Genomic DNA, 72,089 nt, shown 5'->3' on the forward strand with positions numbered 1-72,089 from the left:
ATTTAATAGCATGAAAAATAAATCAACATTCCATAGGGCACACTTGATCCTTCGGGAGCAGGTTGTAGATACTCTAAAGTCTCTTTGCACTTCCTGATATTTAAAATTCTCGAAATGTTGCTGTTCTTTATAAAGCTCACAAAAAAGAACATATGCATTTGGATTAGGGAGTAACCGAATTGCAGGGACTTAAATCCAAATCCTTCGAGGGGGAAACCTTAGAGGAGTAGTACACCAAAAAATGGGCCATACCTATCATGAACCTCGACTAAAGAAATCTCTGAAGCCGAAGCACTCTCAGTCCTAGCAAATATGGCTCAGTGCCAGGAGTAGTAAACAATGAAAGGTACATCAACACTCTACTCTTCTTCCTTTCACCCTCCCATCTCTGCTCCACTATATGATCCAACCTACCAATTGCATGAAGTTCACTTTTTACATAGGTCAACCACATAATCTTGTGAGTCTTGGATAGTTGCAAACAATCACTAATTATAGACTTCTTTAGTGCTGCCTCAGGTCTTGACCGGACTGAAAGCCACAGTAAGGTAGTTGCAATTTTTATATAATCCCCAATGTACTGTAAACCTACCTCCATGTTCACAATTGAGGAAGGGGTGCTGCAGGGATGTAACAATCTACGCAGGAATTTGTTTTCAATAATTTATAATGGTGTACAGTCTGTGTACCCCCAAATCCGGTATCATAGTTAGCTATAGCAGTTGCTCTTGCTTTCTAAATAGTGAGCGCAGATTTCAAAGGAAGGGACCCTAATTTAGAGTCAACATTAAAAAGTGCCACAATAGCCTGCTCCAGCTGGGTACCCTTTCCACGTTTCGAGTACTCCTAGAATCAATAGGGATCCCTAAATAAGTAAAAGTAGCAACAGGTTTAAAAACCTGTATCAATAACAGTGGGTATTTTACAATATATGATCATTTTATATACTATTTGTCTTCAATTCCTGTGCATTATAATGATTTTGAAAATTATAAAACAGATCAGGAATGATGAAACCATGTGCATTCGAAGGTTAAATAAAACCTAAACTATCTAAAGCATGAGCATCTTACAAATAGCATGGTTGTATTAGCTATGTAAATACACCAAGTCATGTAAAGCCTCTCTGTGTTCCTTGTTGTGCCACTAGACATGAAATCTCAGCTCTGTTTTCCAGCACAAAGGAGTAGCCAGAAAAAAAATATAACCCTCACCTTGAGCCAAAGAAAGTAAAGTAAGTTAGCCTGACCCTCCCTCGAAGAGGTTCCTTGTCTCTTCCATCCAAGGATTTTCCATTCATCCTCTCACCCTTCCATCCACACTCTGATGTCTACAATTTCACGGTTACATTTTATCAACTAGCCATTCTTTAATCCATCATTCAATTGTTTACAATTCCACCCATCTATTGGCCATTCATTCAATCCATCTATCCATCCACATTTCTATCATCTAATTGTTCACAATTCCATCCATCCACTGGCCATTCATTCCATCCATCTATCAATTCATATATCTAACATCAATGCATATATCCATCGACCAATCAGTTGACATGCCCATATATCAATTTAAACTTTTCATCCATCAATTGATCCTCTTGTCCATTCTTTCAAAGTGTCTCTTTACTCTGTTATCCATCCATCCTCTCAAAATCAATTTAGTCTGTCATCCATCCTTCTCTTCATATTTCCATGTACCTCGCTATACTTTCAATCTCCTGCCCATCCATCCACCCTCTCAGATTTTCATTTACGTTGCCATCCTTTTATCCATCAAAGTATCATCTCAGATTTCTATTAACTTTACCATCCGTTTACTCACCCATGCATCAATCATCTTCTCAAATTTCGATTTACTTCGCCATACTTTCACCCACACATCAATTCATTAATCATGTCCGATTTCAACTTACTGTGCCATTCCTAAATCCTTTGATCTATCCTCTCACATTTCCAATTACTCTGCCATCATTTCACCCACCCATGCACTTATCCTTTCACCTACCCATCCACTCACCCACCCATTACTTCACCCATCCCCAGACACTCATCCACCTGTCCTCTCACCCAGTGATCGACCCACCCTTTCACCCAGCAATCCCTCATTTCACCCTTATCCATCTATCCTTTTATCTGCCCATTCTCTCACCCACTTATCCATTCATCCGCCCATCCATCCTTTCACCCACCCATCCTTTCACCTTCCCATCCATCTTTTTACCCACACATCCTTTCATCTTCCTATCCATTGAGCCATTATTTCACCTAACCATCCTTTTGCCCAATCACCCATCTATCCTTTCACCCAGTCATCCATCCATACTCAAATCTGTAACTTACCCTTGTGAATCAGATAATGTAATCTTAAGGATTTTAGTGGCTTCGTATATGAAATATTTTGTCGGCCCCTGTTCAGAACAACTTTGAATTTTATTACCCATTTTCTGATAATTCAAGCCTTATGATGCCAAACAGTGTTGAATCATATGAACATAATTGTGATAGAGAAATAAATCATGTTCACAGGAGCCCCTTAGAATGTGGGGGCCCTGGGCATTTGCATATTTTGCCCATACCTTAAACCTTCTCTGGAATCGGGCCTCCTGACATTTTCTGGTTCATTGTTGTATGTCAGTTGTGGACATGCGCATTCTTTTAGCCTAGAGCAAATGTATCTGTGAGGTAAGGTTATAGGATAGAACAATGTTTTTTTTTAATTATTTTAATAAACTTTATAGTAACATACCTTTTTTAATGATTAGCCCTTTTTTTCAAATAAAAGTTATTAACAATGACAAACATTTTTAATTTGGACATGACTATGCATGTCCTTAAATCTCAACACTCTCATATTTTCCCCATTGTGATACCAAAGTATCCTGTGTTGGGTTTTTGGAGCATGGGTAGGGTCTCCTCGTGTTTAACATGGTATAACATTTCAGGTCGTGCACAAACTGCAGCTTTTGGTCAAGCCAACCTTTCGTTTGGTTATATACAGAGCACAACAGCTTCAAAATCACTAATCCAGTACTTGTCATATTTTAAGGTGTACCAAACCTTCAGTTGCACAGGTAGAAGGGGTAATAAGATCACAAACCCTTACTGGCCAGTTTAATGAGCTTCCGATCTGTTGATACTTCTGCCCTCAGCAGGGGGACACCCCTCACTCCATTGTTTAAGATGAGAATAGAAGAGTTGTGCTGGGGCTTGAAGATTAAAATGTTGCTTCTTTGGAATGATTCCAATCAATTGCATTGGTTTGTGCAAAGCATACTTATTGACACATCATTTTCACTTGATGTGTCAATAAATATGCTTTGCACAAACCAATGCAATTGATTGGAATCATTCCAAGAAGCAACATTTTAATCTTCAAGCCCCAGCACAACTCTTCTAGTACCAAACCTTCAGGTAGCAATTATCATGATAGGTTTGTTGTTTTCCATCTATCCCTGGGGCGGGAACAGTTCTATCTTTCTTCTTCATGGTCCTTTCACCTCTTTCACCTCTTTTGTGCCTGCTTAACACCTCAATACACTCTAAACAGAAAGAGGTAACCATGTATTCCTCATATACATCGCCAAGAGTTTGGTTCTGTCGGAAATCCTCAAAACATTAATTATACATTTTCAGGTAGTCTGCTACAAAACAATCCTCTCCTAAACACAATAATGTTGTAAATATATTTTGAAGAACACAATAACCATACAAAACAGTTTTTCTTTACAAATAGTATATTTGTTTAGCAGTAGTTCAATTCATTTAATAGACGATAATTAATTAAAACAAGGTACTCAGTTGCAAAATAGACTCCAACGCTGGAAAATGCAATTTTGTAAAAGAAAAAAATATATAAATGTTCATCAGATCTTCATCAAAATGTCATTCACGGAAAATAACACCTGAGGTTTGTACGGATGCACTGGAAAACAATATTGGCTTCTCTGAGTCGCAGAGCATATTAACTTGTGTAAACCACACAAAGTTTCACTCATAAAGGTTCACTTCTCTTTTTCTGTGCATCCCAACTGCTTTTAAACTAGGGCTCAGTTTGGGGGCTATTCAATGTTCACCCTCTGTCCTCTGACAGCAGCTTGCCTCTGTCGTAAGAACATATGTAACATACAATCGTCTCACTAGAAGGCATTGTAATTTTCAACATCTCAGACCTCAAAAACATAAGGAAAATTATTGGAAATGTGTCTATACGTTAAGAGTCTTATTGAAGATATGGCTGTTTTCACTTTTTTGAGAACAGTGCTCATGTTGTAACATGAATTTGCACGAGGAATGAAACCAAACATTTTCATAGCAAAGTTGCAATCTTTCTTTCCACCTTATTTGAATAACATTTCAATGTGTGGGTTTTTTTTAAATGCAGCAACCAAAGGCCTTTGCTAGTACATCAATCGGAGACAATAATATTAAATACGGAAACATTTCACCTCTTTTGTGCCTGCTTAACACCTCAATACACTCTAAACTGAATGAGGTTACCATGTATTCCTCAAATACATCGCCAAGAGTTTGGTTCTGTCGGAAATACTCAAAACGTAATTTATACATTTTTAGGTAGTCGGCTTCAAAACAATCCTCTCCTAAACACAATATAGTTGTAAATATATTTTTAAGAACACAATAACCATACAAAATAGATTCTCCTTACAAATAGTATATTTGTTTGGCAGTAGTTCAATTAATTACATAGACGAAAATACATTAAAACAAGGTACTCAGTTCGCAGTGTGAAATGTGCTTGTGCAAACAGTGAAACATTTGAAATACATAGTAATCGATATATTCTTATTTGAAGTTACCACTTCACTCAGATATGTCATCCCATTAGTGCTGGATAGGTTTTAAGAGTCCGTTATTTTATTCTACCCATTTAGGCACGTGAGCCAAACGAAGCTGCAGTGGCCTAATTTTGTGATGAGCTTTGAAAGGTTCAGCCAAATAGCCCTGTACTTGCTGACTTCTATATGAGAGTTTTATGAGCCATACATGACTTTTTTTATCAAGATGATTTTTATCCAAGGTGAAGATAATACCTTTCATCACTTTATTTAACTGCTTCAGAAAGAAAGTGTGATACATGTTCAACTCCTTCCAGTTGCAACCTGGCAATCAATACATTCATCCAGGAATTATTCTTTTTAGGTTGGGCAAGATTAGTTTAGTTTCTCACCATTTGAGTGACCAATGTTGTACTTTTTGCCATTCTTAGTGTGTGCATGTATTTTTTTAAAAAAAGCTGCTTTCTGGGTGGCTTGGACAGCAATGAGGGCGGGCGCCTGAGTCCGTTACCTCCACCAACCCTAGAAAAAAAACGCAAAGAAAGGAGCAACTGAAAGACCAACAAACCACGCAAAAGGTCGTCAGAACATAGAGGGACCAAAAAGGAGAAACTTGGAACAGCAGAGGGGAGCTGCAACGAAGAAAAAAAAAGCCACCCCAACGCCGGAGCGAGCGAAGCATTAGAGGACGGAGAAGATGGTGCCACACCGCAGCGGCTAAAACGGACCGGGCGAGAGGGGGGAGAAAGGCTGCAAAGGTACCCCCGCTCAGACCTCAACCACCCCCAGAGTCAGCCGCCAACCAGAACAGCGAAGTATTTGCAGCAGAGACAGCAAGCGGTAACGGCAAACGCCGAAGGGGCCCAAATAAGCATCGGGGTGTAAACGAAACTGAAAGTACACACGGAAAGTGGCCATCTTAGCTGCAGAGCTCACTCACCCAAAGGCCATACTCCCCGGCGAGTGCAAACAGAGCTGCAATGGCACCAGCACATACTGGCGGCACACAACGCAACGCTCAGCAGAAGCAGCCGAGGTCAGGGGAGCAATCATAAAGGAAGCGTAAGCAGGCGGAATAAGTCAGGCAAACAATCCAACTAATCCCCTCACACAAAGTGAAACTGAAAGGCACACAAGGAGGCAGCAATCTTGAGGAAGCCGTGCGCCGAAGAAACAATCACGCGGATCAACAAGCGATAAGGCACACAGCAGCGGCGAGATAAGCACAGCTCTGCAGCGGTGTCACCGCACAGCAAGACCGCCCAATTTAAAAAGAGAAGGAGGAATAAGATAACCTGGGTTGCAATCTAGCACGGCAAACAAGAAACGAAACGAAACTGAAAGTCCAGCCACGAGGGAGCGGCCATCTTAAACAACCCGAGCGAACAGTAAGCAAATCAGCGGAACGGAGGTGACTAACAAAGAAGCCAGGATCTGCAGCAAAGCTAGAGCAAGCAGGCCACCAAGGACAATAAGGCCGTCTAAGGAGCCGCAATCTGATGGCGAGGCAAAAGCAGCAGCAAAGGAGCCATAGAGCAGCAAACAAGGCATCTGGTAAGTAGCCCGAGGCGGAGCTGGTGGGGGCAAAAACCAGAACAAGTACAATCCGGGAGCCAAGCAGATACAGACTCGACGAACGGCGCATAAGGAAGGGTCCACCAGGTCCGCTGGGAGAAAAGACAGTCTTAGCAGCAGGAGCACTGCGGAAGGGTGGCAGGCTTGAAAATTACTTACTCTAATCATATGAGGGAGAAGGAAGTTCTTATCCATTCAGCTTCCTAGGCTTAGATATCCATTAATCAGAGGGGTAAGGATCACTGGTCCTGCATAACCAGGGTATGAGGTCTTGCAATTCTTGTGTCCCAAATAAAAAAAAACCTCATGCACGTGTTGGGAACGTCAAGGTAGCGGTATATCTGGATTCTCCGCTCTTCATACACGTGTGTGCATAATCATTGGGTCAGATTGTTATGCAACTTCCACCCAGAGGCTATTACCCATGGTTAAAAGCAGAAGTGATGCGTGATGTGACAGTGCGCAATGAGGTTTTTAAAATATCCGGACAGCCAGATTCTATGCTTTATTCAGTCTGGATTCGGATAGCCCGTCGATGAATAAGAAAGATTGTGCGTCCTGTGAATTGTTAGGAATTCATACGCACTCAAACGAGTGATTAAAAGTGGTCGACATGTTTCTGCCCTTATTGCCTAGATAGGTCTATCAGGCGTTTTTCAGGACCAAGGTGAGTGGTGAATGGTGAGTGTTTTATAATAGATATTTTCTAATTATAAAGAAAAAGACAAAGAAAAAGGAGTGAAGTGACCTGTTCTCCTTAGTTTCAAGAAGGTCTCATTGTAACTGTAAAATACAAATAGACAGTGTATGTACATTAAGGGGTGGGGAGGTGGGGGTTAAGGACACAAACATTGACTTAATCCTGCAACATTATCGTAAAGTCAATTGTAGGTTTATTCAAAACATTATTAAAAAGATGCAACTAGAAAATGGCAATACTTTATGGACCCCACTATAAATAGCAGCTTCAACTCTCTCATATCTGTCTGTTAACATGTATTAACGCTGTTGTAATTTCATGTCTCTGGTTTCTATGACATTTGCTGTCATATATACATATATACTCAGCTCAATGGTACCGATATTTTTTGTAGCACATTGATGCTCATAGGGGTGGGTGTCTTGTTTCCGTTCTTATTACCCTTCACATACTAGATCTATCAGGCTCGATTTTAAATCTATGGCCATGCTTGTTGTAATCGAGGCATAGCGGGCACTGGATAGATTGGTTCTATCTATCTGTAAATACAACCGGAACCAATCCTCCCACTTCTGGGTTTTTTGGAGGCAGCATCAGCACAAGCAGTGCTAGAGGAGAAATGCCGCAGGTAGATAGACACGAGCTCTGCCCGCCTTCACTACAAAACCGCGAGTATTTACTTACTTATTTTCTCAATCCCCTATAAGTAGGCACCCTCGCCTTCCCAAACTAAACCGATGAAGTGTGGAAATAACGCATTTAAGGTATGTTAAAAAAGAGCCAACATTACACTTTAGCGCGCTCTCTATCTTCAGTGCCAGCCATGCCTCGATTACAATAAGCATGGAGATAGATTTAAAATCGAGCCTGATAGATCTAGTATGTGAAGGGTAATAAGAACGGAAACAAGACACCCACCCCTATGAGCATCAATGTGCTACAAAAAATATCGGTAAAATTGAGCTGAGTATATATGTTTAATTCTTGTTGAGGAAACTCGAGACCGCATACAGAAATAGAGTTCGACAGCAAATGTCATAGAAACCAGAGACATGAAATTACAACAGCGTTAATACATGTTAACAGACAGATATGAGAGAGTTGAAACTGCCATTTATAGTGGGGTCCATAAAGTATTGCCATTTTCTAGTTGCATCTTTTTAATAATGTTTTGCATAAACCTACAATGACTTTGCGATAATGTTGCAGGATTAAGTCAATGTTTGTGTCCTTAACCCCCACCTCCCCACCCCTTAATGTACATACACTGTCTATTTGTATTTTACAGGTACAAGGAGACCTTCTTGAAACTAAGGAGAACTAAGGAGAACAGCTAACTATGCTGAACACTTCTATAAACTATTATATGTTAAGTGTACTACAATGTTTGTCCGCTTGTGTATGTGATCCCAACCCCAATCCCCCTTTTCTTCACAGGTTTTTCTTCCAGACTGGGGAGAAGACTATTGATATTTTGCAAAGGTCCATAATTTTGTGCATCCTTTTTTCATGTGACCGAGGGTAGGGCGTACCTTAGTGTGTACGTACCGCCCTGGTCACTCCTTCTGGTCCTGACGAAAACCCACAATCATATGAAGGTTGAAACATGTAGACCTAATTTTAAAAATCACATAGCACACATCGCTATTTTTAAACACTACACGTCTTAAGACATCGAAGTCTTCCTAATTAGGCATAGTTGTCACATTCTTTTATGGGGGTCCAATCACTCAGGAATAAACTCTTGCAGTGAGTAGTATTGGTCCCTGTTTTTAAACACTTATCACTTTGTAGAGTCATTGCACATATAAAAAAGAAAAAAACCTGCTCCACTGTAATCAGGTGTCGAAGCACACACTGTTGGCACTCGGCCTTCGAGGTGGGACCCCGATAATGAAGCATGTCACCAACCAGGTTGGTGAGTGAGTGGTCTTTTAAAAGGACAAGCTTTGTCCTGCTAAGGTTGGGCACATTGTGCTTTGAATGAGCCTTAAGCTCTAAGTACAGAGCCTCTCTCTGTTACACTTTCAGGGGGTACTCCTCCACTTGTTGTTTAACTATTATAGTAGGGGACCAGGAGTTCCCACCTCACAGACTAATACCCTTACTCTCTTATTGTTTTGGAAAACAGAATAATAATAATCACACAAGGTTTTTCTCGCCAAACCGTAGACACCAGGAAGGGCTTCCTTGCCCCGAGAGAAAGAATGAGGAAAGACAACATTACCTTTAGCTTCGCAGGTCTGGCAAAAATGAGAATCATGGACAAAGGGCGCATCCTGATCTTCGATGACCCGGACGAGCTAAGAAGATACCTCCGCGGTCCTCTTCCAGAGGATATGGAGGCCCAACTCTCAGGTACTGCAAAGAGAATGTAGCGTAGTTCCTATATTCCCAATAGGCTCTGCGCATTGGAATAATATAAACAGCAGTGTAGACGTAGGACTGAGGTCATCTAGGTCTCTACTGACAATATAAGACTTAAGGTTTGCCAGCTAGCTCAGAGGTCACTAGAAACTTTCTCGAATAAACGAGGAGGAGTTTAACCTCCCTGGATAGACAAGAAGGGATTAGCTTCTGACAACCATAAAACATGACAACTTTGCTCTCTCAGAATAAGAGTGTACCTCTCGAGAGTCGTGTGAAATCAATAGACAGCTATTTCATTCAGTCAATTGTGCATACTTAGTTTCACCAGAGTGCAGAGAAATAGAGAGATGGGCGTTTTTCAATAAAAGGTGTTATTTTATTGAGCAGTCTTCTTTCTCATGCAAGAGAAATGAATTGCCATAATTGCAATACTTAATGTAAAGTAAAGTGCATACAGTAAAAGTAGTATTATGAAATAATACTGTAAAAGCATGGATATGGTTTCTTTGCCATAAGATACTTTAAAATGGATAAAATATATACATACATATATACATTGACTAACGTACTCGACTGGTGCTTCTAAATTCGCCTACCCCGGTGTACCTGACCTAAGCCTAATACGTGGGAAGGAGTAAGTAAGTAGCAGTTTAAGTTAAGTTGGTTTTGCCAAGAATCTGAATCAAGAATTCTCTTTAAGGGTTTAGTCAGCTCCGTACCTTGGTATTAGAAAGCAGGTGGTCTGGTATCTCTCTTTCAGGACTCAATATCCCAACAGCCCGCGAAGGCGGCTGAGAACACCGTAGCTGGATTTCTCGGCAGGAGAAAAGACAGCGTCTCTCTCAGTGCGTCAAACAGGAGGGCGGTGTTCGGGGGTTCTCGCATCAGCTGGGCTTTCGGGTAGGTAGATAGCCGCTCTGCTCCAAAACCACCACTGTGTGTTTGCTTAAGGCAACGTTGGTATATTTATACCTGAAAGGTGCCGGGTTTGATGTAAGGTGGGACATAAGACGTCAATAAAGATGTCACTAAGAACTGGCCGTTCTTACAGTGCTCCAAGGAGTTCGATGACAAATCAAAACAAAGGCCATGGGGATTTCCCAGGTTGCTGAAGGTTTGGTTTGTTTAGAGAACTCGTTGTACTTTCTAGGGTCCGGGGAAGTAGCCTTGCTTAATGGGGACGGCATGGGCTACGACTAATATGGATGTGATTCCTATGCCATTATGAGGATATTAATTATTATAACCGCACAAGGGCATAAAATATGAATATCGAATTAGGATCCTACATAGAAATACAATAAGAAGAGCTTCGCTGGACACCACAGGAGCTGCGGGTCACTCCAGCCATGGGCACTAATGCAGCCACACGCGAAAGCCAACCACGTCTAAGACAACGATACCTCAAGCAACCACTCTACCTCAGTGCACAATCTACCTCGAACTTCAGTCTGCAACAAGGACAATTCAGCCCTGGGGGGGGTTTCTGACTCTACCCCATGATACAGAATATACTTCAGGACAGACACGACTACCTCACCCACCCTGGGACAGGGGGACCTGCAAATACGCAGAGACTTCCTTTCGTATATAACCGACAAGCATATCCTTTACAAGTGAACATTATGTAAGGACTTGGGGCCATGAACCATGACTGCTCACTATGAGAACCTCGGGGGTGGGATGGAGGGAGGGAACTTTGCTGACGCACGCCCACTGTGTCAAAATGCGGGGGGAGGGGCGGGCGGGGGGCAGGAGGGGCGGGGGGAGATGTCCCAGTACAGATCATACACATCTATCTCTATCTTTCTCTATCTTTCCACATTCTTTACGGACACACATACTCAGCCAGAAAGACTATCAGAGCAAGCAATCGGGGAACACAAGGCAACACTGGAGGGAGGCAGGGGGGTGCAAACTTATGGAGTACCCAAAGACAACATCAAAAAGGGCGATGAAAACCACAAACCATGACACAACATAGACACTTCCAGCTACTCTCAGATTTAAAAGTAACCTCGCTCAACGTTAAAGGGCTTAACCACCCAATCAAGAGAAGGAAGGTAATCGACTACCTAACAAAACTAAAAAGTGACGTGTGCTTCCTTCAAGAAACTAAGCTTTCCGAAGAGGACGCACAACGCTTGAAAGCGACTGGATAGGCCTAATCCTCTGCTCCCCAGCCGTGCATAAAAAGAGAGGTGTAATAACACTAATAAATAAGAAAGCTAAACTAACCCTACATGAGTGTTACGCGGACGAGGATGGGAGACTCCTAATAACCAGTGTAAAGCGCGGGGAAGAAACAGTACATATAGCCAATATTTACGGCCCTAATACAGAGGACGAGCCCTTCTGGAGAGAGACGGTGCACAAACTAAGCTACCTCCCCAGGACGAGATCCTGATAGTGGCAGGAGACCTCAATCAGGTGCTAGCTCAAGCCATAGACAGACACCCACAAAGAGCCAGCCACCAAAGTCTTGCACAACACACCCTTAAGAACATGTGCCCCAAACTCCACCTCGAAGACCCATGGAGACTCCAACACCCAGATGCTAGAGCATACACTTTTTATTCCCACCCCATAACTCGTACAGTAGAATAGACTACATCCTTATGTCAACCACACCCACCCACCTCATAGAGCATACAGAAATAGCGCAGTGAACTGTGTCAGACCACTCCCTCATCAGCCTAACACTCAGCGGGCGCCACAACGAACAAACAAGCCGTAGATGGAGATTCAATAGCGATGTAATCAGGGAACCGGCGAACATAGCTGCCATGTGCAGTAGTGTGGCTCACCGGTTAGAGGCGGCAGACCCGAGAGCAGAGGACGGCCCGGGACCAGGGTTCGATTCCCGACGCGGCAGGTTTCTGGACCAGGGTCAGCGGACTCGATAATTCTCTCGCCTCGGTGCCCACTCTGATCAGCGATCACACTCGGCAACTCTGGGCATAAGCTTGCCTCATCTGCACTAACGGCCCCACCAGACCGCCGGGGATGCCTGGTCTCACCCTGGAGATACCCATTAAGGGACCTTCTCTCAGGGAAGCCAGGAAGGGTTTCGCAGCGGTCGAAGCGCGGAGATACTCCTCCGGGAGTCTATCCTAGCGCTATATAAACCCACAATTAATTAATTAATAGAGGAGGCTATTAGAGACTTTCTAGAATTCAACGACAAGCCAGGCGCAGAGTACTCTGGGGCACCATGAAAGCCACAATCAGGGGCAAAATAATAAGCATAAAGTCTAAAATGAACAGAGATAGATACAAAACAATACTGGAACTAGAGAGACAGATCAAAAACCTGGAGAGGCACCACAGCACAAACCTAGCTGACAAAAACACCTTGACGACCCTAACGAGGAAAAAATATGAACTTAATAAAATACTAAGCGAGAGGGCCGGCTTATCGATAAACAGATACAAATCCATAAACGTTTGTACAGCTAAAGCACTGGCATCATATCTCAAAAGCAAGCAGAGGCAACACGCCATTGCGGCAATTACAGACTCTAACAAAATATCCCAAACAGCCAACAAGGAGATACTCAGGGTCTTTAAGGAATTGTATGAGCCCTGACGAGGGCCTTCGCAGGGTCAGTGATGACAGGGGTTAGGAGTGGTGTACAAGAGTTCCCGGTCGGACCGGGCTTCTGTCGGGGGTACTGGACAACAACGCCCACAACAGCAAGGAACTCTTCAACATCGTCAAAGAGCTCTCCAACCCCAGCGCCGGAAACAACGACATCACCCCATCGCAAGACCTCTGCAACTCACTCGCCTCGTTCTTCCACAGCAAAATCGCAGACATACACAACAGCTTCAGCACACTGCCGACACAACCTACCATCCACTCCGGATCACCAACCGACCCCTGCCCTCACCACGTCTTCAACAAGGCCGACTCTGTCATTGCACCCCATCTACGGGACATCATCAACGCCTCCTTTGACACCGCAACCTTCCCAGAGAGCTGGAAGCACGCCGAACTCAGCACCCTACTGAAGAAACCATCAGCAGACCCCACGACCTCAAAAACTACCGCCCCATCTCGCTCCTCCCGTTTCCTGCCAAAGTCATCGAGAAGACTGTCAACAGACAGCTGGCTGCCTTCCTCGTGTCGACTGGATCCCTCGACCGCTTGCAGTCCGGCTTCCGGGCCAACCACAGTACCGAGATCGCCCTCATCGCAGCCACAAACGACATCCGAACCCTGCTCGACAACGGGGAAACAGCGGTCCTCATCCTCCTGGACCTCTCCGCGGCGTTCGACACGGTCTGCCATCGCACCCTAGTGCAGCGCCTCAACAACATCGGAATCCAGGAGAAGGTACTGGACTGGATCATCTCCTTCCTCGACGGAGGAACACAGAGAGTCCGCCTCCCCCCGTTCAGATCAGAAGCCACCGAAGTCATCTGCGGCGTACCACAAGGATCATCACTCAGCCCCACGCTGTTCAACATCTACATGAACCCCCTCGCGGCCATCGCACGCCATCACAACCTCAACATCATCTCCTACGCCAACGACACCCAGCTGATCCTCTCCCTCACCAACGACCCCGCCACCGCCAGAACCAACCTACACGAAGGGATGAAAGACGTAGCCGAGTGGATGATGAACAGCCGCCTGAAACTGAACTCAGATAAGACGGAAGTCCTCATCCTGGGATCATCGTCCTCCGCCTGGGACGACTCCTGGTGGCCCCCGGCCCTGGGCAGCGCACCCAAACCAACAGACCACGCACGCTACCTGGGCTTCATCCTGGACTCCTCCCTCTCCATGACCAGACAAGCCAACGCTGTCTCCTCGTCATGCTTCAACATCCTTCGCATGCTACGTAAGATCTTCTGGTGGATCCCCACTGAAACCAGGAAGACGGTCACCCAGGCTCTCGTCACCAGCCGACTGGACTACGGCAACCCCCTCTATGCCGGAACCACTGAAAAACTCCAGAAAAGACTCCAGCGCATACAGAACGCCTCAGCACGACTCATCCTGGACATCCCCCTCCGCACACCTGAGAAACCTGCACTGGCTCCCCGTCAGCAAGAGAATCACGTTCCGACTCCTCACCCACGCACACAAAGCTCTCCACAACCAAGGCCCAAGATACCTCAATGACCGCCTGAACTTCTACACTCCCACCCGCCAGCTTCGATCGACCAGCCATGCCCTCGCCGCCGTCCCCCGCATCCGAAGAGCCACAACGGGAGGAAGATCCTTCTCCTACCTGGCCGCCAAGACGTGGTACTCCCTCCCCACCCACCTCCGCCTGACCCAAGACCACCTCGCCTTCAGGAAGCAACTCAAGACCTGGCTGTTCGAGTAGTAGCGGACCCCCCCACCCCAAGCACCTTGAGACCCTCCGGGTGAGTAGCGCCCTATACAAATGCTCTGATTGATTGATTGATTGATTGATTGATTGAGTGTTGCACCCACCTTTGGGCTCCTGATTCTTCGCCCCTCCCCTCCAGGTAAGCACTGGTACACCTGGCCCAACTGTGAGTGCCGGGCTTCCACAAGGAAGGCACTGCCTGTGCTTGGGGGACAGCGCAGGGGCATGTATCTTGGCTAGTAAGGGGGGGCACGCATTAGTAAAAGCGGGCTTCAAAGCTGGCCCACCTGCCCTGAGGACGCACTGCCCGTGGTGAACCGCGAGCCTGCCACGTGTCCTGAGTTGGGTACCAATGGGAGGTGGCATTTGCTGGGCTGAGCCGGAACGCCCCAGTGAGCTGGGTCAGACAGGCTGGAGGGCATCCTCGTGTACATGGTTTCAATACATGCCATACAGTCATTTTCACCCAGAAGTGTGGCCAAAGAATGGGTTGCTCGCCGTGTTTGCATTAATTTCTAAAGGGCAAATCCTGTATTGACGGCGGGTGCTAGAGGGAAATCCGAACGCCGAGAATGAGAGGCATTGCTACACGTGGCACAGCCGCACTACCTCACAGCACCTCTGCTGGCGATGAGCGGTAATCCCTCTTGTCCACAGTAGATCAATTGTTAGGCCTCTCGTCTGCCTGTCTGTCTGCCTACCTGTCTGCCTGCCTGCCTGTCTGTGTGCCTGCCTACCTGCCTGCCTGTCTGTCTGTCTGCCTACCTGTCTGTCTGTCTGCCTGCCTACCTGTTTGTCTGCCTGCCTACCTGTTTGTATGCCTATCTGTCTGTAACGGAACGGGTTCGGCGAGAGTGTTTAATTGCGCTTGAAATATTCATTGATTTCGACAGATTGAATAATCCGAGTGTACCTGGACGCCTGCCATCCCTGTCTGAAAGCCTGTCTCAAATGTCCTTCTTACAGTGAACATCTGATGAGTACCGCTTGGAATAAAGGAAGGATGTAAGGCAATGCACATCACCGCCGAGTTCGGGCTTGACAGTGCCTGGTGGGGTCCTTCCAAGTTCCAGTTTGGCAGAATGAGAAGAGGTGTGGGGAGTGATCAGTGGCGGCATTAGAGGAGGCCCCTGCCGAGAGAGCTAGTGGGGATCACGATTGTAGAAGCGAGAGGTGAAACACGGCAGAGGCGATGGTGAGCAGCGGGTAAAGCGGCGTGAAGCCGAGGCCAGTCGACGAATCGTGGTATGGTGGAAAGAATGAGGTGGAGCGCGAAGGGGGGACACGCACCTGAAACTCACAGGTCCATTATAAAACAAAAAACACTTTTAAATGGTGTGGGTGTAGGCTTCACGCTCAGCCCTTGCTTGTAGCGCTTGCATTCAGTGGTTTGCCTTTTGAGAGCTAGGTGCATCACCTGATTCCACACCGGTTCACATTGAATCTTTCCCCTCACACACTCGTTGTCTCCGTTTCGTCTGTCTTTTCCATTTCTTCCCTTTCTTTATCCACATCCTTCTCCATTCCCTCCCTCGTATTCTTACCACCCCCTCAGTCTCGCACTTTCACTCTCTCCTCCCTCTCGTTCCCTCTGTCACACTCAATATCCATTTTCTAGTGTATTTTGCCCATTCCCCCCCTCTTTTGCATCTGCCTCGTTTCCCCTCATCGACTGTGTGCGCGCTCTCTCTCTATATATATTATAAATAGAATTTCGCAGGGTTTCCGTCCCACACACAATCATAGTCTCTCTCTCTCTCTCTCAATTTATATATATTTATATATATTGTATAAATATAATTTCACAGGATCGCCATCCCACACACAACCTTGGTCTATCTCACATGCTCTCTCGCTCTATATATATATTTCTCGGGGTTTCTCTGTTTCGTACTTGCTGCGGCAGGCTGTGTGTGTGTGTGTGTGCGGCTGGCTGTGTGTGTGTGTGCGGCTGGCTCTGTGTGTGTGTGTGTGTGGCTGGCTCTGTGTGTGTGGCTGGCAGTGTGTGTGTGTGTGTGTGCGGCTGGCTGTGTGTGTGTGTGCGGCTGGCTGTGTGTGTGTGTGCGCGGCTGGTTGGCTGTGTGTTTGTGTGTGTGGCTGGCTGTGTGTGTGTGTGCGGCTGGCTGTGTGTGTGTGTGTGGCTGGCTGTGTGTGTGTGCGCGGCTGGCAGTGTGCAATAGGTCTCTCATTTGCGAGAGATTAAGCTATTGGCATTGTAAATGACAATGCCATTTATTTATCTGTTTTCAAAACCAACACATAAATACAAATGTTGTCATTTACAATGCCAATAGCTCAAACTTTTCCAAAGGCGAAACCATTGCATTGTAAATGCTTGTTAATCACTGTACACCTTCTCCAGTTTGATTCAGGAGTACCACAGTATCAGCATATTGCAATGATGTACTAGGCTTACCTCCTATTTCTGCTGGATAAGATTTGGCTGTTTCGCAGTGAAGATTTAATTTGCAACAAAAAGATTGAATATTGTTGGCACTAAGATGCAGTCATGCTTAAGGCGTTTTTGCATGAGTATTTTTTTATGGAAATCCCTCTGGTTATCTCGAAGCATGATCTGAGCCCAAGTTTCAGAATATTTCTTTATGGTATCCGGAGTGTCATGAAAATATCATGGTGAGAGTCTATAGTTCTCATCTCAATTGTGAGAGCCCAAAGTTCCATGATATTTTCAGGACACTCAAGATACAATTAAGAAATGGGAGAGTTATATATTTGAAATGGTGAAATTCATGGGAAAATACAATTGTAGAACTGAGTGCTTTCCTTGAAAAAGAGCTGTTACCTCAAAACATGTGTTGATTGTTTTCTACTAGATCTTTTGTCCAAATAAAAATAAGGAATAAAGAATGCAAGATCATGAAAAGATTTGAGTCCACTGTCTATTTATTTGGAGCATCAAATGTATTTAATAATTAAAGATTCTCCTTTTGAAGACGCATCAATTCTATACTGCAGGAGTCGGGTGTTGTTGCTGGAAGTGTGAGGCGCCGGGCATACTATCTCCTGACCCCTTCCTTTGTAACTTAGTAATTTGATGATGTCCATTCATGGCACTAAGGCCAGATTGTAATGGTGTTAAGGCTGTGTGGTGTCAAATTTTTGAAGATCTCTATTTGCTCCAAAATTTGTAATTTCCTTTCTTGCAGTTACTAAAAATGGGCAATTACCTTGCGGTCAAGTATTATCAGCTATGTGAACCTGTGGTGTTACACAGGGTTTATATTGTCTCTCCACTCATTTTAATAATTCTTTCTGCCTAGTGCCAGCCACTAGGATGAATGGTTATTTATGGACTTACTATTTGTGAAAATGAATTCTTTGATTCTTGTGCGATACTCATTTCACTAAGGATGTATATTTCTTCCAGCTTATTTATTGCTGAAGATAATTATTTGAAAATCAGGAAAAAGTTTGCTATGAGATTTTTCTTTCACTTTTACTTCTTTATTGCACTTGGACAACATTGTATAAGGCTGATTTTGAATAGATATTTATTTATTATTTAGGGATATTGTTCTAATTTGTTCCTGATTGTCGGTGATTTTAGGTGTATTGTCTACAACATCTGCAGTTGAGATGACTAATACTGAGGCAATAACAAGTTTCTAATTTTTGAAAATGTTATCTTCCTGAAGAACAAGTTATTTACCTTCGGTAAAGCTTTTTCTGGTGGATATAGTATCTCCCTGTGGATTCCTCACCTCATGAATATCCCCTGCCCCAGCATTACGCAGAAACTATTTCCTAGTTCTCCACGCTCATGAGGTCGTTACAATGCTATGGCTCCACACGCGGCTCCGCATGAAGTCACCAGAGCCATAAGAGAGCCACGTCAGCATGATGACGTCAGTTCCACCCATTTTTACCGTGCTCCGAGGAGAACTGTCTGACCGACCATAGAAACAATGCATACACAGTACATAGTATTCACACAAATACACACATTGTAAAGTGATAAAGGAAAGCAAAAGAAAACAAGCATTTCCTATAAGCCTACACAAAGGCAAACAGAGACAATATAAAATGACAATATGAAAGAAACATATTAACCAATACCTCTTTTAAGGTATAAAAGAGTAGACAACGGGGAAGAGGGTGGGTTAGTGAGGAATCCACAGGCAGATACTGTATCCACCAGAAAAATTGTTACTGAAGGTAAGTAACTTGTTCTTTCGATGAATACATCTGTGTGTGGATTCCTCACCTCATGAATAGAATCCCACAGCAGTCCAACCCACGAAGCAGGGTGTCCACCCTTCTATACCAAAAAGTCTTGCATAACAAAACACGTAAAAATGGCCGTCCCTCCTCACCTCGGAATATAAGCAGTAATGCTTAGAGAAAGTGTAGAGGGAGGCACAAGTTGCGGCCTTGCAGATGTCCACCACAGGAACACCTCTCAACAAGGCAGAAGTAGATGAATTAGCCCTGGTGAAATGAGCTCTAATGCTTTAAGGAGGCTCCTTACCAGCCAGGGAGTAGCAGACTTTGATGCACAAGATGATCCACCTGGATAGAGTGCACTTGAGCACTGCCTTGCCCTTCATGCGTCCAACGTAGCCCATTAAGAGCTGGTCTTCCAAACGCAAATCCTTTGTAAGCAGTGAAGCCTCTCCTCCTGCTTGGAAAGGTGAAGGGGATATAAAGTAGGGAGGGTAATGGACTGCCCTTGATGGAAGGGAGTTACCACCTTAATCAGAAAAGCAGCCCTGGTCCTGAGAACCATCCTTTCAGCATGAATAGTCAGAGACGGAGGCTTAAACACAAAGCCTGAAGCTCACTCACCCTCCTGGCCGAGGTGATAGCCAAAAGGAAGACCATTTTGGAGGACAACAGTTTCAAATGGCCAACTATGCAAAGGTTGAAATGGGGAACTCATTAAGAAAGTTAAAACTAGATTCAACCCCACTGGGGCATAACGAAGGGAGTGGTCGGAAACATATTATTAAGGCCCTTAATGAATCCAAAAACAATCAAAGATTTAAAAAGAGACGGCTGATCAGGCAAACAAAGAAATGCAGATAAAGCTGACAAATAACCTTTGACAGTGGCCACAGCACAAACCTGCTTGGAAAAATACAGCAAAAAACGAAGAACGTCTGAAAGATGAGCCTTTAAGGGATCAATAGACTTCTCTCCACACCATTTAACAAATCTAGACCACCTGTGGGAGTAAATAGACTTGGTGGAGTGTCGCCTGGCTGATAAAATAACATCCACCAGGTCAGGCGGGAGAGAGAAATATTTCAGGTTGCCCCGTTCAATCTCCAGGCATGAAGGTGCAGGCTCTGGAGATGGGGATGCAGGACCTGCCCCTCTGACTGTGAGAGGAGGTCTGCCCTGAGAGGGAGACAGAGAAGAGGGTGCGACGAGAGGTGAAGGAGGTCTGTATACCACACCCTTCTTGGCCAATCTGGGGCAATCAATATAACTTGGGCCCGGTCCTGGCAAATCTTCCTCAGAACCCGAGGAATCAGGGGTATGGGAGGAAATGCGCAAAGGAGTTGTGAGCTCCAACTCAACTGAAATGCGTCCCCCAACGCTCCCTACTTCAGAAACTGGAAACTGCAGAATGACGGGCACTGCGCATTCTCAAGAGTGGCAAACAGGTCCACCCGAGGAGTCCCCCACGTCCGGAAGATGTGACGTACTACCTCCGGAAGAAGCCTCCATTTGTGGTCAGAGGAGAACTGCCGACTGAGACTGTCCGCATGCAAGTTCAGCACCCCAGCCTGGTGATTTGTCATTAAGCAAACCTGATGGTCCTGAGCCCAGGACCAGAGCTGCATCGCCTCTCTGCAGAGAAAGTACGATCCTACTCCTCCCTTCTTGTTGATGTACCACATCATGGGAGTGTTGTCTGTCAGGACCTGAACTGACTGACAACAAAGGGAGGGAAGAAAGGTCTTGAGTGCCAACCGTATCCCCCGCAATTCCAGAAGATTGATATGAAGCAATCTTTCCTTTGGAGACCAAAGACCCTTGATCTCCAGATCCCCCAGATGAGCACCCCACCCTAGGGTAGACTCATCCGTTATCACTGTGGCCACCGATAGAGGAAGGTGGAAGGGCTTTCCTTGAGACAGATTGCCCTCCATGCTGCCGCTAGACAGATCCGCTGCAGTGTCCTTGGAGATCTTGATCGGCTTCCCAAGATCCCTGTTGTGTAGAAACCACTACCTGCAGAGGCACCACTGAAGTGCCCTCATGTGCCAGCGTGCATGATTGACCAACAGAATGCAGGAAGTGAACAGACCGAGCAGGCAAAAGACCTTCAGAACTGGAACAACCGCTCCATTGTGAAACAAAGGGATCGATTCCTGAATGTCGAGAATCTTTTGTGGAGGTGGAAAAGCTTGACACACAGTGGTCTCCAGTACTGCCCCTATGAACAAGTTGCGCTGTGAGGGCACATGGTGAGATTTGGGCACATTTATTGAAAAACCCAATTTGAACAACAGCTGGGTTGTTACTTGCAGATGATAATGCACCATCTCTGGCGACACTGCCTTGAGCAGCCAGTCATCCAGGGAGGGGAAAACTGGAATCCCCAACCTCCTGAGATGGGCAGCCACCACCTGCAGACCCAAGGACTTCGCTGTGGCCTTGCTGTCTTTAAAACTTTCAAGAGCAGAATCAGCCTTTTCTCCAAAAAGTCTAGACCCATCGAAGGGAAGATGGAGTAGGGCAGCCTGCACATCAGGTGAAAACCCAGAGGACCTAGCGATAGATGAGCCCATCGCCCTGGCCACTGAATCTACAGTGTCCAGGCCAGACTGGCTGACTTGGCGACCCGCAGCCTGTGAGTCTGCCAATAGCGCACAGAAATTTCCACGATCTTCCCCAGACAATTTTGTATGAAGCTGTTTAGCCGAGTCCATAAGAAAATGAATGTATCTACCCAACAAACAAGTAGCGTTCGTGGATTTCAAAGCCATACTCACTGAAGAGAAGACCTTCTTTGCCGACTGCTCCAACTTCTTGGAATTCCTGTCAGCAGGAGCCTGTGGGAAGGTGCACAAGGACTGGTTAGAACATTAAGCCTGCACCACCAAACTCTCAGGGGAAGGGTTAGTTGATAGGAACGCAGGATCCCCTGGAGCAGGCCTGTACCTTCTCAACACCGACCTTGAAACTGCAGGAGCAGAAAGAGGCTTACCCCACACCTCAAGAACTGGCTCAGTCAAGGCATCATTGAATGACAAGAGCGGTTCAACCACAGAGGAAGGAGAATGTAACACCTCTGTGAGCAAATTAGGCCTATACTCAGCCACAGGCAGCTGAAGATCCAAGAGCTCTGCCGCCTTCCTTATCACAATATGGTACAGTGCTACTTAATGCATGGGGGAAGCTTTCTATGAAGCAAAGTCCCACTCCGGAGAGGTGTCCAGTCCACTTGCCTCACACACACCCTCGAACACATCCACTGACTCATCAATTTCACCTTTCTCCATTTCTTCAGCCTGGTACTGCTCCTCTTCTATCAACTTCTGCACCTCTCTCCTTGAGCAAATCTTCGGCTGCGGCGTCTGCGGCAGCACACGCGGCGTTGTTGGCTCCAGGAACGGCATTGTCGACGGATCTGTAGCAGCAACCAGAGCCGTACAAAGCTGAGAGGAAGGTTCACCGGATGGAGTCGGGGACTGCACATACGGTGTTGACATCCTTGGAGCTAGAAACTGCCAGAACGGCGCCGTCGGCATGAATGGTACGAAGGGTGCCTGAGGATAGTTTTGAGGCATGCCCAAATCGAATGCCAGAGGACCCACGGGACCTGAAGGTACACCAGAAGGGTATGACACTCTGGCAAACGCGCCATACATCGCATTTAAAAAATGTGTGGGATCCGAACCCGGTCCTGGAAATTGTGGATACTGAGCCGGTTCGAGATCCAAACGTGGCACCTCTGGAGTCGGGACCGCCAGAACCACATCCGGAGCTGAAGGTGACTCCTCTCCAGCCGGATTCGTTAAACTTTCCAAAATCGGAAAAGGTCTCAATGTCGGTGACTGCGTCAGGGTACCCCCCGTGCGAAGGAGAATGGATCGGAGTGGCCTGAGGAGACACTGAAGGCGAAGGTGAGACAAAATCCTTTTTGCGACGTCGAGGAGCCAGAAAAGGCGACCTCGAAGCTACAGCCTTCGACGAACGGCACAGAGAGCGATGCCTCTTCTTCTTTTTGTGCTTCTGCATTCGAGTCACGCGAAGTCGACGACCTCGACTTCAAACGTTTTGGACACCTTTTTTCTTTTCTTACTTTAGCCATGTACAGCTTGGCTTTCCGCTCATTCAAGGCCTTTGTGTTCATTTTACGACAACAAGAACAGCCCTCGATGGTATGGTCCAATGATAAACACCACAGACAGTCCTCATGGTGGTTAGTACTCGACATATGTCCCCCGCACTCTCTACAGGGCTTGAAACCCGACTTGCTCAGAGCAGACATGGCAAAACCAGAGAAGGAGATAAAGCCAAATAACAAGTATCCAATGAAAGTATGGAGAGTCCCAGAAAAACCGTTAGTGTTGACAGCCACAGAAAAAAGGGAACTAACGACCTCAGCTTTTCATCTCGTGTTGGTAGGGCCCTTTCTAGATTTCCATGTCCTCGCAGTCAGATTTCTGGAAAGAGCAAGGTCCAACAGTCTGTTTCCAGCTTTTTTGTTTTGTGTCCTATGAAACCACCCTCAATAAGCGATTCTCTGGTGTCACCTCAATGTCCCTGCGATGGGCCTCTCTTGAGTGTGCGACAATATTCAGCAATAAGTTTGAAAATGAGGGCAGCTGCAATTCATACAAAGGAAATTAGCAGATTGAGACGAACATCTCTGGCAAAGTCTCGGGTCTCCACCATATATATTCTTTATTTTCTAGGCAGTGATGTAGGTTTGGTGCAGGAAAATATATTTGGTACATTTCAGTCTTGTGTTACAGGACACCCTCTTTGTATAATTCAATATCCTGCCCCATTTCCTGTCTACTATGGCATGATCTAAGTCCTCTTCCCATTCATGCCTTACCTTTAGTGGGCCAACCCACATTGATTGCCCTAAACATCAAAGCAACAAATATCTCCCACTTTATATTTTTAGAAACAGGTGCAGGACAGCCTGTTGTGGGGGTCTCCCGCTCTCAAGTTCCATATTGGGTAAATGCATGTGTGAGTGCCTCATATGTCAGAATCTGTGGCCAAAGTCTTGTATCAACTACTCCGAAGGCATGACAGTCTCCCAACGTAAAGTTCAGTCCATTGTCCCAGATGGTGAGCCTTACAAACAATTAATTATTTCCCCCCGTGGCCCCCTGTGGAAGATCTACAAGTGTTATAGCAGGGACGTATACAGAAAATAGTATTTACTCAGTTTAATACAGTTTTTTTAGCACTTCAAGGCTATGGTGAGTAAGGTCAGCATTTTCTAGGATGGTTTTACCCTGTACAGCAAGAGGTCTGTCAGACCTCTCTGATTAAGCTCCCTTCTGACTTGACCCATACCTCATTATTTTCTCTGTTTAACCAACAAGCAATCCAGTGTAGCTATGCTGCTAGGTAATTTAGCTTTAAGTCAGGAACACTGAGGCCACCTGAGGGGATTTGATACTTAAGGTTGTCTAGGGCAACTTTGTTCCTCCCCGTGTCCCCGATCAAATCCAGTATCAAGGAATCAACCTGCCGAAACCATTGCCAGGGGACACACACCAGAAAATTGGCAGAGAAATAGAGCAGCCTGGGTAAGAAAGAAGAATTTGTTAAGGCTATCCAGGTCATACTTGATAATGTTAGTCACTGAGCTCTTGAGTGCCCAGAACACAACCCCCAAATTCCCATCTTTTAAGTCAGAAGGGGAGTGGTATATATTCACCCCCAACTATTTGAAGGTACGGGGTCCATAGCATTCCCAACATCTATATATTAGGCTCCTCTCACTCCAGTATTAAGTCGAAGAGATACATTTTGGAATTGTTTGCTTTCAGTCCCTAGATTTCTCTAAAGTCCCTTAGTAGCGGCTGAGTCGGAGTCAAGTCAGGTTCTCCATTTCTGATGTAGAATAAGATGTCAGCATTTAAGGATTCTACATGGGTATTGTCCATTGTGCGAAACCTCTACCCCCACCCTCCGACCTACTTACAGCTGCTAGAAATTCAATTGCTATAGCCAAAAGCTGCAGAGAGAATGGACAGCCTTGTCTGGGGCCATGATATATTGGGTATTAAGAAGAGATTCACACTCCCATCTGAACCCTTGCCCTTGGATGATCATAAAGTGTCTCAATCCAAGAGAGCTCTATCGTACCATTACAAACACTTTCTCCAGATCCACTGAAGCAACCAGTGTCTGGGGGAAAGCATCCACGTCCGTCTTGTCCAAGACATGATACAGTTTACTCAAATTGTGCAACATGCCACGAGTCAGTAGAAATCCCTCTGATCTCTATGAGCCAGCATGTGATGGGAGAAGCATGTTGCCAGTATAATGCTAAAATTCTTAAATCAAGGTCCCAAATAGAGAACAGTTGGTGTAACAGAATATATCTGGATCTTTTGAAGTTGATGTATCTCTAATTATCTACCCCTTTTATAAGTTTTATGTGATCATGTTTTAGATAATACCTGAAAATGTATTACTTTTTGCAATATGAGGCTCAGCTTGTGTTTTAGTCAACTGTACATGATTCTAAATGCTTAATATCCAATAACTTTTATGTATGTATATTTGTTGACTTTGGTGGCCTAATGGCAGAATAAAGTACTGTTTGATTGATTGTCCGTGTCTGTAGGTTTAAGGAGACAACTAGCGCTTCTTGGGTTGTCTAAAAGAGCTCTACCTTCTCCAGGGCTGCTGCATATATCTGAGCCAGCTGTGAAACTAGGAGGTCAGAGTAAGTGTAATTAAATTCAGCCAGCAGCTCATCCACCTTCATCCTCTTTCCTCTGACCAGCTCTTTATTGGCACCTCGTAATTCATTCTGGGTTAGTGGAAAACCCAGTGCCTTCCTATCTCTCCTTCCCAGTACCCTAAAAAAGGCCCTGCCAAAGAAAGCTTTTGCTGCATCGCAGGTAGCCACTTCCTGAGGACCATATCATTTTTTATTGTAGTCTAAGAAGTCATTGTCAATTTGGCCCTGCTCATAAATCATGGAGCATCCGGTCCTCTGGACGTTTAACATTGGAGAGCATCTCGACTCCGATCTAACAAGCCAAGCCAACAATCTTCCTGGACTGCCCTCCCTTTTGTGTACTCTTGTGACATATTCACAATAATGGTGACAATGGAGCTTGTCAATACGTTTTTTACATTCAGTTTTGCTACCGTCAAGCCTCTGTTTTGTATTTGGGTTTTCTGCCACCTCCCATTCTAACTCGTGAATTGGCTTGTCTAGCGGAACCGACTCAGCATCCAGTTCCCTGCCAAGTCACTATGAGGGGATTATGGTTAGAATCGTTTTCCCCAGGTACTCTGACCTCACCAAGGATGGGCTCAGCTGGCTCGAGCATAACACTCTGTGGAGAAGGGCATGGACATCATGTAGTTATAATAAAATATATAAACCTTTGTAATGTCGTGGTGTAACCTCCAAATATCTAGTAACTCCCAACTCTGTATCCAACTGGTAAACCCATTTGCCCCTTTAATTGACTGTGCCCCTGACACTGGTGGTATAGAGTGGTAAAATTGGAGATCATTAACACAATTGTAATTTCGATTCAGTAGCATGGGGGAGGATGTCATAAGTCCAAGTTGCAGTGAGAGGGTGTCTAGAAAGTCAATCTGGTCATAATTTGGGATGTATATGCTACCCAGGAGAACCTGCTGCACATCCAGCCTGCCTGCTGCCAACACCATTCTTCCCCTCTTTCTCTAATCTATTGTGTGTGGGATAAAAGGGAATCCCACGTCAAATCCAGATCAAGGCATTCTAGCAGGGTGGGTCCAATGCATGTTCCCTTGGAGTTCAACAGTCACCAAGTAGCACAGCCAAGGGTACTCAGTTCTGCAGTGTCTATATCATCTATGAATGGGGGGACAGTCCACACCAAAGTTCTTTCCAAGTCAGTCGACCTAGTAGGTTGGATCAGAGGTCAGTTGAGGGGTAATCGGGGGGTGGCTGTCCACCATCAGTCCTTGTGCTGTCTTCCTTAAATAATTGTCTACGTTCAATCTCTGAGGCCACTAACATCGCAGCAGCTCTGCTAGCCTCCAGCTGTTGTTCAATCAGCTTCTAAGAGCCAAATTTTTCCTCTCCTTCACCCTCCAATGCAGGTGATGTGATAACTTTGACACTTGTGCCTCCACAACGTTCTTGTGAAGTTCCATTGAGTCCCGGGCTTCAACAGGTTCGAGTAAGAATAGGGATTTCCGGTCAATCATTATCTTGAGTTGGCTGGGAACACTGCAGCCAATGCCCCTATGTTAAATAAGAGTAATTTTGCAGGAGGGAGAGGTAAGGTGTGAGGCTGCTGCAAACAGAGGTGAACCGCCTTGCCATGGCCTCTGCCAAACGTGCTCCCTGACTGCTGGCTTCTCAATTCTGATTTCAGGAGCACAAGATGTATTGACCTCTATGCTGACCACTTTGCTGCTCAACCTGAACTCCCATCTTCAGCTCACAGTAACTGATGGCCACTTCTGTCCAGGAGCACTGCAATGGCGTGACATGCTGTATAGAGAAACTTGCTGTCTATGCTTGATGCCTGCTTCCACACTCCGCTCCTCTCCTGAGCAATCAACAATGGCCAGATCAAACCAGACTCTTGGCATGAGCTTCAGGTAGGCTACACAAAAACAAAAACATGTATTCAGGTCTGGGGTATTGGATCGCCTCATAATCACAAAACATGGAAACTTAGCTATCAAATTAATGAGTTTAATTTTACTTCATTCACAAACTGTTTCTAAGATACAAAAACTGAAAACTATTGTATAAGATAGAAATAGTTCTCTGCAAGTGTACACTTTGTCAAAATGGTATTCACAAGGGAATAGTCATTCACACCAGCAAACATCCAATTGAATTGCATTGTATTCTATTCCCAAAAGTTGATTATGCACTTGTTAGAGTATTTATTAACATGAGCAGATGAGCACTTTTGTGTGAGTTAAGCCATAAGTTGGTATGATTGACTGTTGTTGACTAGTCAGTACATGGCAGGAGTTTTCTCTAGTTCTCTTTCAACCCATAAACCCAAACATTTGCAGGTATTCACAAGCCCCAATCTCAACCTACCAACCCCTGAAAAATGTTAGATATCATGATCCTTTCGAGGGCAGAAATAAATTACCTAGCAGGGCGAGAGTAGTAGAGTACATCCTCCGCAGCAAATCTGGGCTACTTGGAATGATTTCCGACATGAATTTACACAGGTATTACGGAAGGGTGTTCTATCTCAATGGTGACAAAGTATGCATCCTGCCAATGTAATGTCCCCCACCAGATTTCAAAGCAGGTGGGTCTTGAGTGTAACCACGGCAGAGACTACTCTGTTTCCACCATGGTTAGAGCCCTCCGAGGCACCGATGGAGTAAGGGTGGTCGGATGTTGACCTGAATGTCTGCCAACCAAGTTTAGATGGGCGGACATACAGGTCAATTTTCACTGCACATTACTGCCAGGAAAACCCTGAGAGTATGGGGCAGTAAAAACTGAAAAATGCCTCCGTCGCAATGGGAGCTAATTCATATGGTGAGGGGGGATTGTTTTTTATTTTTATTTTTTAAAAACTTTGGTGTATTGTTTTTAAAAAATATAAAAAACATAAAAGTATTGGCGGTTCTTGTCAATGCAATAAATTTCCGCCAGCCAGGCATTTATTAATTTGGATGTCAGAACATCTACTGGGGTAACAAAGCAAAATACCTAATTTTCCTGGTGGAGGATGTACCAACCGCCAAAAATGTTTGGTGTATTATTACATCACTAGATCCTTATATACTTTTATTATCATTATAAGATGGAGTTTTATCATTTAAAGAAGGCATTTAAGGTTATCTATTGTGTACTCTTTCTCCTAACAGATACACAAGTAAATCATAATTGTTCACATTCTTTTTTTTAAATGTGTTTATTCAGTTCTCAAGACAGCACAACAACAAATAGTGCAGCAAAGCATAATCAATGGAATACACATTGTGGATGTGGTACTGGGGGAAGTATGGAAATAATTAATACTCAGATATCTGACTTCAAACACACATCTCCTGGGGAAGTCCTACAAAAGCCAAACCAAGTTACTTTCCAGAAATGTGCCCACTGGTGCCAGAGGGGGTAGGCTATTGTGCTTGTGAAAGTGGCATTCCAGTTCCAGAGTTAGCCATTTCAGAGACTGCGTCTCTCCTCCCATCCACGGTCGAGCCTATCTTATGACCCAGGGCTGTGTCGTGTCTACCCAATGCAACTAGCATGGTAGTCCAGTACTCTGCATGCTTGTCTGTTCATACCTTGTAGAGTCTGTAGGCCTCCCAGCTGCCCATTCCAATGATTCAGCCCTTCATTTAAATAAAGTCGGTGGGTTGGGGATGGCCCAGTGAATGGCAATATGTCATCATGCTAGGACTAAGCCTAATTGTGCAAACCTGTATCTAATTTTTTCCCCTTTTTAGGTCTTGCCCTGGCGAAAGCGCGCGAAGCGCGTTCTCGCTGCGAGAACTATAGTCGTCGGGTCAGCTTCCAACGAGCCAAAGTGGAGACAAGAGATGGGCACGCGCAGCATTGTAGCATGGGATTTGGTCGCGCGCGTGAACTTCTACCGTGGACAGCTTGGCAGAATCAGGCACACACACACACAGACACACTTGCGCTTGCACACACACACACACACACACACACATCCCCTCCATCTCTACCCCTGCCCCCCACTCCCACTCACCGGGCTCTTTCCGTGTTTCCTTCTCGCTCTGTAGCGGGTCAGTCTCGGCAGCAGGCTCTTCAGACTTTGAGGTAGGCGTGTCTAAAATAATAGTCAGAGACTTGATTGAAGTTGTTACGTAGCTTTATTCTCATGCATATGTAGTTATATAACAGTGTGTCTTCTCAGGCGATCTTCAGCTTGCGCCGGGACAGCCGATGTGCACGCTCACGGCGACGGCGTCTTGTGCGCTCCCACCGCGCTTTCAGTTTCGCGCCCCAGTACACTTAACTAAGTAGGCGGGTTTTAACGACGCTGATCGCAGAGATCCTGACTTTTTTCTATTGGACCGCGCTGTGAGCGAGCTTGAATGCTGCGCAGCACCAGATAAACCTGTCTACGGCATCGGATTCCAGGCCAGAGGTCAGCAGAGGACCCAGTTACATTTTTACAATAGGACCCGTGCCGGTGAGTTGGTTAATGAGGGCTGGCAATATCTTGTTCTCACATGAGGCGGGCACGGATCAGCTAAAACAGTGACTATGGCAGCCTTTAGAAAGGGGTGGTTTATTTATAGGGCACTCAAGACACGTGGCCCTTGTCCGCTGGACGCCCGTAAGGCGAGTCCGTGGCCTGTACACGAAGCAGGCAGCCAAGATGTGAGTATTGGCATGGACCACCAGGTGTGGCGAGAGCCAGCAGAGCCCTCTGTGCCCCATCGGTGTGCGCTGGGTTTTCCTTGGCACTGGCCCTGCTCTTGCTTTCCGTGTCGACGACATGGTCACACTTTAGAAATCGCCGCAGGGTTTACGCGGCGGAGGTGTGGAGCCGCAGGGGCACACTGCCGCAGATTCATAACATTTTTAAGAAAAACAAAGGTCCTAAGCTTTTTCAATGCAATTATGAGCAATACACATAGGCTTAGATAAGAACTATCTCTCTTTTTCTCCAATGTCCAGCCGGACAGAGGAATATTTATTTCCAAAATAGAAAGAAGACGATTCGCGGTTACGTGAGACAAAACACAGATCAAAAACTGGGAACAAGCTTGTACCAAGTAAAGGAGGGGAGAAAACAATACATGAGGAAAATGACAGGCAAACAGATTGGAGCAAAAGGTGGCTTACAATACAAGACAATCTTGTGTAAGCACAAACCAACAGTAACTGCAACACATATTGCACAAATGAAAAATGCAGTACTGTTAAAACAGTCGACGTGACGTTTCGATCCCTATCTCCAATAATTAACTGGGATCATCTTCAGGACTACTTATAATACTATTGCCAGAGTGTTTTTGAAGAAGCCTGTGGGAATTAACAGGAGGAGGGAAGAGGGAAGAGAAACAATTTTATCTCAAGAACATTTATATTTACATTTAAAATTAACATGCCAGGCGCACTTGAGTGACTTTTGACAGTCTGTGACATTGTGTTCTGATGCCACCAGGTACAGTGAAGAATTTCAAGACACAATTAAAATTAAGTGACATCAGTACAGAGTGCACACGTGGTGACTGGTGTTCAGCGGCGTATAATGTGTACAACTCGACTGTAGCGCAAGTGGGGTGAGTACTCGAAAGGGCCTAGTCGTAATTGTGCTCATTTTTCAGGTAGCTTGGGCAGTGTATTTAGTGCAAGTGTGATCACCAAAGTATTCAGGCACTTAGCGGTTTGTAAGCAAGGGAGTACCAGAGTTGGTGAATATTTTGACCGGCGACATAAGATCGGTAAACAGTGTTCCGTTTGGGCGGGGCACGGATCGTGTTGTCCTGTGAGGTTGACATTAACGCAGTGAATAACGAGCGGCGGCAGTGTCGGTTTGGACAGGGTACAGTATTGACCTGCTCACCGGTTGATGGTGAACCTGCGGCGTCTATTTTCGGAGCCTCATGGGTGGTGTGGTACACCTAAAGGCAGGAAGGAGCCATGTAAGGCACTTCACAAAAGAAGGGGTTCAAAAAATATTGAATGCAACCTTTGATCCGGGCAAGGAGGTTACCTGAAAGTCTGATCAGAGTGCCAGAGGAGGCTTTCATGAGGTGGTGGGCGGCGTGGCAGGGCGTCAGGGAAGCGTTCCTGACCGAATTCGGGCAGCCTGTGGGAATAGGACAGTGCTTAATTGAGAGCTTTAACGTTTGTGAGTGAAGACAGTGAGCTGCATGCGGCGAGGAAAGTTACCTAAGCACAGTGGCAGGGGGACAGGTGCGTTTTTGATTTTGAGAGCCTGGACGACTTGGAGCTTGGGGCGGCTGCAAGGTGATTCAGTCCGATTCTGGCGGATCCTGTGAAAATTAGACAGGGGGATCAGTCCAGTGTCGCGCTACTGAAAGATTATCAGAGCGGACAAGGGAGTATGCCACAAGCAATCTTATCTTGATGGAATCTCGGAGGCGGGCGTGGGAGTCCTGTCCGGTGTAGCCTCGTAGTAAGTTGCGAGGGGCTCTGCAGGAGGAAGCCTTTTGGCGTGCACTATGAAGTTAATGGAAACAAACAGGGGACTACTCCCGGGTGTCGACTGGTCGCCAGAATCATGTGCGCCATTTTGGAATGGTGGAAGAGGTGAAGAAAACCGGCGGACATGCTAGAGTGGGTGGGGGGATCTCGCAGTGAGGCATTTATCATAGGTCACAGCAATTATCCTAGAGCAAGAAACTTCCATTGTATTATATAGTTAATTGATAGAGGCAAAGCAAATCATAATATACAACAGTTAGGACCCATTGTGGATTATGTGCAAACTGTCTGGTTTCAAGCAACGTTGCTGTCTGTGTCTTTTAGAGAGGGGATTGTAATTACCACCAAGAGGTGGTATTATGGGACAATTGCTGAACAAAGAGGAGCTGAAATCAATTATCCAATTCAACTCCATACAGGATGGACTCAATAGATCGGAAGATTGGACTAATCTGCTCTAAACCCAATTTTCACCGCAGTACCTTGACTTTTGGCCTTTTTGGAATCCCCTCCCTAAAAGACACAGACAGCACTGTTGCTTGAAACCAGACAATTTGCACATAATCCACAATGGGTCCTAACTGTTGTATATTATGATTTGCTTAGCCTCTATCAATTAACTATATAATACAATGGAAGTTTCTTGCTCTAGGATAATTGCTGTGACCTATGATAAATGCCTCACTGCGAGCACGCCCCCACCCACTCTAGCATGTGCGCCGGTTTTCTTCACCTCTTCCATCATTCCAAAATGGCGCCCATGATTCTGGCGACCAGTCGACACCCGGGAGTAGTCCCCTGTTTGTTTCCATTAACTTCATAGTGCACGCCAAAAGGCTTCCTCCTGCAGAGCCCCTCGCAACTAGCTACCAGGCTACACCGGACGGGACTCCAACGCCCACCTTAGAGATTCCATCAAGGTAAGATTGCTTGTGGCATACTCCCTTGTCCGCTCTGATAATCTTTCATTAGCGCAACACCGGACTGATCCCCCTGTCTAATTTTCACAGGATGCGCCAGAATCGGACTGCATCCCCTTGCAGCCGCCCTATGCTTCAGGTCATCCAGGCTCCCAAAATCAAAAATACACCTGGACCCTTGCCACTGTGCTTAGGTAACTTTCATCGCCGCATGCAGCTCACTGTCTTCCCTAACAAACGTTAAAGCTCTCAATTAAGCACTGTCCTATTCCCACAGGCTGCCCGAATTCGGTCAGGAACGCTTCCCTGACGCCCTGCCACGCCGCCCACCACCTCACGGAAGCCTCCTCAGGCACTCTGATCGGACTTTCAGGTAACCTCCTTGCCCGGATCAAAGGTTGCATTCAATATTTTTTGAACCCCTTCTTTTCTGAAGTGCCTTACATGGCTCCTTCCTGCCTTTAGGTGTACCACACCACCCATGAGGCTCAAAAATAGACGCCGCAGGTTCACCATCAACCGGTGAGCAGGTCAATACTGTACCCTGTCCAAACCGACACTGCCGCCGCTCGTTATTCACTGCGTTAATGTCAACCTCACAGGACAACACGATCCGTGCCCCGCCCAAACGGAACACTGTTCACCGATCTTATGTCGCCGGTCAAAATATTCCCCGATTCTGGTACTCCCTTGCATACAAACCGCTAAGTGTCTGAATACTTTGGTGATCACACTTGCATTAAATACACTGCCCAAGCTACCTGAAAAATGAGCACATTATGACTATGCCCTTTCGAGTACTCACCCCACTTGCGCTACAGTCGAGTTGTACACATTATACGCCGCTGAACACCAGTCACCACGTGTGCACTCTGTACTGATGTCACTTAATTTTAATTGTGTCTTGAAATTCTTCACTGAACTTGGTGGCATCAGAACACAATGTCACAGACTGTCAAAAGTCACTCAAGTGCGCCTGACATGTTAATTTTAAATGCAAATATAAATGTTCCGGAGATAAAATTGTTTCTCTTCCCTCTTCCTTCCTGGTAATTCCCACAGGCTTCTTCAAACACACTCAGGCAATAGTATTATAAGTAGTCCTGAAGATGATTCCAGTTAATTATTGGAGATAGGCATTGAAACGCCACGTTGACTGTTTTAACAGTACTGCATTTTTCATTTGTACAATATGTGTTGCAGTTACTGTTGGTTTGTGCTTACACAAGATTGCATTGTATTGTAAGCCACGTTTTGCTCCAATCTGTTTGCCTGTCATTTTACCCATGTATTGTTTTCTCCCCTCCTTTACTTGGTACAGGCATGTGCCCAGTTTTTGATCTGTGTTTTGTCTCACATAATCGTAAATCTTCTTCTTTCTATTTTGGAAATAAATATTCCTCAGTCCGGCTGGACATTGGAGAAAAAGAGACATAGTTCTTATCTAAGCCTATGTGTATTGCTCATATTTGCATTGAAAAAGCTTAGGACCTTTATTTTTCTTTAAAATCGTCAATTACCCGAGGTCCTCAGCCACGTAGACGGGTCCCCTTGTTGCCTTCACAGCAGATTCATCACACTCACCTCAAACAGGTTTTGTGGGATAGGCCTCCGAGCAGACGTCATGGTGGGGCGTTTATGTGGGTGATTTAGTCTTGGTTTGATCCAATTAAATTAAGATGCCTGATCGCAATAATTTGTAGGCGGTAGTCCCAGAACTGACAAAGGCGGCTGTGGTGGGTTAGAGCTGTCATTGCAGTGTCAGAAAGGGCAGTGGGGCTGGCATAGAGTCAGTCAGAGCTCGGGTCTGGTAAAAACCAGCCCTCCCTTCACTTACTTTGGCATAAAAGAAATGTAGTGTCTGTCGAAGACCTCCAGGCTTATAATCTTACCTTCTGCCTCCCCCATAAACATGCAGAACCCCACCCCGTCCCACTTTGAAGGATTAAACCCCAGAGTAGACCCCACCCTGTCTTCGCGTTCCCTTGATACATGATTCCAGTTCCGGCTTTCCTTTCTCAGTGTCTTTGCTCTGTCATGTGATGTTAATGGCATGTGCATAGCACACAGTCTGTTCCTGGTACAGCATCGCAGCACTTTCAAGCCTTTCCAAGCGGGTATAAGGGTTTCGTCCCAGACTGGAGTCTATTGTGGCTTGTGAAGTTGTGAAGCCAGCAGTGTAAATGTGTGTGTTTGTTTGTTCAGTGACTCTGTCCACCACAGTGGGTAATATTTGGGTGAAAGACCTGGGTGTTTGATGGGGAGGAGGGGGGAGAGCAGGTCAGACCACCAGAGTGCACCCTCAAAACGGGCCCAGAGAGCCCCTGCCTCAAGGCTTTAACTTTAGTACCAGCCTTTATAAGATTAGGAATGGTTTGATCGAATGAAATATGCCATTATTTGTCTTTGTTCCTGTCCCCCTCCCCTCGTTCCTGTTCCCCTACCCCTTTCTGTTCCCCTCTCCCACCCCCTCAGTCCCCTCTGTTTCCAAATATCCCAGCCAGTAATCTCCTGCTCCAACTGCTAGTCCAGGAGGTGCCTGGCCCCCCGCAGCTCTCTAGTTCGCGCTCCAAGTCTGGAATCCAGTGCAAATCGATTCATAGAGCAGGACAGCTAGGGAACTGATACCGCCAGCAGGTACTTTTATCTACCTCACTTGTCCCTGCTGCCTCCTACTTATCTGCTCTCCGTGCTATCTCAGGGTCAACTGTGGACACTGCCAACAATCCAACAGCTACCATTAATACATAAACAGTGAACACTACCAGCACAGCACGAACTAGGAGCAGCGTGCTACTGTAACCGCACAACTGTGTGTACCGCAGTGATACACAGTGCAAGCTGCATCAATAATGGACACTAACAGCACTACACGTTCACTGAAGCTGCCATTCCATATTGGGTGGGCACAAGTATCCGCTTGCTACACCGTGATATGTTCTCATTAGCCTGGCATATTTCTTTGTGCCCTGAGCTAGGTTGCTGCAGGTTGGCGTCTGCATTTTTTCCTAAATAGTTCTCTTATGTACAATTAATAAGGCCGAGTGTTTAAAGTGCTTCGTTCCGGTTACACCAGTCTCTTAAAGTTTGCAATGCAATAGGTCTCGCATTTAAGCTGTTAGCATTGTAAATGACAATGCCTTTTCTTTATGTTTTAAAAACCAAAAACATAAATAAAAGGCATTGCCATTTACAATGCCAATAGCTCAAACTTGCGTAAATGCGAGACCTGTTGCATTGCAAATGCTTGTTTGGAAGTTGCAGTAGTCCTAACAGACATTGGCGGGGGTAAGTTCCATCGCCACTTTCATTACTTTACCTACCTCCTTTTGTAGCACAGCCCAAAACGCTCACAAATGCACACATTTTCTTGCAATGTGAGCGAACTCTGCTTGGGACTCACTCTCAGCGCACCCGACATGCAGCCAGATTCATGAAGCTTAATTGCGCTCGCAAATGGCCAGATTCTGAGAATCTGGCCCTTTGCGAGCGCAATTTTTGTATTTGGGATTCATCATCCCATATGCAATAATCGGTAAATGCGATTTCACTAAATTGCGAGGAATTACATTTAAGGAATCTCTATTTGAGATTCCTTAAATGCAATGCATTAACCATTTATAAATTGCGAATTCGCAATTTCGGGCCGCTATTTACCGCGAGGTCAAACCTCGTGGTAAATAGCGAAAACTTAGAAAAATGCTTTTAAATTAATTTCTCTGAGTTGCATGTTGCACACACACATGTCCTTTGGACATGTGTGTGCGCAACACCAATGTAGAATACATTTCAGGGGTGCTACAGGGTGTCCTTTGGACACCCCTAGCACCCTTAAAATCGCATCCTTATTTGCGATTAGCAAATTGCTAATCGCAAATAAGGAATAACTCCCCATTCATTCCTATGGGCCTTTAGGCCCATAGGAATGAATGGGGAGTTATTCCTTATTTGCGATTAGCAATTTGCTAATCGCAAATAAGGAATGTGTAGGAATCGCATTTTATTTTGCGATTCCTACATGAATCCCATTTTGCGAGTCTGTAATAGCGATTCCTTATGAATCGCTATTAAAGACTAGCAAAACGGGTCTTTGATGAATCTGGCAGATAGTTCTGCTGGGTGCGTCGGGTAGGCCCTGTGCAAGCGCTTTGGAGTCATATATGCCCAATAAAAAGAAAGTAAATTAGCACCAATTGAAATCGGGCATTGCTGGCTACTTCCTGTACCTGTGCAAGAGCTCTATTCCACTCTCCATCTGTAAGCGGGGATGCCAGCTCCCTGTTCTAGGTGGCACGTATTTTCGCTGTTTTTAACCGCCTATAATTTTTGTAAGGCTGTATTCAGCTGGTAGACGATGTCCTTGAAGGAGCTGGGATTTAAAATCTCCTGCAGCGCGTGCAACTACTCTGGCTCTTCTGGGACGGGGGTCCATAATTTACGGGCTGTGTGGGATTTGCTCACATATTGTAGAAATTGCCTCCGATCGACGCAACAGTGTTTCAACCTCGTCCTCGGAGATGAAAGTTCCATTTAGAAATAGATCACCGGCATTCTGGCAACCTCCCTCAAGCCATGGAGCCACGGATGTGTATGAAGGGCCGTAGCCACCGGGCCTGAAGGAGTTTAGCATAGGGCACTCGTTTCAAAACCTTCCTTACTGCTCTTTCCCACACCTGGGCCACCTAATGAATAATAAACCGTCCGCACTGGTATTCTTCCACCGCACAGTAGCAACTTGCGAAGTTGGATACCTCAGTGGACCCAGACAGTATTTCTATCTTCCAATTAGGTCCGTCGTCGCCACACATTGCAGCATATTGTAAAAGACCTGCTAAATAATACAGCAGAAGGTCCCAGAGCCCATGTCCACTGCAGCTGAGATCCAATTTCGGCATCTTCACCTACCCGCTCATGTGTCGAGCTATCTGAACAACAGCAGCACACAGAACAAGTTCTGCATCATATAAAGACAGCGAGGCAACAGGACCATTTCAGCCACCCTTCCCATTGCCAACAGGGGCAATGTGGTCCAGAAACGTACCACGGCTATTTAACCTTCCATTCCCATATTTAACTTGTATTGGAGACGGCCTTCGTGGGTTATCTGCAGGCCCAAATAGCTGAAACTCTGGTTCACCCAAGGAGGGCCCACCACCGGTAGGGCTTATTCATTCAGTCTGCCAGGGGGAACAGTACAGTTTTGTGTCGGTTAACGCAAAGCCCTGATACTGCACCAAAGCACCCACGCATCCACGCATCCGTAGAGCCACTACAGGAGGAAGGTCCTTCTCCTACCTGGCCGCCAAGACCTGGAACTCCCTCCCGGCCGACCTGCGCCTGACCCAAGACCACCTCTCCTTCAGGAAGAAGCTCAAGACCTGGCTGTTCGAGCAGTAGCGGCACCCCCCCCCCCCCCCCAAGCGCCTTGAGACCCTACGGGTAGGTAGTGCGCTCTATAAATGTCTTGATTGATTGATTGATTGAAGTATGTCATCAGCTGCAAGAGGAGAGCCACCGAGTGCACTGGGTCCCGCACAAAAATCCATGTGTTGTCTGCATACATGGACACACCAAGAGTCTTGTTGCCCACCTGTATGCACCAGCTCTGCATCTTAGCCCAAAGATATGCCGCCAGCGGCTCTATAGCTAGGGCGCACAGAAGGGTCAACAAGGGGGATCCCTGTAGCGTACCTCACTTAATAAGCTAGGCATCAGACACTTCGGTACCCACTCGCAACCACGCCCTATGTGCTGTGTATAGAAAATGCACTTATGCCAGGAATCCAGCTCCCAGTCCCATTTGTTTAAGGACCTCCCAGAGATGCATCCAGGACCTGTTTAACAGAAGCCTTCTCTAAATCTCAGGCTATTAGGGCTGCGTTGATGTCTGTCGTTCTAGGTTTGTGCGTTATATGCAACAGGCATCGTAAATTCATATGTGTTCCCCTTCCCGGCATAAAGCTACACTGATCATCTCAAACTAAGTGTGTAACAACCCATCTCAACCACAGAGCCTTGACCTTGGCAAGCAGTTTCATACCAACATTCAGTATTCATAGTGGTCTGTATGCTCACGGATCAGTAGGGTACTTGCCTTGTTTGTGGAACATAATTGTGATGGCTTCCCACATATGTGGTGGGAGTTACTTAGCCCCTCGGGCATCCAGCAAAGTATTGAGCAGTGCTGGGAGTAAGGCAGTGGAATTTGAATGATAATATTCAACCCGGAGATCATCTGGTCCCAGAGATTTTTCTCTAGCCATGTCTCGGAGGGCCTCCCCCAGTTCCTCCAATGTTATGATTTCTCCAACTCCCTCCACCTAATTCTGTCAAGCAAGGCACGGCTCCTGTGTCAACAACACCTTGATTCAGGGGTCTCCCTTGCCTGTTCAAAACATGTACACTTGAGCAAGATGGTTGTGCAGTAATTGGGTGATCATCACCTGACCAATGACTGCTGAGCCATTAGGCCTATATAGTGCACAAATAAGTGGTGGGGGTCGTTCTCTTTTGAGCAGCCATGCCAGCATGCGGCCAGATCGATCACCCTTTCTATGTAGGTGCTTTCTATAATCTTGCTTAACAAAGCAGTCCAGCCCCTTCCAGACGGCTGCTACCTTTCTATGCACCTCTGCGAGTGCTTCATCCCTCATCTTTCTCAGGGCCCGCCGCTGCAATCTCGCAACGTTCTCTTCACCATCTCCCTATTCTCTTGGTAACCTTTTTCTATGGCCATAAGTCTCTGATACCTACCTTTAATACATACCGTTAATACACCCCACAGCCCGTGTCCAGGCATTATTCCAATTAGTAGCAAAGAAGTCTTGGAGCGTTCCTGCCATATCAATAGTGTACTCTGGGTCCCTCTGTGCTTCGGGTCTAAGCCCCCATAAAGAAATAGTGGGCCTGTGTCCTCTAATAACACGTTCCAGTAACAAGGGGGCGTTGACGTTTAGGAACCTCACCTGATAGTCAACCTACAATACATTAAGGTTCTCTTCATTAGTAAATGCAATGGTTAGCGTCCTGTCATTACAGGACCCCCGCACTTCACACGCAGGCCAGGCGTGGCCTGCGGGAACTGAATAAAAGGACGTGCCAGCTCAGGGGTGGAACTTCCAACAATGACCAGTTGTGTGAGGTGTGTTATTTGGCCCAGCGCCGACTCCCGCGTATCCTGGACCCACTCAAGGTCTCCGTGGGACCCCCAGCACACTGGCGACAAGGAGGGCCATGACCCTCGTTTGCAACCCTTTGCCGCCTGCTGCAACTGGGCGCGCTGAACTCTGGGCACGGCTGCAGTACCACGGAACGCACTATAATGCGCACACATGCGTGCAACGTTCCCTGGGTGAATGCGGCCTGCAGCGCTAAAGGATTCCAACCCGACATGTCCCTATAGACACCACTGCGCACCCGGCTGCCTCAGTCTTCTACGGCACGCTCACTGCAGTTAGGCCACACCCAGGCCCAAGCCCACTCCTGCACACAAGCCCTACACATGTGCTGCTATCGCACGCTGAGCCTAATATGCTGCATCTCCAAGTGCCCAAAGAAGAAGGAAAAAAAAAATTACCTTTCTACCTGCTGGGCCCACACATGGAATTGCCTGTCATCACTCTGCTCAGCTGTCTGGCATTTTCTCGCTGCTCCTCTTTACTGCAGCCCCTGCTGCCCAGCCCACCAGCGTAGAGCACGTGGTTTGATCCTCGTCAACCCGGCACCTCTCGCCTTTGACTGCCATGGCGGATGACGCTCAAGCTACGGCACCAGCCCACCCCCCTTCCAACACGCAGCCTTTGGGGTGTTACCTGTGTTTAGCGAACTGGAGGATCCAGCCACAGCGTCCCCCAGATAGAAAATATGAATAGAGCACCTTAACAATTATTTTGTCGCCACCCGTGAGACTGATGATGCAGTGAAGAGGTCGTTACTGCTGCACTATGGGGGGGATGAGATTTTTAAACTTTTTAAACACCTACTGAACACAGGAGCAGCCACGGACTACACTGTTGTGGTGACCGCGCTAGACACCCATTTTGGCCCCCAACTGAACCCTGATTTTGAACGATTCAAGCTGCGTCAAGCCCACCGGAGGGAAGGGGAGTCCATGGACACGTTTCACGCCGGTTACGCAAACTCGCCAGCACGTGAACCGAGGATGACCAACCAAAGGAGATCTGAGCGCAGCTAATCCAAGGATGCAGGGACAAGATGCTGAGAGGTCTCATCTTACGACAACCGATGATCGCACTCGAAGACATGTTGATACTAGCGAGGTCGCATGACCTGTCGGCGGCCAGGGCGAACAAGATGGACAAAGCGCTCATCAAGCCCCAAGGACGGTCTGACACCATCAAAATGGAGCGAGCAGATGCCCTCAGAACCAAACCGAAGGGAGATTCTTTCAGGAAGCCAAAGACTGAGACATGAAATGAAATGAATGAATGAAATGAAATGTAATTGGATTTGAATAGCGCTTAGCTACCCTGAGGCCTCCTAGCACTTAAGGGTCGGAGAGACAGAGAGGCAAGTAGTGCTTGTGTGAGGTGCTGAAAAGATGAGTTTTGAAACGTTTTCGGAATGACAGCAAGTTAGGTTCCCCTCAGAGAGTGGGGGGGGGAGAATTTCAGATATTGGAGGCATTCAGGGAGAAAGAGCGTCCACCCGATCTGGATTTGCGTACTTTCATAGAGGTGGCAAGAAACGCCATGCTGGAACAGAGAATCCTAGGGTGTTGATATGGGGTGACCAAGGACTGAAGGATGCCTGGGCCTGATTTCCACATAGCGTTGTGGCCAGCCACATAGCCTTAAAATGTATCCTGGCCCGGATAGGAAGCCAGTGAAGGTTACTCAAGTCAGGTTTCGTTGTTTGTCTCCGGGGGATCTGGAGCAGTAGGCGAGCAGCACACTTCTGGATTACTTGTAGCCTCTGGATTGTGGACTGGGGGGTGCCCAGATACAGTGCATTCCCGTAGTCCAGGCGGGACAGTATGAGGGCTTGTACCATAATCTTCCTTGCCTGGAAAGGGAGCAGGGGAAGGATCTTTCTTAGCATTCTCATTAGGCCAAAACAGGTAGCAGAGAGCTTAGGGGCCAGATGTAGGAAGGGTATTACCGGTCGGTAACGGCCGAAATCGGCTGATACCGACCAGTAATAGGCTTTTGTTATGTAGGGGGGCAATTTACAGATTCGGTAAATACAGAATCGGTATTTACCGATTCGGTATTTACCGAATCATCATTTCAAGATTCGGAATTTACCGAATCAGTAAATGACATGTAGGAAGCACTTTAAACAGTTATTAGTTGGTGGTAAATGAGGAATACCTTTGAAAATGCAAATCAATGCATTTTCAACTGTGCCATGTGGCAGACATACATGTCCTTAGGGCATGTAGACATACATGCCCTTAGGGCATGTATGTGTGCAACATGTGCACACAAGCACTATTCAGGGGTGCAACAGGGTGTCAATGTGACACCCTGCCACCCTTGAAGCTTTCTCTATTTTACCGAATCGGTATTTACCGATTCGGTAATTGACATTCATTCCTATAGGCCTTCAGGTAATTCGGTAATTTTTACCGATTTTTTATCTACACAGCATTTACTGATTCGAAAATACAGAATCAGTATTTTCGAATCAGTAAATTTCAATTACCTACATCTAGCCCTTAGTGGCTTGGCAATTAAAACAGAGGGAACTGTCCAGCCACACACCTAGGCTCTTAATCTGCAGCTTTGGGAAGGGCATGGGGCCAAGACAGGTCGTCCAAGTAAGTGTCGGTTGGGAGATGGAGATTTGCCCAGAAACATCAGTTCAGTCTCGTGCCCATTTAGCCTGAGGTGGGAATGGTCCATCCATTTGGCTACCACTTCAAGGCAAGCACCAAGAGTGCCAGATGATCCCTCCGGGTGGTTGAGTGCCACCAACAGTTGGGTATCATCTGTGTAGGTAATGATCTTTATGGCGGATGGAAGGACTATTTCTGCCAATGGGGCCATATAGGTGTTAAAGAGCGTGGGGCCCAGGGATGTACCCTGGGGGACCCCACAGCTAAGAGGTCACCCATTTGATGAGACAGTTCCCTCAAAGACTTGAAAGAACTGATCCTTTAGGAAGGATTGGCACCATGTAAGTGCCATATTTATCACTCCCAAGTTTTTAGTCGCTCAAGCAGGATATTATGATCAACAGTGTCAAAGGCGGCACTGGGATCTAAAATAATGATAGCTGCTGAGCTGCCCTGGTCCAGAAGTCTCCTTGACTCCTCTTTTACCGCCAGAAGGGCTGTCTCTGTCCCTAGTTGTGGAAGGAATCCTGTTTGGGGGATGTGAAGCAGGTTGTTGGATTCCAAATGCTGTACCAGAGTGGATTTTGTGTGTCTCTCCAGCAACTTGCTCAGCCAAGGAAGGAGGTGGGACGGTAATTGGCCATATTGGAGTGATCTAGATTAGATTTTTTCAAAAGGGCCCTCACCTGTGCACATTTCCATGCCAGGGGCATCATGCCAGAGGTGATAGAAAAGATTAGAGCATCTAAGATGACTGGGCGAATTGGTGACTAATGAGAGGTACTGTGGGGGAGCAGGGTCCATGGGGGAGCTAGAGGTTACCCTGGAGGTGAGTGTATCCAGGGAATCTGCGTCTAACAAAGGGAGTTCTCCTAGAGAGCATTGTAATTCAGTGTGTAGACTTCTAGTGCTGAGATCAGTGGGCTCAGGCTGGTGGGGGTGGGGGGAAAGGCTGGCAGATCAGCTGGATTTTTGGGTGGTAGTATTCTGCTAGGTTGTTGCACCAATCTGGGGCTTCCTCCGTTTTGGGAAGTTGATGCTGGACAGTGGAGAGGGATTTAACGATGAGAAAGATCTCTTTAGGAGAGGTAGCAGCTGCATTGATTCTCTCCTCATAGATATTGGTTTGGGCGGTTTTGATCTCTGCCTTGTACCTCCTAATTGCCTGTCTATAATCCTGTTTCCTTTCTTCTTGAAAGTTCTGTCTCCATCTCCTTTCAAGGTTTCCTGCAGGTCTGTTTAAGCTCCCTCAATTTAGGGGAGAACCAAGGTGATGATTTTTGCTTGATTCTCTTATGAAAAGTTTTTGGGGAATTATAGTGTCCAGTGAGTTTTGGATCCATGAGTTAAAGTTATTGTTTGCCATCTCAGGGTTAGGGTCACTATGGGGTCTGGTGGTGTCGAGGGCATCAGTCCATTGGCTAATGGAAAGATTCGACCATATTCTATCCAGTGTCGATGTAGTGTTCTGAAGAGGAGAGGGGGAATGAGTCTCCCAGACCAGGGGAATAAGCGAGTGATCAGTCCAAGGGAGTGAGATGACAGTGACAACCAAGAGATTCTGATCATTACTAAACACTAGGTCGAGGAGATGGCCCTTGTCAGGTGTGGGGGCAAAGCCTTCCTGCTTAATTTGAAGTGCTGAGAGGCTGATTGATAACTCATTGGCCAGGTGGTTAGAGTGGTCATCCATGTAGATGTTAAGATCCCCTAGTATTGTGAAATTAGGTGGAGTTAGGGCTAAATTGGCAACAAGTATGGGGAGTGCATTAAGGAATTGCCCTTTGGGTCCTGGGGGTAAATAGAACAGTAAGCCGGAGAATGTGCTGGTAGGAGAGAATTCTAGGAAGACATTCATGCACTCGCAATCTGGTGGCCCGTCCGTGGAAGACCAGCAAATGAAATTGTCTTTAAATATTTTAGCTAGTCTCCCACCCCTTCCAGTCTACTCTTTGTATTAAATAGCCAGGGGGTAGGGTTTGAATAATGACCAGGTCAACTTTGTCTTGTAACCGTGTTTCGATAAGAAATAAGACATCTGGTTTAAGGTCATCTAGTAGGAGTGTGAGTCCGTTTAATGCCTAGGAAGGGAGTGACAGTTCAGGAGGAATAATTTGAGGGGGGTACCAAGTAATGGAGCTTCCTTACTGTGGGGTTGAAGCTTATAGGTACAGTGGGAGCAGCAGGAAGGGCTGTTAGCAATGTTCATTGAGTGTAAGCCAGGAGTCTCCAACCAGTCGATAGCGAGCTACCAGTAGCTTGCCAAGACCCTGCCAGTAGCTCGCGGTGCATTGGGACAAGGTTGCGCAACAGTAGAACTGCTGGAATCAGCGCCATCTGCCTTCAGTACAGCCTGCCGCCTTCTATCAACCGAGTAGCAGGTAAGGCAGGCAAACCGTGTGAGAGGCCTCCCGGCAGTGTTAACACGGATGTGTTCGTTTTCATACCTCGTGATAATTGTTAGTTGTCACACTCGAGGCGGTCACGCGTCGCAGGGTGTACCGCTCCATGAACCCTTCCTTCTCTGGCTCAATCCGTCTCTTGGAGCAAGCGCGATGTGTGCTGAAGTGTGGGCCCCAAATCGGTGCCTGCAGAGTCCGTCAGGGCCAGGGGTGTTTCTTAATGGCTTATTCATACCCAGAGAGATTCAGAAACACTAATCTACTTCAGCTTTCCTTCAGGTGAAGGCGGCTGTTAACAATCCTTGGTAGCCGGTCCGTTCCCCGAGTCTTACTTCTAGTTTTCCCTGGAAGCTCATGCTGAATCCGTCCTAAAAGAACCTGGTCACCCTGAAAATCTTCTGCAAGGAGGATAAAGGGGCTGTGACATTACTGTACCTCGAAAAGAGGTAGTGTAAAGGGAGAGCGCTGAAAGTTATATAAAACTACTGTACATAATTACGTAAATTGGAAAAAAAAATATTGGCAGGAGCCCTACCCCACTTGGAAAGACGGGAGAGGTCCCTTCTGCTTTGTGATAGGGCAGGCCCAGTTCATCATTTGCTTCACTAGCCCTTGAGTTTTCCTATTGTCGACCATCGAGGTGTCTATTCTTGTGATCATGCCTCAGAGCAAACCTTGCTTCATTTCATTTACTTTCGTGAATTGTATTTGATTTTTGCTACGCATATCTTGTTACCGTTTCTTAGAAACGCTGTTTTGCTCAGTGTAGGGTTGCCCTTTTAGATAGAGATAAATGCAAACGTTATGTACAGAGGAAGGCTGTTACCAGATGGGTACATTTCTGAGACTAGTGGTCTCTCGAAGAAAAAGGTATGTTTATGTATGTATGTATAGGCATTTATATAGCGCACTACTTACCCGTAGGGTCCCAAGGCGCTTCGACCGCTGCGAAACCCTTCCTGGCTTCCCTGAGAGATGGTCCCTTAATGGGTATCTCCAGGGTGAGGCCAGGCATCCCCGGCGGTCTGGTGGGGCCGTTAGTGAAGATGAGGCAAGCTAGTGCCCAGAGTTGCCGAGTGTGATCGCTGATCAGAGTGGGCACCGAGGCGAGAATTATCGAGTCCGCTGACCCTGGTCCAGAAACCTGCCGCGCCGGGAATCGAACCCTGGTCTCGGGCCGTCCTCTGCTCTCGGGTCTGCCGCCTCTAACCAGTGAGCCACACTACTTCACTAATTGATTCCTCCTTTAATGGACGTCTGCATTGATGGTGGATTGTTAAACTGTTTGCTTTTTATGGAATATGAAGAATAATCGTATTTACTATATTTTATTGTTTTGTTGTATTTTGTGCTGCTTGTATGCATATTTCCGGTATGCGAATAAATATTTCTGTACTGAACTCTCAAGCCTGCTCTGTCCCTCATAGAACCACAGTCAGCACTTCGAGGCCCTACACCAGCCATAAGAGATACTAAGGGGCTGATTATGATATTGGTTTTCCCGCATCGCCATCGCCAGCCCGGAGGATGCGGGAAAACCGCTGCGGACTGAAAAAAGACCCCCCGCCAGATCAGGATGGCTGGGGGATCATTTTTCCGTCCGCAGCTTTTCCGCTGCCGTCGCCTCCAGTCCGCGGCGGAAACGCACTAACATGGCTGGTGGTGTCTATCAGACACTGTCAGCCATATTAGGATGTCTGGAGTACTATGCCCTTACACAGCGACATTTCTGCCGTGCAAAGGCATACGGATTTTTGTTTGATGGCCCGTTGCGGGCCCCCAGGGGTGAAGGTGGGTGCGGGGTGCACATGGGGTGTACCTATGGTACCCCCTGCATTTGCGTGCACAAAGCTTCAGGCACCCCGCGGTGCCTGCTGCTTTGTGCATGCAAATGCACAGCTTACATTTTTAACATTGCGGCGGGTGCTGCATCAAGCAGCACCCGCCACAATGTTAAAAATACAGGATGTGACCGGCAGGGTGGCGGTCACATCCTAATTTGCACGGAGGGACCGCCGCTGCCCCTGCGGACGGTCCCTTCTACTCCGGGGTGGCGGACGGACTCAGGTCCATCCGCCATCATAATCGGCCCCTAAGTTAGTATGTAGACAACCTTAAAGATCCTCATATGGCCCACTGACAATCCCCACAGACAATCAACCAACCCACATCCATTCTCAGACGGCCCGCACATGCTCCTCCTCTCCCCAGGTATCTCTACTAACGATTAACCTTCAGGCTCAGTCTGCCCGCACTGTCTGCGAATTTCTCTGCACAGGCCTCCTCAGATACACTGGCACACAATTGACTGGTACCTGTTATAAAGCTGGTACTGATGCTGCTGCCTGAGCTTTATGTGCTGTACACGCCTTTCATGTTATGTTTTGAGCAGGGCTTTAAGTGGGATGAAAAACTGGGAGGTCTCTCAAAGGGGTGCGGCCTATGTAATAAAGGGCAAGAGTTAAAAACACCTAATAAAAGCTTAAAACCTGTGCTTAGCATAGTGTGCCAACCGACTGGCATTTTGCTGCTTCCGTCATTGCATCCAGATATATAACACAAGTAACATTAAATTTCCCTGCTTTATAGCACAGGAGAGTTGCTGGCCCCACTCCTCACCCACAAATGTCGACCTGGGACTCGTAGTCTCCGCCAATGCAGAGTCCTTGTGTCCCGCGCAGCGGGAATGCTCAAATCGATTTTAGCATGGTAGCGTTGCTGGCCCTGCCTCCTTTGGCACAGATGTCGACCTGGGACTCCTACTCCCCAACAATGCAGAGTCCTTGTGCCATACTCATTTACCCATTCTGCACTTCCCTCACCCAGAGGGGATTGTGGGTGAACTATCCCAATATTATTCAATATCGTTCAAACATAAATCGCTTCATTTTATGATTAGCACTTGCTTTGCTGGAGACTGCAGCAGTGAAGAGAGCTGGAGGGGTGATGGTGGATTGGCGAGGGACAGCGAGGGAGCTCCTCAGTTTTTTCTCCTACTCCACACAAGAGGCAGTGATTATTCAATCTCTGCTCTTCTTCGTCTGCTCTGCCAGATATGAATTACTGCAGTCAACAGTGACAGGTTGTGCGTAGGGTGAAAAGAGGTTGCAATGGCGTTCTCAGAGGTCTAACCCAGGCATACCTGCCAAAACTACTGTCTTTTTTCAGCAACACAACCTACTACTGTTTTGTGTGTCATTCAGCTTGATTTGCAGTATCTGTATGTTGTTGTGGATTTGGTGATCTCAATGGGAAAATATGCCTTGCATTGTGCATCACATGTATTATTTGATAGGTCCTGATTTTTAAGCTATTAATTGAAAGGTCATAAATCGGTTTGCCAACAGCACACAAGCAAAGTCGTTTCTTTCAGTGTTATTGTGTTCAAACCACAGTATGGGGCCCATGGGCTCTGAAGAAATAGGCCTAACGTCAATGAAACTGGGCGGGGGAGAACGTTCGGAAAAATGCGCAAGTTGCTTGGGGTTTAGTAGCTCACGACGATTTTCACTGACCAGAATTACCTCTCACTACAGAAAAGGTTGGAGACCCCTGGTGTAAACAGTTGATACCAGTGGCCCCTCTTAAAGCAGTCAGTGACTAAGCACTATAACTTAGAATATTTTGAAAACTGGCAGGGTTCATAGCCCCTGGTCCCAACCGGGCGCAGACGGACTTACCTTTGGTGCACCGCCGGCGGGCCCGCTGCGCGTAAGATTGGCCATCCGGTTAAGTTGCAGTACAGCGCGAAACTAGAGCGCTGACTGCAGCCTGAAGTGTCCCGCCCTGGAAGTGCCTCCCATGAATGCCCTCCGCTCAACGCTACTTGCCGAATCGGACCGGGGCGTGGGAGCGCTCCAATGTGGGTAGGTAGAGGCTGAGTGAGAATTTTGTGCAAGAAGCAATTTTTCAGGTGGGCTAAAAGAACATGCCAATAAAATAACACAATAAAGTACAGCAGGCTAAAACGTTTAAAAACAGTAGAAGAGCCAATAGGCAACTAGCAGCACTACCTCTAGTCAGGCTCTGCCGAGTCCGCTGCGCATGAGATGGGCCATCGGGTTAAGTAGCAGTACAGCGCGAAACTAGAGCGCGGACTGCAGCCGGAAGTGTCCTGCCCTGGAAGTGCCTCCTGTGAATGCCCTCCGCTCAATGGCACTTGCCGAGTCGGACCGGGGTGTGGGAGCACTCCCATGTGGGTAGGTAGAGGCTGGCTGAGAATTTTGTGCAAGCACCAATTTTTCAGGTGGGCTAAAAGAACGTGCCAATAAAATACCACCATAAAGTAAAGTAGGCTAAAATGTTTAAAAACAGTAGAAGAGCAAATAGGCAGCTAGCAGCACTATTTCTAATCAGGATCTGCCGTGTCCGCTGCGTGTGAGATCGTCCATCAGGTTAACTAGCAGTACAGCGCAAAACTAGAGCGCTGACTGCAGCCGGAAGTGTCCCGGCCTAGAAGTGCCTCCCGTGAATGCCCTCCGCTCAACGGCACTTGCCGAGTCAGACAGGGGCGTGGGAGCACTCCAATGAGCGTAGGTAGAGGCTAAGTGAGAATTTTGTGCAAGAAGCAATTTTTCAGGTGGGCTAAAAGAACGTGCTAATAAAATAGCACAATAAAGTAAAGCAGGCTAAAACTTTTAAAAACAGTAGAAGAGAAAATAGGCAGCTAGCAGCACTACCTCTAGTCAGTCTCTACCGCGTCCACTGCATGTGAGATCGGCCATCAGGTTAAGTAACAGTACAGCCCGAAACTAGAGCGCGGACTACAGCCAGAAGTGTCCTGCCCTGGAAGGGCCTCCCACGAACGCCCTCCGCAAAATGGCACTTGGCGAGTCGAACGGGGGGGTGGGAGCACTTCAATGTGGGTGAGAATTTTGTGCAAGAAGCAATTTTTCAGGTGGGCTAAAAGAAGGTGCCAATAAAATACCACAATAAAGTAAAGCAGGCTAAAACATTTAAAAACAGTAGAAGAGCAACTAGGCAGCTAGCAGCACTACCTCTAGTCAGGCTCTGCTGTGTCTGCTGAGATGTGGATACTGTGGCCACGAGCCACATGCAGCGAAAGATTGTCCTGCACAAGGAAAGATGTGTACCAATTGCGGTATACCCAACCGCTTTGCCACAGTATGCCGAAGGCGGAACAGAGGGCATGACTACAGAAACCATAGACCCCATACATGAGTGGTGCAACAACTGTCTGGGACAGAGACAGTGCCATCCGAAGATGCCCAAAGAAAAGGCAGAAGATACCAGGGGTCCGCCGATGATTCGTTGAAAGAAGATGATGAAAAAGTGTACTGAATTTTGTTCGCACGTGAGCTCAAACGACGCCGCAGGCCCCAGCCAACATGCATGGTCCACATCGCAGGAACTGAGATAAAAGCAGTCATCGACACCGGAGAGACTCTCAATGTAATGGGGCACCAACAATATCGAGGTCTACGACAATGCCCATCCGTGACACCATCCAAGACCAAGATATACGCATATGGAGCGGACACGCCTCTTCCGTTGAAAGGAAAGATTTCAGTTCCCATCAAAGCAGATGGCCTAGAAGTCACGGCAACAATACATGTAATGGACAGGGAAGCAGATACCTTACTGAGCAGCCACACAGCAGAGGACATGGGCCTCATCTCATTTGCCAGGAGAATCCAAACCCACCAAGTGGAAGAGCTACTCAGCCAGTTCCTGGAGCTATTCCAGGGACTTGGATGCATCAAGTGTGACCCCATTAAGCTACACATTGAAAAGATGGTTGCCCCAGTTGCACTACGTCACAGAAGAGTACCATTCCACCTACGGCCACTAGTGGTGACAGAGCTGGAAACCCTAGAAGAGCAAGGCGTCATCGAAAAGGTGCCAGGACCAACGCCGTGGGTAGCCCCGATGGGCATCCCCAAAAAACAGAAGCAGCCAGGAGCCATACGCCTCTGCATCGATTAGAGGCTACCAAACAAAGCTATCCGAATGGAACGCCACATCACACCAACGATGGATGACATCATTGCGGATGTCAACTGGTCCAAGTGGTTTTCGAAAATCTACCTAAATGCAGGATACCACCAACTTCCTTTGTCTGAAGAAAGCTGCTACCTCACCACTTTCAGCACCCATTTAGGACAGCGACGGTATAAAAGGCTCAACTTTGGGATATCCTCAGCAGAGGAGGTGTTCCAAAACATGATACGGGAGATGCTGTCTGGTCAGCCAGGAGTGCTAAACGTCAGCGACGATATCTTGATCCACTCCGCGACCGCTGCTGATCATCACAAACATCTCCACAACACCTTAGGATGCCTCAGCGAGCACGGAGCAACATTGCACAGAGACAAGAGTCAGTTCTTCCAACCATTCCTCGGGTTCTTCAGGTATGTGTACAAGCAGGAAGGCATTCAAGTTGACCCGAGAAAGTCCCACGCTATCAAGAACGCCCCCGCCCCGACAACGCCAACTGAAGTGCGAAGCTTCCTAGGGATGGCCACGGACTGTGGAAGATTCATCCCAGGACTCGCCACCCGGGTGGAACCGCTCAGAGCCCTTACCAGGACATACACCAAGTGACAATGGGGCCAGAAGGAAGAAGAGGCGTTTCAAGGCATAAAAGATGCCCTCCTGGAAGAAGCCCCTCTGGCGTACTTGATCCAGCGAAGAGAACAGAAGTGCTCGTCGGAGCAAGCCCAGTAGGGCTAGGTGCGTTGCTAACCCAGGAACGCAAGCCCGGCCACTGGACATCCTTGGCGTTTGCCAGCAAGTCACTAACGCCCACTGAAACAAGATATGCTCAGATGGAGTGGGAAGCCTTGGCCATAAAGTGGGCCTGCAGTCATTTCCATCTATAATTGACAGGACAGCCATTCACCATGGTAACCGATAACCAACCCCTCGTTCCTCTCTTCAAAGGGACTGCACCTCACCCCCCTCCCCGAATTGAGCAATGGGCAGTACAGCTACAACCATACGAGATGGAAGCGGTATACCAGCCGAGAGATAAAAACCCCGTTGACTTCCTGCCAAGGCACCCCGCACCACAGGAGGCACAGGAAGACCTCAAAGGTGCAGACCACTACGTACATCTGATATCACTAGCCGCTTGCCCCCAGACCATGACCTTGGATGACATCAAGGAGGCTCCCGCCACCAACGCAGTGTATGCCAGGACTCTACAAACCATCCAAGAAGGGTTGTGGACAAACTACCTCTGCCAAGCCAACTCCTGGAGCCCAGAAGATCAAGAAAACCTGACAAAGATATGGTGAATAAGAAATGAACTCAGCGCCACGGGAGACAGAATCTTACTACGAGGGTCGAGGCTCGTAATACCCCACTCACTATAACACCGCGCCACCCAGTTAGCTCACAGAGGCCATCAAGTAGTAACGAAGATGAAAGCACAGATGATACAAAAGGTCTGGTTCCCAGAACTAGAGAAGATGGTTGAAGACTTTGTCCATCACTGTCCACCGTGCCAACTGGTGAGCGCCCCAGAAAGGCCGATTCCAGTGATTACGGAAGAAGCATGCACCGCCCCATGGTCCAAGGTAAGCATAGACTTTGGAAGCTTCCCAGGAGGAAAACACAAGTTGGAGCTCATAGATGCCTTCTTGAAATACCCCACAGTGGAGCCGGTTTATCAACCACATGGGCCCTGTACTGGAAAAAGTATTTTCCATGTTTTGTTTTCCCCATGAGATCCGCAGTGACAATGGGCCACCATTCCAAGGAACAGAATTTGCCACATTCCAAGGACAGCAAGGAATACATCACTGGCGAGTCCCGCCTCGATGGCCACAAGCCACTGGCGATGTAGAATGCTTTATGCACACTCTATACAAGATGTTCCGCAAAGCAATGGTCGAACAGGTTGACCCAGAGAAGCGGCTTCACGAGTTCATAAGAGAGTACCGGAGCACCCCTCACTACACCACTCAGAGGAGCCCCTGGTCACCGATGCTATACGGCCCGAGAAGGGACTTTCTCCTCACATGCCCAGGATGGGCGCCCGCGCCTCTTGAAGCCAAGGAGACGCAAGACGGGGGGACTCGCCAAAATCAATTGGTAAGCCTCCTTCGCTATGTCGTACCTAGGACACACTGAACAGGTGCCACCGTCCTACTCAAGGACCGTCACCCAGGAGGAAAATTCAGAACAAACTATGAACTGGGGCATGGACCATGACTGCAAACAACGGAGCCATGATAACTGCCCATAGAGGAAGCAAGGCAGTGTCACAAAATATCTCATGGTTCAAGGAAATCCCGGCTGAACACCCGATGGGATCCCGGGAGAATCAACCAGGTGGCCCAGCCGTCACAGTGATAGAAAAACCAAGCAGGGAGTCAGGGGGCGAGGAAGGCAAAAGAACACCGGAGACTACCATCTCACCACCTCCCGGACTACACCCTTGGCGGAGTTCCCACGGACAGCACGAAGCTGCAGAGCTGTCCTCAGGGATACAACCTGTGACCAAATCCTCATCCAAACCTGTGCCTGCGAGATTTTATTTGCTGATGATGCAAGATCAACGCCACTGCACTCTGTACAAGTACCCTGGATCTGGGTGTCAGTCACATGAACTGTTTGAACTGTTGAACTGTTTGTTTTCAAAGGACTGAGTTGGAAAAGGATGTAATGGTTAGCAGTCCGGTCGTTATAGGACCACCGCACATCATCAGCAGTGCCAGGCGTTGCCTGTGTGGATTGAATAAAAGGAAGCGCGCGTTTGGGGCTAACTTCGAACAGTGACCAATTGTGTGAGGTAGGTTATTTGGCCCAGCACCGGCGCTCGCGTATCCTGGACCCACTCAAGGTCCCCGCGGGGCACCCCAGCACAGTAAGGTGGAACCGATCCAACCTACTATGTGTCCCGTGGCTGGGTGAATACAGGAATATTCCTTTACCGCAGGATGAAATTCTCTCCATATGTCCACGAGTTAAAGTCTAGTCGTGGGTCGGAGTAATCCTGTCACCATACGAGGTTTTGTATCCATACAGGGTGGGTGGCAGTCTAAATGACAGTGTAACACACAATTGAGATCCCCGAGCCAAATAATAGGCAGACCAACATAGGGTAGTAGCTCATTTTCTAGGGCCCTGAGGAACTCTTCATCTTCCCTATCAGGGGTATAGACATTAAACATGCAGAGCTCTTGACCATCCAAGCTACTATGTAGCAGCACATACTGTCCAGACACATCAGCAGAATGCCCCCTCAACTGAAATGGGCCACCCATATGGACACTACTTGGTCACTGGCGAAATAGGTGGAGGAATATAATTGCCCCCAACACTTCTTATGGAGTTTTTGGGCTTCTGCCTCCAAAAGATGAGTTTCATTGAGGAACAGCATGCATGTCCCCAATCTCTTAATGTATGTGTGGATCCTATATCATTTGATGAAAGAAATCAATCCTCTCATAGTCCATGTGAGCATGCATATCAAATCAGTCATCCCGAGAGTGTTTCCGGCCCCGGCACTATCCCTCCACAGGCCCCCCCAATAACTCACTCCCCCTAGTCCCCACATAATATGATATGCAATTGCTGCTGTATAAAAGTATAAACGTACCTCTAAACAATTCTCCATCGCCCACCCTGGTTAAACACCCCAGAACAAAACTAGTGACTTCATAATCATGGAAACTAACCATCCCTTCCTATCTAACAGTGTCCATAAAACGTCAGCATGTGTGAGAGGTAGTGTAGGGCTTTAAACTTGTGCTGTTGCTAAGGAGTAAGGACGGTCTAGCCACTGCTCCCGATGCAATGGCAAAGCTAGGGGGGACACCCCAGGCGTCACTATTTTGGGGGCGGACAAAGGCATTCAGATAAGGCTCAGATTGCTTTCGTGGATGTTCGGGGACGGGCAAAGAAGGAATAGGTCTCAGACTATGTCCTCTTCTCTTTTGTGCTGGCAGCTGCCCCCTCTCTTCCTATTATTCCCTCTCGTTCTGTCTTACTCCTCACTTACTGAAAACCGTGACTTGAAGAAACGGTTCACAACCTCACTTTCCTTCTTTTATTTAGTTGCTTCCCTGTGAAATGGATCCAAAAAAGAAATACACTCTTGCGGGAAATGCCCTTTTTCTGACATTATTCTATTACAAAGTGCAGCAGGATGGAGAGAAATAGAAGATTTTAAATATGAAAAATAAATACATAACTAAATAAAGCAAGACAGAGTGGTTGCAAAGTGGCCAGATTGGTTTTGTTCACATCCAAATACATCAGCCTCACTTTACAGAGTTTGTCAGTGAAGCTCTACTTTTGTTTTCTCGTCTTTCTTTGAACAGCATTGTTGTCCCCAGGTGGGGAAGTGTACCATTCCTGGAGGTACTGCAATGCCTGGTTGATGATGGGTGGATTGGAAAACAAAATGTGTACCATGGCTCTGTGTTTATGGATGTGATCTTTTTAAACCATACTGCTTACGTTATGTAAGGACATAAGCAATGGTCACAGAAACTGTTCCCTTCAGGGCCCTGTAGTCATGTCCGTAACTTTTCAAGTAAAACCACTCGTTGATTTCTGAATAGTGAGTGAGAGATCGTTAAGGTAACCATGTTGTTTCTGCTTACATTTCACATGCTTTACTTAATCTAGCATTCCCTATGAGTGTTTGCTTTTACTTTTTTTTTAGTTAGCATACTCTTACCAAGTGCATAATTTAAATTGAGCCACATTCAAGTGTTTATAGCTGGCACAATTAGGTTGTACCTGAAGGCAGTGTGAGTTTCTCTCAGTGGGGCAGTATGGTGTTCAGTGGGGGAGAGGATATGGCACTATTGCCGGAGCTGTCGGATTTGGAACTGGGGCACCGGGTTCAGCCTACATGACCAGTCCACCAGACCACTCTACTGAGGGAGCATATTCCAATGCTAGAACTTAGAAGGCCCCACTAGACCTTAGAAGGCTTGATGTCTTAGCACAAGCAGGTGTACCCTAGTGGTGTCAATTTTGGGTTAATCTTGAAGGCCTGTCCACCACAATCCATACTGAAGTTCATCTCCAGTCTTGCGGGCAGGCCTATGAAGCAGCACACCCTAGTGCAACAGTGTTCCAGTCATGAACCTTGAGCAGGTTAGGGCGGTGCGAACTGTGTGACCTCACTGGGTACCTATTTCACTGGGTGTGTGTTGTGTTTGCAAGTATATAATGGTTTTAAAAAAACTCGATGTCTCCTTCCTGGCCTCCAGCAATTTTCTGAAACAATAAAAATGTCATGATAACTTCGGTGATTAATGTTCTTCCTAGAGAGAGAGATTAGAGTTTTGTCTAATGGAAGGGTTGACTCCAGGAAAGGTAGCACAGAGGGTTAATGTGTCTGCTACAAAGAACATGTACCATGCAGATCACAAAGTGCACTGCTTTAATGGGGGGACCATGATGAATGGTCATTTAATGTCAGCTGTAGATGATGGAACTCTGAACAGTGTCATGTGTGAGTAGGAGAGTAGGATCTGCTTCCTATGGTTACCCCCACTTTTTGTTGTGTTTCACTGGTTTCTCGACTTTAGTCTGGCTGTGGCCCTGCTAATCAGGACCCCAGCCTAGCTGTTCTCTCTCTAAATTGATACCATGTACTTTAGGTACATACCAGATTGGTTACTGGGCTACCCTTGTGAGTCCCTGTATATAGTACCTTAGGTACCCAGGGCATAGGTACCCCAGAGGCCTACCAGCGGCTGAAGCATGTATTATGCCACCCCTGGGAAGCCTTCCAAAATGGCACCACAGGTCTGCGCTTGCAGCCTGGGTAAGGTGGCGTAAGCACCCCTTACTTAGATATAGTATACCTATATCTACATATATATATATATATATATATATATATATATATATATATAGACACATATTAGCCTATAAGTCACTCCTAGGCCTTGATAATCCCGAAGGTAGGGTGCTTGGTTTTGTGTGAGAGGGTGCCCCTAGCACGAGCTGAACCCCTCTGCAGCTTTCGGAAATACCTCCTTATAGCTGTTCTATGATATAGCCATGTCATATGCTCTTAAGTGCATTATAATCCTTGCGGTTAATGCAAACTTTGATTTGGCTTTATCAAAATATGTCGTGTTTTGTGTCAAATGATTTGGAATACTACCCCACCAGTTCTGGTGGCTGGGGTAGAATTCCACCCTTCTAGAGGGAGAAGACATGTACTCACTGGAATACCCAGTTAAAGTTTAAAAGAGCCTCAGCAACACAAAATTCATGCTGCTGCCACAGACACAAGTCTGACCTCCTGCTGCTGGATGAAACTCTGGCAGGGGAGGCCTGGACAGTAGGTTTCCTGTCCAGGGAGGTGCTAGCACCTACCCAGACAGGCTTTAGTGTATTGAGGCAGTGTGGGTTGTATTCAGTGAATGCTTTTCAGACACTGTCTGGTGCACACAAGGTACTCCATGCATTTCCCAGTTTAAACTGGTTACTGGGGCACCCAGTCCCAGCTCTGGCGTGAAATTGGACAAAGGGGAAGGGGTGTAAGACCTCCTCCCAAGGCCCTCCCATAGGTGGGACCCTAGAGTTAGTCCAACCCCTAAACTTAGTATAAGTATAGGAACCCAGTCCATAGGACTTTAGTTTACCCTGAACGAAACCCTGCAACATATATGCTGGACCTTGGACATTCCATATCGACTGGAAGATGGAAGAAATCCCCCTTGAGGTCAAGAAGTGACCTTCCTGTTCAAACAGGCACCAAGAAGCATCTTTGCCTGTCTGCATTTTTTAGGCTCCCGCCGGATCCCGAAGGATCTGCGACCCAGTACATGGACTTTCAGAAATCTCTGAGGCTGACACGAGTCCTCAGCAAAGCTGAGACCTGTAGCTGACACGAGAGACGTGGGACCGGAACTCCTGGACATCCTGCATTTTTGGAAATGCACCTACTTCCCGAAGTTGTGCATTGGGGTATTTGAAGCCAATGCCCGAGCACCTTTTGCACCGAACATCAGAGGCCTACACTCCACGAGTGTTCCGTGGGCCGTTTTCTTCACCGCAGCTTGAGGCTCCTTCGCGATCCCTAGTCCGTTGGCTAGTGGGTCTCCAAGAAGGACAATCCTTTGTTTCTTGAGCTTTCCTGGTTGCTCCAGACGTGCTCTGACTCCTCTCCAAAGGGGGAGACCCCAGACCTTGCAGGTCTGCAACAAAGCCAATTTTGTCATCTTGTGTTGGTTGCTGTTGCCTAGGCTTGTTGGGTCCAATCCGGATTGTGACACTACAGCACTCAACATCCTTCATGGGACGGCTCGAATCCAGCTCCTGGTCGTCGTCGACGCCTCCTGGTCCTCGTGGGTGGAGAGTCAAGCTTCACCTCCTTCACTTGAAAGCACCCAACATCAGCTGGCATCTTCCTGTCGCCATCCTGGTCACTGGTTAGTGACCCAGACTCTGTCCCCTCTGCTTTCAGGTTCATCAGATCTTTGATCCACCCTTGGATCCACCCGGACACGTTTCCTCTGGTCGCCTGCAGCACTTATTCGCAGCTCTCCATTGGAATTAACAACGAAACCCGACACTAAAAGACACCTATGCACCCGGCTTCCCTGGGTGAGGTAACACGAGTACTCCGGTGCTCCCGTGGGTCTTGACTTTCGAAGTGTCTGAAAGGGTTCCATCGCAGTTCACTCCCATGTCCTTAATCTTTTAAAATTATAACTTTCTTTTATTCCATGGAAGTCAATGGTGATTCGCTGCTGTGTTTAGACACTACACGCATACCCCGTGGGTCTCCTGCGTCCCTACCTCGGCTGGTTCTTATACCACTATTTTAGTATATGGTTTGTGAGGCCGCTAGTGCATAACGTACACTGTGCAACTTATTTTATGCTAATTAAGTTCCTTGTATTGTACTTTTACCTCTAGCCTCATAAAGAGACCAGAGGGGTTGTGTAAATACATATATATTTGATATATACCTTGTGTGGTGTACTTTTATTTGGTCATTCAAGAGATTATAGACTAGTAAAACAAGCTGCTTTACATTCCTTTCAAGACTTAGACTGAAGGCTGCTCTCCACAGCTACCACTAGGACAGCTTTCTATAAGGTTGACTTTAAATCTACCATCAATATGGGTCATTTGGAATGGTGCAAGGTGCCCACTAGAATAGTGGACATCATATGGCAGGTCAACTTCTCACAGTATGTGCATGTTTGCATTGTGCTGAGGGGATTTCCAGGTAATTGTTCACGCAGCTCTCTGATGGATGTCACATGCAGTTTACTGAGTTCCCAGATAGATCATGCAGTCTGTGTGTTCTCTTTTGTACTGCCAGTCACTGGTGTATTCAACTGTGTAGCTTTGGACCGTATCATGTATGTGCATGTAACTTGCATGATCAAGGTAACTATTAGCGGAGCTACTACGTGTCTCCCGGACATCTTTCAAGTGCTCGCTGTCTACCACCCCAAGGGGCGGCAATTTGAGGGATAGCCTTGGGGCTATCCCTCAGCTCTAGCTACGCCTCTGTCCCCATGAGGTTATCATGCAGTGCTCCGCTCCTATGTGCCCTATGCTCGCTACTACTCGACTCACCATCACTCGCTCACCACATGAGAATAGACAAGAAAAACAACAAAAGCAAAGATCAGAATAACAGAAAGGGTGTGGGGAAAGAAGAGGTTGGGTGAACTAGTGTGTTCTTCCAGTACCCTTGGAGGATGCCACCCAAATTCCCACATTGTGTCTGTTTGTCAGTCCCAACAGAGTGTAAACAACCCCTGGAACCCATACAATCCACCTGAATACCCCGCATCGCAGCCAAGTGGAATGCACTCTATTTCTTTTGTGGTACAAGGCTCACCGCTCTCATCTACACAGCTTGGGTCACCATTTCTCTCAGAAATCTGTGACTGCGGCACTCTCAGCAAGTTCCACAGTCTGCCCACCATTCCCCTTAAGCCATGTGTATATCTCTGACAGTTCAGCCAGGATCCACCAACTAATCTGATTCTTTATCGGAAGATACAGCCGAGGTGACATTCTTGACCAGTGCCCTGGACTATTACCTTTCCTGGTGCTGCGTCTCCAAATCCCGTGCTCCATACGGTCTCACCACCACCCTCATACTGAACCAGGAACGTTGTCAGCATCTGCTTCTCCATCTGGGGTAGGTCCTCCACTCCACCTCCCCATCTGGGGGCCTTACGGTTTTGCCTCATAGCACCACAGGCATGCTGTGTCCACTACAGATCTGTAACCAATCCCACATCTCCTCTGGTGTGGCAAAAAAGTGTGAGCGGACATCCAGGATCACTTTCAAGTTTCTGGGATACGGCAGAATATATTTTAATCCCATTACGCTAAACTTTAGTTTGATGCCGCTGTAGCCCTGGTATAATCAGGGAAAATACGGATAACATGATTCTCAAACTTTGGGTCTCGCTTCTTTCGAACCATCTGCAGCACTTCGTCACAGTCTCTGTTGTCAAGGAATTTAGCAATTACAGTCCTGAGGGGAGCCCCTGGCTGTATTTGTGGGGCAAAGGACCTGTGAGTCCTCTACACTTCCAAATATTTTGACAAGTGTGTGTCTGGGAGCACCATCTCAATCCACTCCTCCAGGAAGAACTCTGGTTTACTTCCCTTGGCATTCTCATGAAATCCCACAAATCTGACACTATACCCACAGGAGCTCCCCTCCACATACTCCCTAGCCATAGCTCCATCATACTTGAGCAGACTTCGAGCACAGTGACTACCGATTTCAGGTGGGTGAGCTCCTCTTTTATTTCTGTGACCTGGTTCTATGTTTCCACTGCTCTGCAGCCACTTACGCAGGTCGGTGCGGAGCAGATTAATGTTGCACGTCATGGCTTAAATGTCTACCTTCAATGCAAGCCCCGGAGCTTCAATGTCTGCCGGGATCTGAGCTTTGGATGATTATGTAGCACCCTGGGGTGTCTCATTCTCCCCGTTCGGCAGACCTATGCCCGTGCTTGGGGAGGTAAATCAATAAATTTTTGTTTGTTGGGTGCTCTTCATCTGTTTGTCCTTACCCATTTTTTACCAGGGAGTAAGCCCGCTGTGAACACTGACAGTGCCATCCTCACCCTTCGAGAGCACTCCTCAGATCAGGACCTCTAGCTAGTAACATAGTGATACAGCACATGTGAGGAAGACAGCTATGAGCCAGTTGCAGGTGCGGCGAAGGAGAGGAACGTCCACTCCCAGGTTTCAAACAGTTCATATCCTAGTGGGGAGGTGCTCTCAAGTAGTACTTCACTACTGACACTAGAGTTTCCCAATATTAACTGTCTTTTGAGCCTGTACATTGTGTGCAGCCCACAGCCATCTGTAATGTAACCTGCAGTCAACCTCGCAGGGATCAGGCTTCATAGGCTGCAGGACCATCACTCTCCAATGGCTCAGGCTGGGCTCGCTCCTGGGTCACCCAGGTCACATGTCTCTCCTCATATGGGGCATCTATAGGTTACTGTGTAATTCTGGCAGTTCCAAGGCTCCTCTCACAGCCAATGTTTATATAAACAATGGTTCAGAAGGTGGCCAAGGGATTTGTCCAAGGGAGACACAGTGTGATATAGTCACTTAAATTTAAGGCACACTTTAGTGACATGACATACTAGTATTTATATTGCAGAATTAAGCCTACTCAACTTATGTGATTTAGACATAATGCTTCGGTGAAGGCTATCATTAATAAAAACTATGCAGAGAAAAGGAATGAACTGATCAAAGTCGATAGAGCAGAAAGGATATATGAGGCATGGCACGTGTAGTAAGCAGGGGAAATTACATAGCGAGGTGTCTAAGTGGTGGAAGCAAATTTACAATCTTTACTTCTACTACTTAGAAGCCTTGCTAGTTGGGAGCTCTTCACCATTTGTAGTATTAATTAATACTCCATGACCAGGATTTTACCCTAATACCAGGTATTTCTTATAGATTCGGATTGCTCACATATACTTTGTCCTGAAGATTATCTCTTACTAATCGAGATCGAAATGGCATCGACCGTCTACAACCAGAACTCCATATGCATTATTTTATTTTTTAAGGAGTTCTCTAGTGTGTTGTCAATGCGATGTACATGATTTAAAATCACTTTCACTGAGAACCTCACGCTTGTTGACACTTTCCTATGTGAACAACTGCAAGAGAATTATTCTCTGTGTACTATTGCAAATAAATAAGTATTGTTATCCTGATCATAACTTGTCACTAGCCACACTTTTCCTTGCTCCCTCCAACATTTATTGTCTCAGTTTTTAGGTCTCGCCTATTCTATCCCGCAGGGATAAACAGGCAAGATTATAGTTAGCGGAAAAGAAAAGTCTACCTAGCTGCGGATCGCGTACAGTTCATGTGAGCTATCCGTGTGCACAGAGCCAGTCACATCACACACCACCATTTGTCTGTGCCTCGGCATCAGACTTCACAGGCTGACGCTCCCCCGCCCCCCCGCGTGCAAATCGCACACCACCATTTGTCTGAGCCTTGGCATCAGACTTTAAAGGAATGAGCTCCCCCACCACAGCAATGCCGAGAGCTTAGTTTTTTTTGCATCCATTTAGCGGGGAAGCCGTGTTTTGTTCAGCGTTCTCTGCACCTTTCTCGGTTTTTTTCTGGACGAAAGTGAAAGCCTACCGTGCTTGTTTACATACAGTAGCCTTGCTCCTCAAATGCTGTTGCTGTGTTGCCATCTATCTAGGGACACTTAGCTTGAAAACACTCGACTTGCTAGCTGCAATGCTACATCCGCTAAGCTTTGCCTCTAGACACGTTGATCCCTCGCAGACTGTGCTGACTCTGACCCTCCTGATTCTGAAACAGACCAACGCAGTCACCACGCAGTCTCTTCTCTCTGTCTTATGATGTCTGCCCTGCCACCATTTACTTCGGACCCTCACTCTCGCACCTCCTCACCCTCACACACCCTCATACCCTCTCTCTCTCACACACCCACACTCACCCTCACGCCCTCACACACCCTCACTCACCCTCACAGCCTCACTCTCACACCCTCCCCCCCACCCCCCCTTACCCTCACAACCTTCTCACCCTCATTCACCCTCACCCCCTCAAACCCCCACACCCCCTCACCCTCACACCCCCTCACCCTTACAGCCCCTCACCCTCACCCTTCATCCCCACACACCTCCTCACCCTCACTCCCCCTCACTCCACACCCCTTCACCCTCACACCCCCTCATCCTCACCGTCACACACCCTCACCCCCACACACCCTCACATACCCTCTCACCCTCACACACCCTCTCACCCTCACACCTCCTCACCCTCACTTTCCCTCACCCTCACATCCCTCACTCTCCCTCACCCCGTCACCCTCTCACCCCCTCACCCTCATACCCCCTCACCCCCCTCACCCTCACACACACCCTCACTTTCACTCACCCTCTCACCCACCCTCACCCACCCTTCACCCTCACCCACCCTCTCACCCTGCCCTCCCTCTCACCCACACCCTCACATACCCTCTCACCCAACCTCACGCTCACCCTCACTACCCCTCACCCTCACAAACCCTCACCCTCACACACACCCTCACCCTCACCCCCTCACCCTCACCCCCTCAAACCCCAACACACCCTCACAACCCCACACCCCTCACCCTCACACACCCCCTCACTCTCAAACCCCCTCAGCCTCACACACCCTCACACACTCTCACCCTCACACACCCTCACACACCCTCACTCACCCTCTCACCCTCACACCCCCTCTCACCCTCACACCCCCTCACCCTCACACCCCCACACCCTCACCCTCACACACCCTCACTCACCCTCTCACCCTCACACACCCTCTCACCTTCACACACCCTCTCACCCCCATACACCCTCTCACCCTCACACCCCTCACCCTCACACCCCCTGACCCCTTCACCTTCACATCCTGTCACCATCACACCCCCTCACACCTTCACCCTCACACACCCCCTCACACCCCCTCTCACCCTCACACACCCTCACACCCCCTCACCCTCACACCCCCTCACCCTCACACACCCTCACCCCACACCCCCTCACCCTCACACCCTAGCACCCTCACCCCCTCACTCTCATACCCTCACACCCCCTCAGGCCTCACAACCCCACACCCTCACCCTCACAACCCCAGACTCGCCCCCTCACACAACCTTACCCTCACAACCCCACACCCTCCCCCTCACACACCTTCACACCCCATCACCCTCACCCCCCTCACCCTCACACCTCACACCTCCACACCCTCGCACCCCTTACCCTCACACCCCTTCACTCTCACATGCCCTCACCCTCACACCCCTCTCCTTCACCCTCACACCCCCTCAGCCTCACACCTCCTCATCCTCACACCCTCACATCCCCTCACACCCCCTCACCCTCACACCCCCTCACACACCCTCACACCCCATCACCATCACACCCCCTCACCCTCACACCCCCTCACCCTCACACCCCCTCACCCTCACACCCCCTCACACACCCTCACACCCCATCACCATCACACCCCCTCACCCTCACACCCCCTCACCCTCACACCCTCACCCCCTCACATGCCCTCACCCTCACACCCCCTCACCCTCCCCTCTCACCCTCACACACCCTCACCCACACACCCTCACCCTCACACCCCCTCAAACTCACACCCTCACACACCCTCCCCCTCACACCCCTCACCCTCACTCACCCGCACACACACTCACACACCCTCACCAGCATAGCATAACAAAACATAGCATAGCATAGCATAACAAAACACAGCATAGCATAGCATAACAAACAAAAGCATAGGATAGCAAAACATAGAATAGCACAACAAAACAAAGCACAGGATAGCAAAATATAGCATGACAAAACAAAACATAGCATAGCAAAACACAATAAAGCATAGCATAGCATAACAAAACACAACAAAACATAGCATAGCATAACAAAACATAGCATAACAAAACAAAGCATAGCAGAACAGAACAAAGCATAGCAAAACAAAACATAGCATAGTAGAACAAAACACAACAAAACATAGCAGAACACAACATAGCATAACATAAAAAAACACAGCATAACATAACATACAACAAAGCATAGCATAATAAAACATAACATAACAAAACATAGCAAAACACAAGATAACATAGCATAGCATAACAAAACACAACAAAACATGGCATACACAAGAAAACATAGCACTGCAAAGCATAGCAAAACATAGCATAGCATAACAAAACACAACAAAACATAGCATAGCATAACAAAACACAACATAGCATGGCATAAGAAAACAAAGCTTAGCATAGCATAACAAAACCTAGAATAACAAAGCCTAGCATAGCATAACAAAAACATAGCTTAACAAAACATAGCATAGCAGAACAAAGCATAGCATAATAAAAGACAACAAAACATAGCATAGCATAACAAAACATAGCATAGCATAATAAAGCATAGCATGGCAAAACACAACAAAACATAGCATAGCATAACAAAACACAAAAAAACTAGCATAACATAACAAAACATAGCATAGGATAGCAAAACTAAACATATCATAGCATAACAAATCAAAGCATAGGATAGCAAAACAAAACATAGCATAACAAAACATAGCATAACAAAACACAACAACACATAGCATAACAAAACATAGCAAAACACAACAAAAACATACATAGCAAAACAAAACATATAATAGCATAGCAAAACATAGCATACCACACACATCAAAACATAGCATAGCATAGCATAACAAACCATAGCATAGCAAAACAAAGCATAGCATAACAAAGCATAGCATAGCAAAACATATAATTAGCATAATAAAACATAGCATAGCATAACAAAACACAGCGTAGCATAGCATAACACCTCAAAGCATAGGATAGCAAAACATAGCATAGTATAACAAAACAAAACATAGGATAGCAAAACAAAACATAGCATAGCATACATCATCACTCCGCCCCACCACAGCATCACTCAGGGGCACCACAACATCACTATGCGCTACCACAGCATCACTGAACGCCACAGCATCACTCGATCGCCATCACAACATCACTCAGCGCCACCACAGCATCAATCTGTGCAACCATTCAACAACACCTGGTTCAAATATGTTCTCTCAATGTTTCAAGCTTTGTTACAAATGTAATAAAAAGATGTTAATATTTCACTTCTGTTCTTGGATTTTCATCACAATAAAATACACTGAACATAATCTTCACAAAAGTTATTTACAAAAACTTTAAGCTATTGCCATTATAAATTACAATAACTTTTATTTAAGTATTAATTATTGAAAAAAAATTAAAAGCCATTGTTACTTGTAATATCAATACATGCAAGTCACGTAAATACAACACATATTGCATTACAAATGCTATAGGTGTCACATTTGCGAAAGTTATAACTATTGGCATTGCAAATGACAAAGCTATTAATTTCGCTATTTTCAAAAACAAAACATAAATAAAAAATGTGTCATTTACAATACCAATAGCTCAAACTTTCCGAATGCGAGACCTATTGCATTGCAAATGCTTGTTATAATTACACTGCTTCTCCCTTGGACCAATCCTATGGCCACCTTCTGAACCTTTGTTTCTATAAACATTATTCCACCCTAGGCTCAATTATTGGGGTACCCTTGTTTTCCTTTACCTCTCACAGGCAAGGCATGAAGGGTGGGCCCCTGTTCCCTGCAAGCATCCCATGTGGAGTCCCCTGACCACATACCTCCTCTCCGCCAAGCCCGGCATTGTTTGTTCACAATGTGGCGCATACCAGTCTGGCTTGCCCCAGGGCCTCAGGATCAGCAGCTAGCCAGGCCAGGATCAGCAGCTTCAGTGCCCTTCACCTCTGTTCTAAGGGTCCGCCAGGGGAACAGGGAGAGAGAGTTCACCACCGGCTCCAGCACCATGGTATAGGTGCTCCTTCAGTGTTCCTCTCCACTAGGGGTCAGTGCCTCTTGCACCACTTTCCAGGCCCGCTATCATTGCTCACCTCCAGCAGACTGTTTTATGCCAAGGGGCTCCGAGCACAACTAGGCCTCTAGTAGTCAAGAGCGGGTGGCCTGCACATCACGGCTGCATCGCAGATACACCCCTCAATCGCCCTGGGTTCACCCCGCCCAGTATGCACCACGATAAGCTGACATACTTTCAGGCATTTCTGGGGCCTGGGGGTGGTGGGATATAATAAGATCTTATTTTTGGGGCCAGAGCGCACGATTAGTGCTGCCGCTCAACCATCTTGGTGGTCATGCCCCATTGTTGACATTCTTTAAACACAACATTGGGTTACAAAGGATATAATTTCTCAGTGATCATTAATCAAGATATTATTTTGTAAAATATGTATTTTTATTAGTATTTATAATAAATTATCCTATTTCGTGCAGCCCAGTAAATCAAGTCACAGTCCCAAGTATTATCCAAGGAGAACGTTTAGTATCAGTGTATGATTGGGTTTACAATTAACCTGTGATTCAACGTGTCTCATTGTTTGCTGCCTAAAGCAGTTTTAGATTTGAGGTGGTAATTCCTTAAAACGACACTTCACTCAGGTAGGATATTAGCAAGAGCTTAAGGCTGGTGGTAATGGCTGCATCCTAGACATGTACAATGCTCCATTCTTATATTAGAGTTACAGTTGACTGCATAAAATATAAAACCGCTCAGTGTGTTTTTCGCAGCGGATACACTTTCATATTACACAACAGTGGAAACAATGCTCTGCATTATTGGAAACTGTTCATACTTATGACAAAGAATAAAGTAAACAAGAGTGTACTTAAAGTATTGCTACATACTATTAACCACATTTGGAGATCATTCCACATGTGGTCTCTTAACAAAAACTAATTGTGAATTTAAGAGTGTTCGTTAGACTTTTCCTCTATGACAAAGTAAATGCTATAGTCTTAAAATGTTATCTTAGGGTTCATTAAAATGTACAGCATCAGACACTCTTGTTGTCTTTATGAGACGGTATTAAAGATTATCTATTGTGAGCACTATCTCCAAATAGAAACGCACGTATAAAGTAGTTGTTGTTTTTAGTGAGAGACATTTGTTCAAACCACCTGGAAAAAACAGTATTTTACTGGTGTTGTTTATTAGTAGAGTTAATAAACGTGCAGTCCAAGCAATGAGTTTGCTTTACCTGATTAATGTCGATGTCCGTGTCTGAGTCAACAGAAATACATATCTGGAATGCAAAATAGTAACAAAACATAAAACACAGCTTCATCGTTTTGGTCTAGAATGGATTATGATCATTATATTTCCTCCTTGATAATTAAATATGTGCACAAGTACTTTAGTGGTATTATTTTCATTATAGAACACTCTTTCTCAAACTGTGGGTCGCAATCCCAGCCTTTTTGTAGTGGGTGAGAAAAGGCCAAGCAGTTATTAAAGTTGTTTTTAAATTCTGGATTTCTATTGTCATATTTTCTGCATTTCATGAACAGAGGTCAAATGTTAGGTTATGCCTTATGACAAATTGCTGCATTTTTTTTACTTAGGAATTGGTGTTCTTTGAAGTCAGAAAAAGAAGAGTAAAGTGAATTATGTGGCAATCTTGCTGCAGTGCAGGTAGTGTGAAAGAATTTTTTTGTAACACATGACAAAATGTAAATACCTCTAAATAAACTGTATACATTTAGCACTTAAAAATGAAGCACATTTTTGTAATTCTGATGTGTAATATTTACTAGGATCAAAAAATATCTAAACACTTTCCATTCTGATTCACAAATGATAAATATTCACTGAAACCCAACCACACATTATTATTTTTGTGTGATATAGCTGTATCATTAAAACTGCATGTCAGTGCACATTTAGTGGCCACGTCAATGAATAATGTGCTATAAGTAAATTACAGTGCCCCACCACACGAGCCCTCAATTATATATAAAAAAACACTTCCATTAAAGCAAGGTGGGTTGCAAATATTTGCCTTATAAAAATTGGGTTATGGTTCTGAAAACTTTGGAAATAACTGATATATAACAATAAAATTGTTAACTTCAATGAAAGAGAAAGTGTGTACTATTCTTGCACTACAGGCAATAGACTAACTTACCTACTACAGTGGTCTGTCCCTACTTAGCACTTAAATCAGAGGAAAATATCCTACCTGGTTCCCTCAAGCTGCCATCCCCGGTAGTGCAAAAACGAGTACCTCTGAGTTTAGTAACAAACAAACCCCTACAAGCATCAAAGTTTGATTTTGCGATTCCTTAATAGTAATTTTTAAGGAATCGCTAATAAGGAATCGCAAAATCCAATGCACCAAAAACATAGCGAATCGCTAATATTCGCAATCGCTATTAGCGATTACATATTACTGACTCGCTAATAGTGAAATCGCAATTAGCGAGATCACAAATTGTGATTTCGCTATTTGCAAGATTGCAAATCGCAAGTCGCTTTTGGTGCAGCTTGATGACATCACAATCAGGAAGTGATGCTTCCCATACTGATTGCAGTACACTGGGAGTGTCAGAGGAGAAGGCAGAGTACAGGAGCCCGGCTGAGGTTCGAATTTTTGAATTAGCGAAACTGTCCTGGAACAAAAGCATGGCTTCTGGAGCAACTGCGAAACAGGCAGTCAATCGAAAATGGAAACTGAAATTCAGTTAGGAGATAGAAATCCTCATTGAGGAGGTAGTGAGGAGCCATGACAAGGTGTTTGGTAAACTATCACTCCAGGTCCCTGATCAGAGAAGTGAAAAATCTGGCTCAGGATGCAAGCCAAAGTGAATGCAGTGGGAGTCACCCACCACACAATAGAAGACCTGCGCAAACGGTGGTATGACCTGCGCAGCCATGCAAAGGAGAGGGTTGCTGACAGGCTTTCGGAGACAAAGCAGACTGGAGGTGGACCTGCAACACTGCCTGGGAAAACACACCTGGAGGACCTAGTGGAGCCCACACTCCAGCCTGAAGCTGTAGTCGGAGTGACAGAGTTGTACACCTCTGCACCGGTCAGTACATCACAAGGTAAGATGCATGCAAATTTGACCACTTTTTTATCTGTTTTGTGAATACATATGTATCATTATTTTTATCAATTGTGATTAATGTACTTAATTTTTATTATCTCTTTTTATCAAATTAAAATATGAATATTTTTTCTAACTGAGCTAGTTTGTTTGTTGAATCTATTGTGTATTTTCCTCAGTGTATGCCTGGGATTGTTATTTCTCACATATTGCAAATGACAAATTAATACAGAATAGAAAATTAGAAACATCAGATCAGGTTCAGTGTGCAGAATCCTACTCCAGTCCACATTTTACTTGCTACACCCAAATACATTATGGTAGGAACAGGCAGGGAAGGGAAGTTGATAGGAAAACAGCATTGTTCCCCACAAGTACAACAAGGAAGCAAAACGTGTGGGTACTGTGTGTCAGTTAGTAATGTAATGGAACTCAAAAATGCACTATGTGAGACATAAATATTTGCATAAAAACTGAAAATTGCACTGTTTAACATCACAGATGCAGCTGCACCAGAGTCAGAGGGAACTGAAGGCGGAGACACACAAGAGATTCCGGCTGGGGCAGATGTGGAGACACCTGTGCCCCCACTAACCACAAACCCTGCACCCACTAGACACAGGTCCACAGTCCCACCACTACCTGCCACGGAAGTTAAGGAGAGAGCGAACATGATCCCCAGCCTAGACCTACACCCACAACAATACCCCAGTCAAAGGTCTGGTGCTGCAATAATCAAACCCAAAGGTGCAGGTCAAGCGCACAGATTACAAAAACAAAGGATGAAAATCCAAATGTCTGGGGTGGGCTGGAGAGCCAAATGCTGAGGGTGAAGTGCCTGCAAGCAAAGAACATGAGGTTAATGCAGGCACAGCATTGCACTATGTCTAACAGCATGGCAGACATGAGGGACTGCTTGAAAGAGCTGATTGCAGCAGTGGTGGAAGGGCATAGACAGTCCAATGAGGCCACACAGGAGCTATGCAGGGTGATGCAGGAGGACCAGGTGTCCCAAAAGAAAAAAGCATCGCCAATTCTTAGGGCGCCTAGATGGCTACACAATATCGATCAACAGGCTGAGCACCAACACAGCGCTGCTGTCCCATTGTTCTGGAGCCAGGCAGGAGGAAATAATCCATTGTTGAGGGGGATGTGGCCAGGGGACTCGACCAGGGCAAAAATGCAGTAGAGCAATTTCAGACTGCATCTGCTGGGGACTGCAATGTACTGGGAGGTGGGGAGAGTGGGGAGGCGTTTAGCCTCAGTAGTCTCTTGGTGCCAGTGATTACATGCCGGATGCCCAGTACTAGGAGCACCACAGCTTCTGAAGGCCCCATGAGCGAGATGGATAAGGCCACCGAAAGGCGTTTGGGAGTCGGTGGACAAAAGAAATAGGGTGGCGTTGGCAGACGACATCGTATGTGGTGATGTAACCATTCAAAATAGGTGAGAGCAGAACTTCTACATTCTGTTTGAGGTGTGCACATTTACACTTGGACCTGAGGTGGTCCTATTCTTTGGTTCATCACCGTTCAACAAAAATCCATGAGAAAAAGTTTTTTTTTAAGCATCTTCCAATGCAATGTTTTATTCAGTATTTTTCTTCATTAAGCATGTATTTTCAAATATTTACGAGATTCATTGTTTAAAACATTTCAAATCAACCCAATGCATTTCGGGTACAAACGGACCCTTCCTCTGGGGTCTCTATGGAAAAAAACAAAAAAAAACTTTTTTTTTTTTAGCCCAAAGCTATGTTTGAAGATATACAAAAACGTAATGGTTACATGATTCAAAGCGCTAAGCAATTTAACCCAAAAACTTGAACATTTGTGTAACTCTAGCAATATTAAGAGGCAAACGTGATTGCCAGTCAGTTTCT

This window comes from Lissotriton vulgaris, chromosome 10 (assembly GCF_964263255.1).
Source record: "Lissotriton vulgaris chromosome 10, aLisVul1.2, whole genome shotgun sequence".
NCBI classification, from domain to species: Eukaryota; Metazoa; Chordata; class Amphibia; order Caudata; family Salamandridae; genus Lissotriton; species Lissotriton vulgaris.